Here is a 72,089-nt window from a genome sequence, read left to right as displayed (position 1 = left end):
TTCTTATAAGAAATTTGTTTAAATTTACCCTTCCCACTTCCTACAGGTTTGAAATGAGGATGACTGCAAAACTTACAACTTATCTCAGATTCATCATCCTTATAATACAATATACACCTATTTGGACAACAATCAATCTTCTTACAACCAAGCCCAAGTTGGGAAACCAACTTATTGGTATGATAAAGGTCAGTTCGCACACGTTACCAATTGACATTGTTTCATGCATAAACTGCATGATTTCATTATAACAACCTTCAGGCATGTTATAGTCAGACTTAATACTCAGCATTTTAACTACAGCAGAAAGTTCACTTTCTACTTCACAATTCAGATACAATAGGGCTTGTGCAGCAATTAACATGTCATAAAATGCTTGTGCATTTTCATTTGGTGCTTCATCTATAGTGTAAGTTTGATAACCACTCCCACTTCCACTTCCAATATCTTGCATTATATATGGCCCACTCAATGGCCATGCCGCATCCGTTACCATTTGTTCATATGGACTGAATCGATCTCTAAAATTATCCTCTCTATAATATTCATTTTCAACGATCGATGGAGGTACTACGGGCACTACTCACCATAATATGTCCAATAATAATAATCCTTCATGAATCCATGTTTACAAAGATCCCTTTTGACCTCATTGACTGATTTAAACCTCAAACACTCGCATTTCATACACTGACACCTTAACTTTCCTTCTAATCTTATGAAACTTTCTTGGGTAGACACAAATTGAATAAACTCATCGACACCATTATAAAATTCTCGAGTAATCTCACCCCTTCTTGGATTATGCCTATTATCAATCCACTTTCGATGCGGTGGAATTTTCATTTTAAATTTAATAATAATATGACCAATAAAAGTATCTTGAAAACCTTCAAAGTCATTAATTTGATCATTAATATATTTGGATCTTTTGAGTATTATAGACCATAATCATTAATTACATCGTTACTATCTAGATCATTAGCCACTAACATTAAATCTATAACAATAAATAATTATGACATTAAATGTAATTATTATAACATTAATTTAAATTTTTTAAATTTTTATAACAATATTATATCAATGTAGTTATTTTCATAACATTAAATGTAATTATTGTAACATTACTTTAAAATTTTAATGTTCTAAATTATAAAATTAAACCTAAATATTTCTAAAACATTACATTTTTATAACATTACATGTAATTATTTTTATAACATTAATTATTGAAATTTATAACATTATATATTTCTAATTTTAAAGCTTGTATTTAATAAATACTTAACTAACCAACAATATTTGTAACATTATATTTATATTTTTATTTTTAAAATAAAAATAAGAACTAATTAAAATAAAAATATTAAGCTTTTTTATTTAAATTGTTATAATATATTTAATAAATAACTACTTAAAACACTATTTTTACAAAAGAAAATTGTATATTTATTAAATTTTTTATATATAATTAATATTTCATTTACAAAATTAAATTTTATAACATTATATTTGTATTTCTAATTTTAAAGCTTGTATTTAATAAATACCTAACTAACAAACACTATTTATAACATTATATTTGTCTTTCTAATTTTAAAATAAAAATAAGAACTAATTAAAATAAAAATATTAAGTTTTTTTATTTAAATTGTTATAATATATTTAATAAATAACTGCTTAAAACACTATTTTTACAAAAAAAAAAATTGTATATTTATTAATTTTTTTACATATAATTAATATTTCATTTACAAAATTAAATTTTATAACATTATATTTGTATTTCTAATTTTAAAGCTTGTATTTAATTAATGCCTAACTAACCAATAATATTTATAACATTATATTTGTATTTTTACTTTTAAAATACAAATAAGAACTAATTAAAATACAAATATTAAGTTTTTTTATTTTAATTATTATAATATATTTAATAAATAACTTCTTGAAACACTATTTTTACAAAAAAAAAAATTATATATTTATTAAATTTTTTATGTATAATTAATATTTCATTTACAAATGTTAATTGGCATAATAATTTTTTATTTCTAATTTACACATTTTTTAATGATTTCTCATAAAAATCATCAATAATATATACACAATACACAATAATATATATAAAATATATAACTATATAAACATAAAATAAAAAATAACATACATGCAATAAATATAAATAACAAAGATATTAAAATGAAATTGACATATTATAATACCCCGTATTACATGGTAATGGAAAATAATAATTTCTGGTTATTTGGAAAGGATCTCGGGTGGCCCAGGAAGCCTGAGAGTCGGTTTCGAGAGTTTAATTAATAAAATATGTCAAATCGACGGCAGGGAATGTCCTGGGACTTGGATGTCCAAGGAAGAAGGCATGATATTGGTAAGCATCTCGAGATGAGACTGATAACGATGGAAATAGTCCGACCAAGAATAATTTTTGAAAAAATTTCTATATAAGTCTGAATGGATGCTAGTACCGAATGGTCCCAAGGGACTTCCAGGAAGCTGATGGGACCCTAAGGGTGGTCTGATTTTGCTAGTAAGGCAACCCTAAAGTGTTTTCGGGTGGAATAAAGGTCCTGCACAGGTACGTTCAGGGATGAAATCGATATTCCCGAGTAAATGTCGGCAATTAATTTTGAAGAAAAAAGATTTCGAGTGGCTTTATGGTATTAATTTAAGGCTTTGAGGTCCTAAGAGCAAATAATAAGAATTTCTATGTGGAATCATGGAGAAATTGGGAGATTCATGTGTGTAATTTATATATATATATATGGTGTGAATTGGGGAGGAAGCTTCCTAGCTTCTTCTCTGAAATTTTGAAAGCCGGGAGTGAGAGTTTACGAGTAGAGAAAGAGGGAATGTGGCCAAGAGTGTTCGCGAGAGAGAGAAAGATAGCTGGGATCGCTGGATGCTGGCCAGAGGTAGCAATCGGCAGTGACCTAGAGCAATCAGTAGTGACAGCCAGCGGCTATGGCTGGCAACAATGGAAGCCTGGCAAAGCGCAGTAAAGGCGAGTAGCATTCGCTATGGTGGCCGTAGCAACTCTGGAGGTTGGATGTAACACCCCATTTCCCGAGCTACACTAATCCCTGAGCAACCCAGAAGGAAGAGCGTCATAAATTCAGAGAAGATCCGATAACCACCAACAACCATATAATATATATATACACCACGTGTATGTCACAAGACCCAAAATATTAATAAAAAAATTTAGGGGTTACAAACCCAGTTCTAAGTTAGGTTGCATGTTACAAGTTAAAACCTATACAATCTTTGGCCACACATTTCCCCAAGACCTTTGATTTGAGAGTAGACCCGCGCACACATCTTACTACCCATCATTCCTGCTTGACTCCTCACCAGCTATATCTTTACTTTTACCTGGAATGGTGAAGAGTACAAGGTGAGCTACAAAGCTCAGCAAGTATAAGAAATAGGAAATGAAAAACATAGCAGATGGTAATATGACAGGGGTAAGGTGAGTGGTATCTGAAAAGCATCTAGATGTGGAGGATAGATTACAACACATGAACCACACACCCACCCATGAGAATAATGTCATGCATAAAACATAGGAAAGCCGGTAAACACATAACTGGCCAACAACCTCACATAACAATATAAAATGCATTAAAATACATCCCGGCCTGTAACTGATACCTGCAACCAGAGAATCTGTGATAATCTATGGGCCATAGGTATTATCTCATATACTCAGCTATAACCATACATATATATAATCTCGCCTAGAGTAGTCACCTCTGGGTGCGCCCCTCAATCGTTACTGCATGAGCGTAACCCCAGTCAAGCTAGTGCCTACTGGTTTTGGGGGATATATCCCGGCAGTACACAACTGCAGCTCACATAGCCATCTCTGATCTTGCCAATGCATATGCAACACATAGGATGACCACATGCAAGTGCACATGAAACAGTGGAAATATGTTATGCTCGTGTCCACTCATGTTACATGGTAATAATCTTCACGCCAGTCCATGCCCATGATGCACAATTACCACACTTATCAAAACATGTCATGACAGGGAGTAACATTCTCAGATGCATTTATTCTCATCTCATAATCATGGACATCACAATTATTGAATAGCACCAGAAGTAGGGAAATTTCACACTAAACTCACAGAAACATGAATAGTAAGAGAAAATATCTTGGGTGTGAGATGTAGTGACAAGGCTCCAAATATACACGCAATAACTGTGAGTAATATTTGAATTTAAATATTATTCTCATTTCATTTTGTGACCATTATTGACAGTAAGTCACTGAGAATATAGAAGGCTTCAAGGGTAAATCAGAGTAAATTGGTTAATATTTGAAACGTTGTCAGGGCAAGGGGAAAGGACAATCTTCCCATGCAAAATCTTAACAAATTCACCATTCCTTAAGAAAAGTGGGGAAGAACAAGCCCCACGTAGCTGTCAAAACATTCCCCAAGTTGGAATCCATTAACGCACAAGAACCATCTGTATAAACTCACACCCCTGTTTATGTAGTAGCTTTTTGTTTATTTCCCCTGTATTCAATCTCAACAACACCTTTAAGTTCCTAAACCACTCTCATAGTCCACCTCTCATCACCCCCAAGTGCATATATTAAAGTTCTATTTAAAGTTCCTAGAACCCAATACCATGTTTATAGTGAGAAATATTTCAAAGAATAGAAAAGAAGAAAGGGAACTTGCCTTCTTAAGCTTCCTGCGACGCTCGATAGCATCTAGAGACCTCTTGGATGGTAGTATTTGATGTGAGGTTGGAGAAGAGGATGAGGGTTTGCAAAGAAGAAGAAACTTTCAAGAGAAGTTTTGGGTTGCTGGTGTGATACGTTGATATTTTTTTCCCAAAATTTCCTTCTTTTATATTTTCTCCAAGAGTGATACTTATTCATCCAATTATTTTCATAATTTCTCTAAAATTTCCTTCTTATGTCATAATTCTAGAATTTTCTATGACTTTCCAAAGTTAACGTTGATCTAGAATGTATATATATATATGTATCACTGAGAGGGATATCTGAATGTGTTATGAGGCATTCGAATGTCAAGGAGTTAAAATTCAAAAGTTGAGAGAGTCATTCGAATGTATCCAGGACATTCAGATTCCTTTCTTAAAGATATAAGGTCCCATGCAAAGAGATTCAGATGATATGGCTTATATTCGAATGAATTAGAGAAAGATTTCATGTTATGAGAGTGGCATTCAAATGAGGCAGTGGGACATTCGAATGAATTTTAAATAGTAACTTGAATTGCTGAAGGAATTGAAAGCTCATTCGAATGCAACAGTGCCCTCATTCGGATGAATTTTGCAATTTTCGCATGGCTCATTCGAATGTGAAGGCAGCTTATTTGAATGTGAGGGTTTAATTTACAAAATCGGATTCTGGACAACTTCGACACCTGTTCGAACTTTAGCCATAAATCTCTTATCCGAACTCCGATTGAGGAGATTCAAGATGTCGTGGAACGATAAAAGAAAGATCTACAACTTTCATGTTTTGAGTTTTGAGATATTCGGATTAAATCCTAGTCGAAATTGGGTTGCAAAGAGAATACGCACACAAGAATAGAGGCCATTCGAATTGTTTAGCTCATCATTCGAATGCTCCACTCCCCATTCGAATGGCTCCCTATAGCATTCGAATCTCTTCACTAAAACTCACAAAACTCATCCAAATGAAACCCAAGACTCACACATTCAAATGCCTAAGCTCTCATTCGAATATCCTAGTTTACATTCGAATATCTAAGCTATAATTTCACACACATTCAACTACAACACCAAAAATCTAGCTTAATCACTTAACTTACACACTTAACCCTTATTAAACACTTAGAAAATTATCACCAAAGAACATATTAAACATCAAGGCTAACCAACAAAATCCTTCGAACATGATACAAGAATAACTAATTTGAGTCGTTACATTGGATTTACCGACAACAGTGGCTGAAAGCAGCAATGGTGAGCCGCGGCGTAAGGTGCATCAGTGGCCAGGAAACGGAAATGCTATGCCCGCAGGAGAGGCCAGTGATGGCTTGAGGTATGGGTTACGTCGAAGGCGTCGATGTCCGACAACAGTGCAGTAGCTGATGGCGGTTGTCGAAAGTGGAGCCAGTCGTAGCGGCGGCCAAAGGAGGCTAGCAGGAGGCATGCGCAGGAGAAGGAGAAGAAGGTAGGAGAAGAAGAAAATAAAGGGAAAACAAATAAAATAAATAAATAAATAAAATATAAAGAAATATAGAAATTTGGAAAAATAGGAGAAAATTGCTAGAAAATTCCAAAAAATTGGGGGAAAGTTCAAGAAATTATTTCGAGGCTCAAGGAGCATGCCAGAAGCTTAAAATCAGAGTTTTGGGCACACGTGGTAACTCAGGAGGCAACGTCGGTATGGGCACTTTTTGAATTTCTCCTTCAAATTAGGTAAGGTAAATTAAATAAATTTCTTTTCGAGTTAATGCTTTATGTGAGATGTTGGGAGATAATAAAATGTGAATTGTTGGTTGGTTTATGCCCGTGGTTAGGGTTGTTTGGTTGAGTTGTGGTCGAGTGGTTTTGTTGTGTATGGCGAAATTGAAGGCCTTGAGTTAATGTCTGATGTTGATGGAATTTGTGTGGTATCTAGGTTCGACCGGGGAGGTGCTTGTATATGATTTTTATATGTGAATCATAGAAAAACACTTTTAAATATTTCTAAATTGCATAAAATATTTATCATACTAGGAGAAACATAAGTAGAGAGATACCCTAACTGATTTCTTGTCTTTGAGTATGTGAAATATTGAATGATATGGTGCATTTTGGGCATCACATGAAATGATAAATGCTTATGACTTGTGCATTAATTAGCGTATCATTTGCATTATTATTATAGAACTATCTAGTAGATTCCTTGGTGACTCATAGTAGAAAAAGATCATAGTACTGTGAGGCTTGGCATGCCAAGGCCATGAGAGACACGGATAGTATGTTTCAGCACTACTATCACGTGGACTATTATGGTATAATGCGATGATAATGTATGTGCCAATATATGTACTTGTGTGCATATGTGTACAGGCACTAGGCCTGTTTCTACTAGTGTGTCCTTAGACTCGGTGCATGCATCACATATAAAAAGTATAGGAGACTTAGGTGGTTAGGTGAACAACTTATGGGGATTGTCTCTAGGCAGCTATTTTTCCTACATTATGTTTTCCTTTGAACCTCAAATTATTTAAACTTATGGTACATATTCTCATTATTCATATTACTATTATGTTATTGTATCTATGATGTTCATCCTAGCATTTTAATGCATACTCTCCTAGTGGGCATGACATACCTTATACTCGCGAGTCCATAAGACTCACATTTTTTTAAAAAAAATATTTTCAAGAGATTCTTCTTTTAGATACTGGTCCAACAGATATTCTGGTATGATGTTAAACTTCTTTTGATTCCTGATTTGATATAAGATGCTCTGTGGAGACGTACACGTACTATTGAGTCTATTCTTTTGTATTTTATTTTTGTGGTACATAATTGTGCTAAAGGCCTGAGATATGGGACTATATATGTATTAATGACAGTAGGATAATGGATATTCATATTTTTGTGTAACTGTTATATATGAGATATTGAGATTTTTGTGGAACGTTGATATAGTATTTTATTCCATGTCTCTATACATTGTTTGTAATATTAATGTTTTTAGCAAATCGAGTTAGAGAAGAGGCTTACTAATCCATGGTGGGGTCGCTGGGCCTAGGGATTAGTGTCGGTCATGACTTATTAGAAATCGGGTCGTAACAACTTGGCTTTATTTAAACATTTTAAATTAGTCACTTATAACTCAAATTAAATTCCTTAATCCAGTCCATTAACCCTAGGTAAGTGGTAAATAACATTAATTAATAATTTGGGCTAAAAAGTCACCAAACCCTAAAGCCCAATAAGGATCCATATCCAAATTGGGGTTTACATCTTTGCCAAGGACAATAAGTGACTTTAATTCCATATTATTGTGATCATTATTTATATTAATTTCATTAATTTTTAGGAAATTCCGGCTCTTACACTTAGATTTACTCACAAAACTTATTGAGTCTTCAATTACCTCATCATGATGTCTTATTCCGTGTGACCCATTAGGCTTCTACATATGTTGGTAATAATTCTTTTCCCTAAAAGAACCATAGACCTTGAGCCTTTGGAACTATAGGTTCGGGAAGCTCGTCCTGGACAGATGACGACCTCTCAATGGAATTTGCTCCGACCCTAAAGAGCCTTTGGGACTACAGATCTATTGGTTGTTTCGAGAGGACTCTCCCTTCACTATAAGAAATACACTATTTAGCAACAAAATTAGCGACGAAACAAAATCCATCACTAATTAGCGACGGATTTTCGTTGCTAATTTTTTTAAATATTTTTTTAATTTAATAATGAAAGTAGTGATGGAAAGACCCGTTACTAAATTTAGTGACAGAAAAATCTATCACTAAATAATTTTTAATATTTTTAATAAATTTAAAAATTTAGCTACGAAAAAATCCTTCTCTAAAAAAAATAAATTAAAAATAAAAAACTTTAGCGACATGGGTGCACCCGTAGCTAAAAAAGAAAAAAAATAAATTTAAAATGAAAAAAATTAGCAACAAGGATGCACCTGTAGCTAAAAATGAAAAAAAATAAATTTAAAATACAAAATTTAACGACGGGGATGCACCCGTCTCTAAAAAAGAAAACAAAAATAAATTAAAAATTTAACGATAGGGTGAACTCGTTGCTAAAAAAGGAAAAAAATTAAAATACAAAATTTAGCAACGGGGTGCACTCGTCTCTAAAAAAGAAAAAATAAATAAATTAAAAATTTAGCGACGAGGTGAACCCGCTGCTAAAAAGGAAAAAAAATAAATTTAAAATACAAAATTTAGCAACAGGGTCACCCTATCGCTAAAAAAGAAAAAAATTAAATTTAAAATTCAAAATTTAGCCATAGGATCCACTCGTCGCTAAAAAATAAAAAAAATTCAAAATTAAAAATTTAGCTATAGGGTGCCCCCATTGTTAAAAAAAAATAAAATAAATTCAAAATTAAAAATTTAGCTATAGGGTGCCCCCATTGTTAAAAAAAAATAAAATAAATTCAAAATTCAAAATTTAGCAACGGGGTCCACCCGTCGCTAAAAAAGAAAAAAAATATATTCAAAATTAAAAATTTAGCTAAGGTAGTGCTCTTTAGCTAAAAGAGAAAAAAAATAAATTCAAAATTCAATGTAAAATTAAAATTAATAAAATATGACATTACAAATTAAAATCAAAATAAGAACAATTTTTTTTGCCTAATATAATAATTTATAAATTTCTATTTGAATTAGTAATGAAATAAAATTAATAACTATTAAAATTAAAATTAATATTCATTTCTAACATTAATATTAAAATTAATATTCATTAAATAAATTTGAAAAATTTTGAAGTGTAAATATAATTCTAGAAAATTTGGAAGAAAATTTTATAAATATAATTTATACACTTTAATAATCAATGACGCTTCCAAATCGACTGGTTCACTTGCCCGTATAAAGGTTCTTAGTGTTGGGATGTTGGCGGTTCAATTCTAACGTGCAACACTTTAAATTATTGTAGGGATTAATATTCTAGAGCGACCACGTGGCACGCGCATGAAGGGAGGGCGAGGTCTCACACGCGTTTAATTTTGGGACATGCGTTTAATTTAGCGATGAGATTGTTTTTTGTCGTTGAATTTGATTAGTCGCTACAACCCCGTCGTTAATTTCGTCACTAAATTTTAGCGATGTCCTTTTTAGCAACGATGTTTGATGTTTTAGCTAGGAAATTTTTCGTCACTAAAACGTTGATTTTTTGTAGTGCTTGGAGGCTGTACCACAACAAGAATAGTATGTTTATCGTCTATGATACAACTTAAAAAATAATCAAAATATTAATAACAAAAATATATGAATATATTTTATATATTTTTTATTAATGGGTTATGACGAGTTAATTTCAATTTTGGGTTTCATATAGACTCGTTTAGACCTACTTTCTTATCGACTCCGTTCCAAGTTTTTCAGGTTGACCCAATAATAAGCCAAATCTATTAAGGGTGACCCCAAGCCGCTAATTTTGTGTCAGGTTAAATCATTGGGTCAGGTGATCTATTGATGGCTATACCTAAATTACAAAGAACCTAAATATAGTTTATCCTTTTATCTCTATTTATGCTATGTGACGACAAATGAACTGCAAATGAAATTATCTACAAGCTTATCCTCCTTAAAGCACTTCACTTTAATTTTGGTGTTACGTCTATTTTGGACTTACTTTGCGTCTCCTACTTTCTTGTTGCCAAGTATGTGGAAATTGATGCTATTGGTAAGGCATGCAACCTAGCTATAACATTTAGTGCCTTGCATGTCATACCGCAGTAAATTTAGATTTGAAGATAACAATAACACTTACAGTGAGCTAATGATATTGTTGAAATGAATGATTGTAGAATGGGTAAAAAGGTGAAGTATAATTATTGATGATGTTCTGGTTGAGAGGCGCCTCTCCATTATCACGACGGATCAGTACGTACTGGGTGGTATGAGACATCTTGCACAAAGGTGAATGCCCATCTTTGATTGGAAGTATACATATGATGAGAATGACTGAATGAGTAAAACAAAGTTAGTGCCTTTGCTTTTGATGGAATAAAGAAGAATTTCAGCTCCGGTGTGTCCAAGTTATATACACACACACACACACACACACGTTGCTTTATAATTAGCTAATTAATCAACTTGATTACTATTTCACTTTTAGACTTCTCCGGCTCAGTATTATCTAAGCAAATCAATTAATTAAGGTATAAGAAATCTCCTTTCTTGATCTTAAATATTCCCCTTAATTTATTCTCAGTATATTCTTAGCTTAATTGCTATTAAGGTTGCATGCATCAATTGTATTCCATCTTAGCTCTTGTTTGTTATTATATTATATATATGTCTCTAAGTTCTCTTACGTACCATATCTCCTTATTCGTATCATAGCTATGATGTAAACAGCATACGTTATTCAACCGGCAGAATTACCAATTGAATGGATTCTCCATCGCCATATCGTTCCATGTAGATGTGCACCGAGGCAACCTCTCTCTCTCTCTCTCTCTCTCATTTGATCAATCATGGAAGAGTCTTCGTAAAATAGACAACAGCCACAAGTATGTAGCGATCGATCCAGACGTGCATGCTTTATTAATGGGGAACAAGTGGAATGAAAAAGTATCCATGTTCATAAGAAAATGAATTTTTTTTAATAATAATGAAGTGATGGTGGATTCAATCATCAGACCTCCTTTTCCTTTAATTTCTCTAAAGAAAATGATATCCTACGTACAATTTGTGGAAAGAGAATAAGAAAATAATTAACTATTAAATCCTATAAAAACACAACATTGTTAGAGACAGATATTACAAGCACAAGTTAGGGGTAGAAGGCATATATATGGAGATTTTCAGGTTTAAACTCTTTTGGGGCAAGATTGCATTTATAACTTTGTGGACTGTTACATATATTTGAAAAATTAATTAACTGATTTGATATGCTTATGTTCTATTTTAATTAATTAGTGGCAAAGCTGTGCTAATATTTTCGCAAATTAATTACGAAAATATTGTTTGAACATTCAGTTATTATATTTCTAGTGATATTCATGTATTGATCATATTGATTTTTCTTTTTCTTTTTTTTTTTTTCATGCTATCACCGAAATCAAGACGGGTAAGAAGGAAAGCAAAGCAAACCTAACACAAAGAACAAGGCCTCTAGCTAGCAAACAACCCGAGACTCAGCTCTAGATATTGCATAGATTTGAGAGATAGGAAGATGGAAACCCAATAGTAAAACAAAGGGGTTAATAAATTTAGCTTAAATAATAACCTAACTTGGGTAAAGGAATGACTCCGGAAGGGTTGCAGCCTACTTGACATGATGATGATAAACTAGCTAACATGCCTCACCAAGAGCCCAATAAGAAAGGAAATATGACAACACAAGAGAGACCTTGATGGAAAAGACCAACCAAAAGCAATACCATTGAGAAGGTGCACCAAAAGACTGGGTGTGGTCGTAAGGGTCCATTGGTAGAGATGAAGGCGAATCTTCATTTATCTGGGGTGGGCATGATAAAGGCCTACCCCAAAGGCTCCTAGACTGATTATATTGTCTAATACTATTTATGTGATTAATTATACTATAAAAGTGGCATAAATAGTGCCAAAATTTAATCTAAGTCACAATAAATTTGGCATCAAGTATCTCGCTACTTGTTATATTTTTTTTTTTTTATTTGCGTCTCTAAGTACACATTTAATATTAGTTATTATTAATAAAACATATATTAAATATCTAGAGACGTATTTATTAATTTTTATCTCTAATAATTATATCACTCTAATTATTTTTCTACAAATAACAAATTAGTTATAATTATTTTTAATGACTTTTTTAATACAGTATAGAAACAATTTTTTTTTTTTTTTCTTTGCCAAGTTAGACCCAAGTTAAACAAGATCACAACATTTGGTTAAACAAAATAAGGGTATCATTGCATATAAAAAGTGAGTCCCCCTCAACCCTAAAAAGGTTGATCTAGGGACGTGTGCTTTTAGAGTAGCTGAGAACATTGGAAACTATATGGACGCCTTAAAGGGATCATAAATAATGCAGGGCCAATATTATTTACCACCTATAAGAGTTAGATTGCCTCCATAGGCCATATGCATGTATATGCCATTTTTCTTAGCTATTTTAATAATGCCATAATTATAGTTTATTTTTCAGTCATAAAAATAATCCTTTTCTCGAAGCCGTGGAATCAATTTTTATTATAAGAATAAAATTGTTTGTTGTTAAAAAAAATTAAAAATACAGGTTATAAGAAGTTCGATTAAGATTCTATTATATATAAAAACATTTCTTTCTCTATCACGTAAAAATAAGTGAGAATGCCTCTTTACTTTAAAAGAAATAATTTGGATAAATTGTCTAAAACATACTTATGATTTGGGTCATTTGTAAACAGGACTTTTTAGTTTAAAAATGTCTTAATGTTTCCTTAATTCTTACTGTTTTTCCTCAAAACACCTTATGCAGAAATATTTTTAAATTCTTATGGTGACTTTAGAGATCTTTGTGACTTAAGTTCTTCTGCTCAAATACCTAATCGAGAGAGATTTTGTTTTAAATTAATAGAAGGAACATTTGAATTAAAAAAATAAACCACAAACTTTTAAAGATATTTTTAAATTATAAAATGTTTCGGTGCTAATCGCTCAAACTGCACAAGATATCATCTAAGTGCAATTCAGTCAAATTCGTGATATACTTCATTACATGTATGCGCGCGTGGGCATATAGAATAATCCAATCTATGTTTTATGGGTTAAAGGAAACGATGTATACATAGGAAGGTGCACTAGTCTTTATTGTGAGTAGTTCTATCTTATACTTAATATTATTTGGGAAGTTAGTAGGTTTTCCACTTTACCCAGCTTTTTAATTGATTTACCAATTAAGATTGGGCCTTTGTATTCACATCACGCACTAGCTACATATATATATATATATACGCGTGTGTGCGTGTGCGTGTGTCTCTATATCCACACCACCCCACGCTCTCGGTCCTAATTGGTCATTCCCCGAAGGCACTCTTCTTCCTTCTCCTCCAGAAACCCATGCAACCGAAAAACTTCCATTAATAATCTCCTCTTTCCATTTCATAAGAATCCCCACCACCAACTAATACAGATTGCACCTTACAACAAATATGTCTCTAACAGCATCAACTGAAGTTCAAACACTTGTTTCAGAGCTGAAAATCCAGCGAGGAATTGCAGTTCCTTTGGTGGCCATGAACATGACATGGTTTGCCAAGATAGCCATCAGTACTGCGTTTCTGGGGCGGCTCGGGGAGATGCAACTGGCCGGTGGCATGCTCGGGTTCACCTTCGCGAATGTCACTGGGTTTTCAGTCTTGAGTGGGCTCTGTGGCGCCATGGAACCCATATGTGGCCAGGCCTATGGGGCTAAAAATTTCAAGCTCCTGCACAAGACCCTACTCATGGCCACTATTCTGTTGCTCCTGGCTACACTGCCTATTTCTCTCTTGTGGCTCAATGTTGACAAGATCCTTGTCCATTTAGGCCAACAACAGCAGATTTCATCGGTTGCAAGGAGATATATCCTTTCCCTCCTCCCTGATTTGGTGATCACTTCACTTCTGTGTCCTCTTAAAGCATACTTGAGTTCACAAACCATTACTGTTCCTATCATGTTAAGCTCAGTTCTGGCTGTGGCTTTCCATGTTCCCATCAATATATTACTTTCCAAGGCCAAGGGTTTTGAAGGTGTTTCCATGGCAGTTTGGGTAACTGACATGATAGTGGTGGTTCAACTAGGGTTTTATGTGTTGGTCACAGAGAAGACAAAGGGAGGAAGATGGAAGGAAGGTGGGTGGTGGGAGCAAGGAGTCAGTGACTGGACCAGGCTGCTCAAGCTGGCAGCGCCCTGCTGCCTGACCACCTGCCTCGAGTGGTGGTGCATCGAGATTTTGGTTTTGCTAGCTGGGCTGCTCCCCAATGCTAAGCAGGCAGTGGGAGTACTGGCCATCGTGCTGAACTTCGACTACCTGCTCTACTCTGTTATGCTTTCGCTAGCCACCAGCGCATCCATTAGGGTCTCAAATGAGCTCGGGGCAAACCTAGCAGGGGCTGCTTACCGGTCAGCGTTCACGTCTTTGGCCACGAGCATAGTTTCTGGCTGCATCAGTTGCTTGGCTATGGTTTCAGCCAGAGGAATCTGGGGACCCTTGTTCAGCCGCAATAAGGAGGTTATAAGAGGTGTTAAGAAGATAATGCTGCTAATGGCCCTGGTGGAAGTGGTAAACTTCCCAGTAACAGTTTGTGGTGGGATAATCCGCGGAACGGCCCGGCCATGGCTGGCCATGTATGCCAATCTTGGCGGATTCTACTTGCTGGCCCTGCCCCTGGGTGTGGTTTTAGCTTTCAGGCTCACCCTGGGGCTAAGCGGGCTTCTTGTGGGGTTCTTGGTTGGCATCACTGCTTGCTTAGTTCTGCTGTTGGTGTTTGTACGGATGATTGATTGGGTTGAAGAAGCCCGCAAGGCACAGACACTTGCGGGTAGCATAGAACAGACTGCCAACAATGACGGAAACGGCACGGACCTGGCAACACAAGAGAGTTCCCGAGCATGACAATAACCCAAGAATTAAGGAAAGCTGATGCCAACAAATTTGTATATGGTTTAACTACGCAAAGCAATGCAACAAGGAGGAATGATATTTCAATAGACAGATGCATTTGTTGGACAGGAGAATACGGTGTTTGATCACAGATTTACTTGAAAAGAATTTCCAGTAAACAAATCTAACAAGACATTAATGGAAAGCCCAGGACAGCACTTTTGACTCGCCTTGGCCTAAAAGAATTACATCAGCGACAACTTTGAATGCAAGCAAGCTATTAGTCATCAACGAAACCAGGATCAGAAATTAAAGTCTCAAGCTCTTTAGCTTTCTCTGCTCTGAAGCGAAGGGAAGCCAATATCTTGTGACCAGCTGATTCCTTCTCGGACCATATACCAAGAAGCAGATGAGTAGTTGTAATCTCTCCGCTTTCACCTATATTCAGAAGTATCATAAGAGTTCCATCCTTGAGAATGGTTGTTATTAAGGACAATACAATTGGGACAAGAGAAGAAGAAACTATTGTGGAAAAACAGGCTTACAGCAATGCACGCTGGTTAAAGGCAAATTTCTTTAATTCATAACAGTACCAACTTCAAAGTTTTCATAAACAAAGCCAAAAGTTGCACTGCCTTTGACATTTTAAATTTAAACAATAAAATCCATATCCGTCAAAATGTCATCACAAGTTACTAAAAAGTACTTTTCTTCGAAGTTTTCATAAACAAGCTAAATGCTGGATAAATTGCATCAATAAAATCTAATACCAGTGGCAACGTTTTTCTTTAGAATTTGTGCTTGAATTTGTATATTCTTAACCCCAAATGTGAACTCAACAAGATAATTTATATGCACCATTGAGGCAAGGCCATTTTTCTTCTGAAACAAAAGATGAAATGACAATTAAATGCCAAACATAAGTTTTAGACGATACTGAAGTTGTTCTAAAAAGTAATCAGAAAACCTAGATTAGGAATCCAGTTACTGATAGTTGTGGAGATCAAGGACAAGGATTAGCTTAGTGGTACACATTGCCACCATGCATGCTCATCAGGGGTTCACCTATGCCTTCCTCTCTATTTATTGCTTTATTCTGTATATCAAAATAGAAAGATGGAAAACCAAAAAAAAAATGAAAAAGTAGCACACAGATGACTTACAAGTATTTAAATAATAACTTTTTGAATCATGGAGAAGGTAAGCCCTAATAGCATCAATAAGGTTGTTTCTTTGTAATAATGTCATGGGCCTGAGTAAGGAAAAAGCATAATGGCAAAGCAAAGGTAAGACTGCGCACAAAAGCAACCTTCTCCTGACCCTCGTAGAGCAGGAAGCCCATGCACTGAAAACTCCCCTTTCTGAATCATGAAGAACTTGTGCTTGTGGGGATTATATCAGCATTTTCTGGTAGAAGAATGCAAAAAGCTTTCATGTCAAGGATTCAGTACCATGATGACAAGGCTACACATCCCACTATTTTTGTTCTAACGTGCTTAATCTACAGTGACTCACAAGTGTGGTAGACTCTTATATTTCTAAATATGTAGGAGTTGTCCTACAATATAAATTCTCTTTTTGTAATTTTCAAGGTGAACTCCGATTCAGAGCATTACAACTAGCTATCAAATCAGAAAAATCAGACAATAAGACACAGAAGTTATCCTAACACAATTATGCAAATAATAAGCATGCAACATATCATAAATTCTGCTCCTTTTAGGTTGGATTAGCCATTTGTCAAAAGACTTTGCTTTAATTTAATGGAAAGTGTAACATCATTCCTAGTTCAAAAAGCCATCAAAATAAATTTCAACCATTTATGAATTCCTAGACACAGCAAGTAGGTGTCTTAATGAGAAATTAAGAATCAATGGAACACAGACCCCAAACTTGAATAGGAATTACCAGATTTTAGCTTTTCATCAACAGCCCAATCAAGGGCCCTTTGAGCTGACTCAGTCAAAGGGGGATGCTCCGGACTGAAAAAGAACAGGTCAGCCTTTCCAAGTAACTTGATTGTTTCCTCACGGAGTTTGAAAAGTGTAATTCCATTTGCCATCAAAAACTTTGCAGCCAGATTAGTTCCTGTAGCAAGAAGAAAATGAATACAGATAACTAAGATAATATAATCATGACATAACTGCTTATAGTACATACAAGTTATTAATACGTACTTACATGCTTGTTATTGCTATATTATACTTTTAAAGGAATGTACAAAAACTAAGGTTGCCATTACAGTTTCAAACAATGTGATTACATAGGTAGAAAACTAAGGTTGCTATCCAGATGTTTATGAGTTTCAGGTGGGAAAGTAATAGGCAGGGGCATTCACTCCATCTGAAATGAAGGCATCCTGAATGAGAGCTAAGATTGGAGCATTAGTAGAGGACAAGGTGCACTTAGATTGCCATGGTTATCTTAGATTGGAGAGAACTGAAAATAAGGCAAGGTGAGAGTGTGGCTATTTATCATTTCATATGTGTTGTCCAGTATGTGTGGGGCTATTTGTCAATTCACCTTTGGAGTCTTGAAATTTTTAGAGATGAGTGGCAATTTTGTCAAGGTAACAGCCAGAAATTCATATCTGGTGGGTCAGAATTTATTTTATGAACAATACAGGAGTCATTCTGGCTGCAACCAAAGTGATTGTAGGTGCATTATATTTGAGAATGCTCATTGGAATAGCGGTATGAGTTGTTCAGATACAGGATGCATGGCCGGACATGGTTAGGAGGCGCACTTGGATTTCTTGTGCCAAGCATGGGGGGATTTTTCACCTCAGATTCAAATTTCAATATTGATGCCCAGTGTCAGTCCATTTACCGATATTACTAGGTGGGGAGAGTAAGAACTTGGCGGCCCAAGGGTACAAGCTTGATTCTGATGGAAAAACAAAGTTCTTGAAGAAAGATTTCAAAATAGTAAAGATGTAGTTGAACTTCTGGGCATTCAAAAACCTAAAGCTCTGCAAGAAATTCATATTTCGGATGAGGTAGAGAGGACCAGAAGCTTGTCAAAGGATGAAAGACAACGAAAACTAGCCAAGAGGGAGGAATGACAGATTGCACTAATGAGAAGCAGATCAGATGGACAATGAAATCCAGGCAACTTTGGCCAGAGGCAGGGACAGGAACACATGCATCATTGACAAGTGCTGAACACACAATTTTTAATCTATGATCTTGGGCTAACTTCTTTACTCACATCCATCCATAAAAAAGCAATAATCATTGCAGATTTAACAGTACATATGTGTGCTGCAGCAGCCCCTAACTCATTTTACTTCACTCAGGCAATACAACACATCATGTCCAACTCGAACATCTTTTGGAAATTGACATGTCCACATGTCCGTGTCTCTCACATTATAGTATGCGCCCATGTCAATGCATCCTATATCTTGATCCTTCTTGTTGATATCCGGAATGCCAAGAGAAAAGCACTAAATCTGGATGCTCCCCTTTAAGTATGAGGATGCTTGTCTCACACAGCTCTTCATCTTCCAAATCAATCACGTTTTTGGATTACGTTGTTAATGCCTGTTTATAAGTTAAACCTAAAATAAAAAAGATGTATCCAATTTCTAAACAATCTTACTGAAAAAGTTAAAACAAATCTTACTAAAACTAAGAGCTAAAATCTAAAGAAATATTACTAAAAATACATAAAGGCTATTAAATTTAAATTCTAGAATTTAAACAAAACCAAAATTCAAGAAAAATGTAATAATTTAATATCCTCATCGTTATCCCCTTGTGGGACCAAAAAAAAAAAATCTCATCCTCAAGTTTGACATAGTCACCACCAACAAACTCAAATTTTTCCTTTTTATGATTTAATATTTCTACATCACCATCTCAATATATGACCTTATGTCTCGTTTGAACTTGATGTGCCTTGCAAAATAAATGGACAACGTAGATTAGCAAAAACAAGTGGATCGAAGGAAGGAGGTTGTGCCACGTGGCTGCCTGAGCAATCACCTCGGATCCTCGATGGGGGTCACCTAGTGGTGGTTGCACCCCCGAGTGATGGCCCCTCAGGGGTGGCACAGCCAGGCTAGGGGCCACGCGCAACTACCACCCAGGCGAAGGGCCACCCACGCAAGGCCATGCGTGGCCATGCATGGCCACGGCCGCACGCCCAAGTGACCCTCACTCAAGGGTGCCATGGGCGCGCCCGTGCCCATGCTCGTGTGCCCACTCCTGCACTTGCTCGCCCATGATCTGTGCGCCATCACCCCTGTGAGACCCAGCCAAAACTACCTTCGAGTTACTCGTCGAGAAAATCGGGTCACCCGACACCTGGTAGCCTCTTCCATCACTATAAATAGGGGGGGTCCTTCCCCTTATTTGATATGCAATCTCTCACACTCACATTTACTTCTTGCATTCGAGCATTCTACTTTTTTGAGAGGTTGATTTAAGTATCAGAAGGTCTACACGGGAATTCTCACCCGTGCCCCTAACCAATTTTCTTTCCAAGCAAGTCATCCATCGCTTAGAGGAGTCATTCATCGCTATCACTGCACCCCCAGGAGACTCATCCATCGCTGTCACTCCCCCCGAGAAAGTCATCCATTGTTGTCGCTCCACCTCGAGAGAATCATCCATCGCTTCAGATAGTCACCCATCGTTCGGATAAGTTACACATGGGTCATCCTAAGGCAGTTTCCATATCTAAATTCATTGTTGTAGTTGAATAACAACAATTGATGTCGTATGTGGGAAACCAACAAAAGGCCAAGAAGCAACTCACTCGTCACAGCACAAACTCGAAGCAACCAACAGACCCTCTCTCATAAGGGGTGAGGGTTAACCACCCCTCAGCCATCAGTCCTCACGTGAGGGTCAGTCATCCCTCACCCACCACTCCTCCCGTGAGGGCCAACTACACCTCCTCACCCATCAGTCCTCCCATGAGGGCTAGCTACCCCTCACCCATTAGTCCCCCCGTGAGGGTCCTCCATCCCTCACTCATCAACAGTCACCCTTCCCAAGGTATCCACACCCATTGGAGATTTAGTTTCAAGCTTTGCCCTATAACACCTCACATGCCCTTCTGGGACCCTATTTTCTCGGTCATATTGGCTCAAGTGTACAAGCTCTGCCTATGGTTCCCCAGGCTGAGTGTGAAGCACTATAGCAACAACATGTCGAGGGGATGCAAGCCCTTTGTGAAATAGCTGGGATGTTGCAAAGTTTAGTTCCTTGTGGCTTGATGCCAACCACCTTGAGGAAGTTCATACCAAAAACAGCTCCCTCCAATGGGGCTCGTCAGGAGATACCAAGAAACAACTCTTATCGAGAGGCTACTCCCGAGACTCATTCTCAATCCACCCCTCCTTAAAACAATCAATCAAGGTCTCTTACGCGAGGGGCTCATACCCAAGCTTTTCCTCATCGAGGAAATCAAGGAGGGGCTGATCATAGAAGGGCAAGTAGGCGAAGCCCTCAAAAGGGGAACTATTTAGAAACTGTGGCCAGCACCCCCCCCCCCCCCCCCCGAGAAAGGTCGAAACTCTTCTAAACCAATAACAAAATGAAACAATGAGGCTGATAATAACCCTTCGACCTTTAGTGCTCAAGAGGCAACTAACATGAAGAAGATGATTGAGCAGGTGCTTCAATAAAAGAAGTTATTACCGATCTCATAGGAGCAATCTTGGGGAAAATTGCCATTTGTGGCAGATGTAATGGAAAAACCCTTGCCGAAGAAGTTCAAGATGCCCCAAATGACCCCTTCCTTGAGCAAGGACAACCCTTATAATCATGTGCAAAACTATGAATCTTTGATGATGCTCCATCGTTGGGATGATGAGATAATGTGTTTGGCCTTTCCCTTAACCCTAGTTGGACATGCTCAGGTTTGGTTTAATAGTTTATCCAAAGCATCCATCTCCTCTTTTGGGCAACTAAGGGCAAAATTTATTAAAGCATTCATTATTAACAGTCAAAGGAAGAAAACGCAACATATCTCCTCAGTCTTCAACAGGGAGCCAAAGAGACCCTACAACAATATGTGGATAGGTTCTAGAATGCCACCCTTGAGATTGATGATTTACTGGTTGAAATGGTGATGTCTGCTATGTTCCAAGGGACACAATTAACCTCCTTGCAAGAATCCCTATCCCTAAACCTGCCAAAGTCCTTGGCAGATTTGTTCGTCAAGGCAAATAAATATATACACCATATGAAAGTAATAAGGACTATGGCAAAAAATGAAGACAGGGAACGGAAAAGAAAGGAGCGAGATGTTATAGAAGACCTTAAACGACGTGTTGAAATCACTTGTATTAGATTAGCTTGTATGTCTCGAGAGAGTTGTTTTCTTTTGCTGATTGCATTTGTATGTCACTTGATCTATTCTAGAAGGTTTGTTTCTAGAATGGTTAGTTAGCAAATTTGTTAAATCGGTTAGTTGGTTGTAACTTCCGATAGTTTTGATAACTTTCTGTTTCCGCCTCTATGCTGTATAAATAGAGGTCGGGTGTTAGCTTTTTAGGTGTGCATTATTCTGTCTTGGAAGAGAGGAAGAGAGGAGTATGCACTAGTTTCTACTTGAGTACTTAGAGGGTATATCTTTGTATTTTGGGTAGGAAAACTCTCAGCAGTTCTGTGTATGCTGGAGAGATTATTTAGTGCATGTAATCCTTTCAAGGTTCATTCAAGATAGTGAAGATAAAGAGCCTAGGGCAGTTTGGATGTAGGTCTTGCAAAAGACCGAACCAGGATAAAATTCTTGGTGTTCTTAATTGTTTGGTTTGTGATCTATTTTCTGGTTTATTGCAAATCTTGCGTGTGTCTTCGAGTGAGTGATTCAAGGAGTGTTTCGATTGTGAATTTGAGTGTGATTGAGTGATACAACGCTGGGGGATTATTCCAACAACATGGTATCAGAGCCTTAAATCTCAGTGGCATTCAAGATTCTTCAAGAAACCTCAGGAGGTAGAATCAGAGACTCAAAACGCGATGGCACCAACTGCAGCAAGATATGACATCAACAAATTCGATGGGACCAACGACTTCAGCCTATGGAGGATCAAGATGGAAGCTTTCCTCTGCAGTCAAGGCTTAGAAGGGGCGCTAGAATCAGAGGTAATCGAGACATCAACTGAAAGCGCGACACCAGTCCTAACTACCACGCAGAAGGAGGCTCAGGCGGAGATCAAGAAAAAGGCATACAGCCTTCTGATTCTGAGTCTTGGAGACAAAGTTTTAAGGGAGATATCGAAGTTAAAGTCGACGGCGGAAATCTGGAAAAGGCTAGAAGATCTCTACCTCAAGAAGACTCTATCCAGTCGGTTATTCCTAAAAGCCAGGTTTTTTAATCTTAAAATGCATGACAATCAAAAATTGCAGGAGCATTTAGATGACTTTAACAAACTATGTTTAGATTTAGAAAACATAGATGTGAAATATGATGACGAAGACAAGGCCCTAGTTCTTCTATATTCATTACCAAAGTCCTATGAAAACTTTGTGGATATTCTCCAACACGATAGAGACAAACTTTCTTGGTAGAGACAAACTTTCTTTAGAAGATGTTATAGGGGCTCTAAACTCTAAAGAATTAAGGATCAGGATGGACAGTAAACCTAACTCTAGTGAGGCCTTAATAGTAAGATCAAGAAGCTCTAAAAAGGATCAGAAAAATAAGGGAAAGTCAAGGTCTAAATCTAGGTATGGGAAAGGACCAATCAAGTGTTACTACTATCAGCAAGAAGGCCATATTAAGAGGCTGTGTCCCAAGAGGAAAAAGGATATAGCCGAGAAGGAGAGTTCAGGAGGAGGGGCAAACTTTTGTGATAATGGCTATGATAGTTCTGAAGCTTTAGTTGTAAGTGAAAGCGCTAAAAGCCAAGAATGGGTTTTAGATTCTGGTTGCTCTTTTCACATGACTCCTAAACGTCACTGGCTGCAAAACTTTAAGAACTTTAATAGAGGTAAGGTCTTACTAGGTAATGACCATGAATGTGAGGTGAAAGGTATACGAGACCTTAGGCTAAAGCTGCATGATGGCTCTCTTAAAACCCTCACAGACGTTAGATATATTCCAGAATTAAAGAGAAACTTGGTTTCTCTTGGGGAGCTGGATAGAAATGGCTTAAAGTTTAAAGGTGAAGAAGGAGTAGTTAAAATAACTAAAGGGTCCTTGGTATGTATGAAGGCAGAGCTAAGAAATGGAATTTATTTTTTGCAGGCTACCACATTACGTGGGGAAACTGCAGCCATAAGTCCTAAAGCCAAATCTAAGGAAACTCTATGGCATTTACGGATGGCTCATATCAATGACCAGGGCCTTAAAGAGCTTTCAAAACAAGGTATAATGGATTTAGGTCAGACCATAGGTATAGGCAAGTGTGAGTCTTGTATATATGGTAAAGCAACAAGAGTAAAATTTAGTAAAAATGCTATACATTCATCAAAAGAACCCCTTGACTATATCCACTCAGATTTATGGGGTCCAGCTCAAATTGAATCCCATGGTGGCTCAAGATTTTTCCAATCAATAATAGATGATTTTTCTAGGATGCTATGGGTATATGTCCTAAAGTCAAAAGATAACACATTTGAAACATTTAGGGCATGGAAGGCTATGGTGGAAAACCAAAAAGGAAAGAAAATCAAAGTTATAAGAACAGATAACGGGTTAGAATTTTGTAACAAGGATTTCAATCAAATGTGTAAGGAAGGAGGATTATTAGACACCTAACTGCACCCGATAATCCTAGGCAAAATGGTGTTGCAAAAAGGATGAATAGAACCCTCTTAGAGAGGGTTAGATGCATGTTAAACTATGCAAAATTGTCTAAAGAATTTTGAGGGGAAGCTGTATCAACAGCAGCTCATGTTATAAATAGATCCCCATCTATAGCTATAAATTTCTTAACCCCATATGAAAGGTGGACAGGTCATGAGCCAAACCTTGACCATCTTAGAGTGTTTGGATGCCTTGCCTATGCCCTTATGAAGCAAGGAAAACTTCAGCCTAGGGCCAAGAAATGCTTGTTTATAGGATATCCATCTAGAGTCAAAGGTTATAAACTATGGAATTTGGAATCTGAAGGTCAAAGGATTATAATAACTAGGGATGTAACATTCGATGAGGATTCTGTTATGAATGAATATGAAGATAAAACTCATCTAGATAAGAGTCAAAATAGAGTTTTAGTTCCAGTAGAGCTCTCAAAAAACTCTCCAGGTTTGCCTCAAAATTTCTCTGAAGCTGAGTTTGATTCTTCAAGTCCTAGCCATAATCCAGATCCTGAAGATAACCATAACCATGAATCATCTCAATTTGAGGGAGATGAAGATGACAGTGAGGTAGACTCTAGCATAGAAGATCAACCTAATAGGGATAGATATAGTGTGGCTAGGGACCGACAGCCTAGAGCCCGTAGGCCACCTCAAAGATATGGCTACTCAAATTTAGTAGCCTATGCCCTAATTAGTGCATCCGAAATAGCAAGTGAAGAACCTTTGTCATATGAGCAAGCAATGTCTTCTAAGGATGCTGATAAGTGGATAGAAGCTATGCAGTCCGAGATAAATTCCCTTAAGAAAAACCAGACTTGGAAGCTGGTGGAGAGGCCTAAAGGGCAGCGAGTAGTTGGCTGCAAATGGCTGTTAAAATCAAGGAAGGGGCTGGAGATAATCCTAAGCCAAGGTTCAAAGCTAGGCTAGTTGCTAGAGGTTTTACCCAAGTCCCAGGAATAGATTTTTATGAAGTTTTTTCCCCTGTAGTAAGGCACTCTTCTATAAGAATTTTGCTGGCAATCACAGCTAAATTGAACCTTCATTTAGAGCAGTTGGATGTTACAACTACCTTCCTTCATGGAGACCTTGAAGAAAGAATTTTCATGGACTAACCTAAGGGGTTTGAAGCTAAGGGAGAGGTGGAGAAAGTGTGCCTCCTTAGAAAGTCATTATATGGACTTAAACAGTCCCCAAGACAATGGTACCGAAAATTTGATTCAATTATGATAAATCAAGATTATCTAAGGAGTTCCTATGATTGTTGCATATATTTTAAACATGTCTCACCTAGTATTTCTATCTACCTATTGCTATATGTGGATGACATGCTTATTGCAAGTCAATCCACTAAAGAAATCCAGCTTCTTAAGCAAAGGCTGAAAGCTGAATTTGAGATGAAGGAATTAGGTGAAGCAAAGAAAATCCTAGGGATGGAGATTTCTAGGGATAAGCAACATGAAAAAATTTATCTATGTCAAAGAACATACTTAGCAAAACTATTATCAAGATTTGGAATGTCAACTGCAAAGGCTGTTAAAGTGCCTTTTGCATCTCATTTCAAATTGTCTTCAAAGCAGTCCCCAAAGGATGATGAGAATAGGAAGGAGATGGCCAATATCCCATACTCAAGTGCAGTAGGCAGTTTAATGTATGGAATGGTTTGCACAAGACCCAACTTGGCTCATGGAATGAGTGTTATAAGTCGGTTTATGGCTAATCCAGGAAAGCTCCACTGGTTAGCTGTTAAATGGATGTGTAGATATCTTAGAGGATCAATCAATTATCCTTTGTCCTATAGTGGTGAAAGTCTAGAAGATCATCCTATAATCCTAGGGTATGTTGATGCAGATTATGCTGCTGATATCAATAAAAGAAGGTCCACAACAGGCTATGTGTTTAGGTTATGGAACTCTACTATCAGTTGGAAATCAAGTCTCCAAAATGTGGTAGCATTATCAACTACCGAAGCAGAATATATAGCCCTTTCGGATGCATTTAAAGAAGCTTTATGGCTAAAAGGATTAGTAGGAGAGATTCTAGGTGAAGATGTTAAGACTACATTGATGTGTGATAGTCAAAATGCAATCCAGTTATCTAAAAACCAAGCACATCATGAAAGAACAAAGCATATAGACATAAGATATCATTTTATCAGACAAGTTATTGAAAATAAAACTGTTATTCTAACCAAAGTTTCAGGTGAGGAAAATGCAGTAGATATTTTTACAAAGGTTGTTCCAGTTTCAAAGTTAAAGCATTGCTTGAATACTTTGAAATTGATTCCGTCAGATTGGCAGCAGAATCAAAGCAGCATGTGAAGATTCAGGTAGTAGGAGAAGATCTCTTGAGGAAGCAAATCAAATCAAGTGGGTGGAGAATTTGTTGAAATCACTTGTATTAGATTAGCTTGTATGTCTCGAGAGAGTTGTTTTCTTTTGCTGATTGCATTTGTATGTCACTTGATCTATTCTAGAAGGTTTGTTTCTAGAATGGTTAGTTAGCAGATTTGTTAAATCGGTTAGTTGGTTGTAACTTCCGATAGTTTTGATAACTTTCTGTTTCCGCCTCTATGCTGTATAAATAGAGGTCGGGTGTTAGCTTTTTAGGTGTGCTTTATTCTGTCTTGGAAGAGAGGAGTATGCACTGGTTTCTACTTGAGTACTTAGAGGGTATATCTTTGTATTTTGGGTAGGGAAACTCTCAGCAATTCTGTGTATAAGGCTGGAAAGATCATTTAGTGCATGTAATCCTTTCAAGGTTCATTCAAGATAGTGAAGATAAAGAGCCTAGGGTAGTCTGGATGTAGGTCTTGCAAAAGACAGAACCAAGATAAAATTCTTGGTGTTCTTGATTGTTTGGTTTGTGATCTGTTTTCTGGTTTATTGCAAATCTTGCATGTGTCTTCGAGTGAGTGATTCAGGGAGTTTCGATTGTGAATTTGAGTGTGATTTGAGTGATACAAAGCTGGGAGATTATTCCAACACGACGACAGAAGAGAGCCCAAAGACTGGATGATGTCAGGCCCCAATTCAATAATTATACCCGGCTCACCCAACCTTGGTCTACCATATTGGAAACTGTTGAGTTTAAATAGATATAGTTAACATGATGTCATGGCTTATGTCATGATGATATCATGATAGTTGTATATATATGTGTTCCATGTCTTAGTTTATAATAATATAGAGAGAGATATTCTTCAAACCATCTCTCTCTCTCTCTCTCTCTCTAAATTCTCACATGGTATTAGAGTCATACAAACCCTAGTTGTCTCCTCCACCTCCGTTATCAAATCTTCTTCTTCTTCTTGGTCATTCGACGTGCGTCTCCTCCACCTCCAACAGTAGCCACTTCCTCCCCAGCTACAACCACAGCCGTTATCACTACTTATCATCAGCAATTGCGACCTTCAAACCTGAAACCGAAGCAGTCGCCTCTAGCAAATTGTGGTCGCCATTGCTGGGTCTCCTCCTTGGTCGCTACTTCTGCATATGCCGCCATCGCTACATCACCCAAATCCGACACACACTAGCATAGATTTGGTCGCGCTACCCTGATCCAACCATCGTTGTTGCTGCCATCACCGACCGTCATGCCTTCGCCCTCGACCGTCGCATCAACCTCCTTCATCAAGTGCAATCGGCCTCCTCTGCTTTGTTTGGAATTGGCCCCGCCATCGCCTTCCACCGTCGATCAGATCTAAAGTCACGACTGTTGGTCTTTCGCGACCTTAGATCCAGCCGCTCCTCCTCCAAATCGGCCTAGCCCCGGAGCCTCACCGCCACCAGATAGATCTACTGGTTGAGACGTATTTGCCCCAATCACTCTCTCCAGTGCTCCAATCACGACCTCGCCACCACCATTGGACTCGTCACCCAAAGTCCATCCAGATCTGGGTGGTTTCATCGCCAATCGCCGTCCACTGCACGCCTCTGTCACTGCACCTTCCATCCCATTTCAGATATAATTTGCAATCCTCGACATGTTTGACCACAGTCAAATCACTCCTACACGTGGTGAGTATGTTTTAACATCTGTTGCCTCTCAACCATTTGCCCTTTCCAACATAGGGACCCTTGTTATCACCTCTGACGAGTTGATAGGATCTGCCAACTATCAAATTGATAGGATCTGCCAACTATCTCTCATGGGCAGCCTCTGTCAAGCTATGGTTCAAGGGGCAGGGACAAGAAGACCATCTCACCACGAAGGTAGAGGATGTCGATCTAGTCAACAAAACTAGATGGGAACAGCTTGCCACTCAATTGTGTAATATTTTTGTGGAATTCCATTGATCGCTTTGTTTTGAAACTCTTTCAGCCGTTTGAAACTTATTATGAGGTTCAAACAAAAGCCGCTGAATGTTACACCAACGACATTCAACGCCAATACATAGTTATCCACACTATCAAGAACATCCACCAAGGTCACTCTATGTAATCCTATATGAGCCAGATGCGTTCTCTCATGTAGGAGTTTGAAGCTCTTCTTCCATACTCTGATTCCAAAACCACTCATGATTCTCGGCGGGAAAAACTGTTCATGGTCCTTGCACTATTCAGTCTCAAGCCTGAGTTCAAGCCTGTCTTCCATCAGATCTTAACTGGGTCCACTAACCCTACTATGAAAGATACATACAAAAGATTACTCAATATGGCTGGCAGTTCTTCCCCTATTGGTACTTCTACAGGTACCCCTCCCAAGGCCTCTGCTCTTGTGTTTCAGACTTTCGATGATAATCAAGGCCGATCCAGTAGTCGCTCTCACCCTCACTGCAACTTCTGTAAAAATAAGGGGCGTGAGGAAGATAAGTGTTGGAAGAAGCATGGTCGACCAGCTACCCCTCCTGCATCTCAGACATCCCGAGCAGCTCATATTGCCCAGAGTGCCCTTACTCAAGCATCGGGCCCTCCGATGGTAGCCCTACTAGCTACTGACTATGAGGCTCTCTTGAAGTTCCAAGCATCTCAACCATCTACTGGTCATCCAATGGCTTGTGTTACACAAAGCCCTTCTATTAGCCCATGAATTTTAGACTCCGGCACTACCAATCACATGTGTGGTAATAAGGATCTTCTCTGCCCTTACACTTTCTAAACATTTACCAACCATCACTCTTGCAGATGGCACCAAAACGCCTGTTAAAGGGGTAGGGAAAACCTCTCCTACCTCCTCTTTCACTTTAAATTTTGTCCTTTATGTCCCATGTAGTCCTTTTAATTTGCTTTCTGTTAGTCAACTTACTAGAGAACTAGATTGTTTAATGACCTTTACATCTACTTCTGTTTGTGTGCAGGATCGGGGTACAGGGCGGACAATTGGCGTCGGGCTTGAGTCACGGGGCCACTATCATCTTGTTGTGCCTAGTTTGCCGGTAGCCTACACCAATGCGGCTTCCCTAGATCTCCTCCACTCTCGTCTCGGTCATCCCAACATCTCCAAACTAAAGAAGTTAGTGTGAGATAATTTATGATTTTTAGCATATCAAGGAGCATCTAAAGTTGTTTCTAGAAGCATTTAAATACACAACACTAAGAAATTATCACAAACCAAAATGTCTTGATTAATCTAAATGAATGTGTACAACATCCTCTTTTAAGGAGAGGATTATTAGCAAAAAAGGAAGGAAATAATTGACAGTATCCTACCATCCTAATTTACAATATAAACTTTCTATATTTACATAAAACACATATTCTAGGATCAAGGCCAAATCAGTCTTAATTGAGCATTACTCCCCCCCCCTCAAGCTGATTTGTAGATGTCTTCCATAGCCAGCTTGCCAATAAGTTTATCAAACTGCTTTTTGTGTAGACCCTTAGTTAGAACATCAGCAATTTGTTCGGTTGTTGGAAGGTATGGCATGCATATTATTCCAGCATCGATCTTCTCCTTGATGAAATGTTTGTCCACCTCTATATGTTTTGTACAGTCATGCAACACTGGATTATGAGCTATAGAGATGGCAGTCTTGTTGTCACAATAGACTTTTATAGGTACTGAATGAGAAAACTTCATATCGTCAAGTATTCGTTTGATCCACATTCCCTCACAAATTCCATGGACAACAGCTCTAAACTCTACTTCTGCACTACTTTTAGCCACCACATTTTGTTTTTTGCTTCTCTAAGTGACTAGATTTCCCCCAACAGACGTGGATTGGGCAAGATCTCCTTCTGATCGTAGGTCAACCTCTAGGTATTGTGTTCTTATGAGAGGAAATCTAATTTCTTGGAAAAGTAAGAAACAAAATATAGTAGCTAGATCAAGTGCAGAGGTAGAATATCGGGATATGGCTAATGCAACTTGTGAGCTCGTCTGGCTTAAGCAACTACTGCAGGAACTTAAGTTTTGAGAAGTGTCTCCTATGAAATTTATTTGTGATAATCAGGTTGTCTTGCACATTGCTTCCAATCCAGTGTTCCATGAACGGATCAAGCATATTGAAATCAATTGTCACTTTATTAGAAAAAAGTTGGTTGAAGGTGTTATTATTACAGAGTTTGTTAACTCCAATGATCAACTTGAAGATGTCTTCACCAAATCTCTAAAGGGTCCACGAATAGAATATATTTGTAACAAGCTTGGTGCATATGATATCTATGCTCCAACTTGAGGGGGAGTAGTTGAGTTGTAAATAGAGATAGTTAGCATGATGTCATGGCTTATGTCATGATGATGTCATGATAGTTGTATATATATGTGTTTCATCTCTTAGTTTGTAATAATATAGAGATATTCTTCAAACCATTTCTCTCTCTCTCTCTAAATTCTCACAGCAACCATGGAAGGATCAAGCCTCATCAGACTTCCAAAAAGGGTGGATTGACTTATAGAGAAGAATTAGGATGATTATTGTTGATACCATAGCACTTGTGGCCATTCCACTTATCAATGCCAAGAATTGAAAAATCAAATTGAGATGTTTATTTAGGAATGACACTTGCGAAGATATGTATGAGAAGAAGAGGGAAACAACGGGGAGCCACGAAGAAGGGAAGAGAGCTTGAAAGACATGAGAGACATAATCAAAGACAACAAGAGAGAGGGAGGGACTATAAACAGAATTCCCCTCTAGATAATGAACCGACACACCTATACACGTCATTTCAAGTGGCTTGGCTGGTGACAGCTCCTCTTCCCAAAAGGCTTATGCCCTTCTGGTCTACCAAGTCAGCTCAATAATGGAGACTAAGGAGAATGAAGAGCCCATTGCGTTCACACTAGCTGACAAGGGAGACATAATCATCTCGCATGATGATCCGGTGGTAATCTCAACAGTCATTGAAAAACATCCCATCGGGAGAATTCTAGTGGACAATGGTAATTCGGTGAACCTTATTTATTGGAACTACTTTGAACAAATGCGGATTGCCCCTGATCAACTGAAAAAGGTATCCTCCCCTTTATACAATTTCATCAGGGAGACTGTCTCGACAGCCGATTTAATCCAATTGCCAATCACACTAGGCTCCAATCCTCAAAGCATGACACGACAAGCCAACTTTATGGTGGTTAAAGCCACCTCGGCTACATATAATGTGATTTTAGGTCACCCCTACTCAATGATATAGGGGTTGTTATCTCCTCCTGCTATCTATAGATGAAGTTCTCTACCCCTCAAGGTGTGGGACAAGTCCGAGGGGATCAGTGAAAAGCACAAACTTGCCATGTGTCGTCCACAAAAGGGAAGAAAAATGAAGAGACCTCACTCATTACGAAGCAAGTTGTGCAAGACTGACCACCTATAAATCCCAAGTTGTATTGTTTTCTTCATATGAATTGCATGCATGACGATTGTTAATAATATGAGCCAAAGGTGTGACCGTGGATGTAGGCACATTTGGCCGAACCACGACAAAAAAAGAAATGCTTATACTCTCTCATGCAATACATTATCATTATTGTGTCCATTATAATCTTTCTTCACTTCTCAGGATGAAAGGAAAGATTAATCAAAGGCACTTTTCAAACAAAAGGCCCGTTGCCCCGCACATAACGGGGAAATGAGGAGAAAATGAAACCCATTGTCCTATTAATAGCCTAATAACGAGGTGAAAACAAAAGGCCCATTGCCTCGCGCATAGACTAGCAATGAGGAAAACAAAGGCCCGAAACAAAATATGACTATTCTTTCCAATCATAGAGGTAAACGTTACGCCGAACTTCGAAAACAAAACTAATTGCAGACGTAGGTATTACACTGAACTGCGAAAATATATTCTTTCTAATCGCAGACATAGGCATTACGTTGAACCGCGAAAACAAAACTAATCGTGGGCATAGGTGTTACGTCGAACTGCGAAACAAAATATGGATATTCTTTCTAATTGCGGACGTAACCATTACGCCCATAATTCCAGCAAGCATATATACATGAAATTGGGGAGCCGTGACATTAGAGCATCTCCAAAGGGAGTTGCTATTTTGGGGTGCTAAATTACCGATTTGCAACCTTGAATAGTGTTATGGCACCTCTGAATTATACATCTGCTCTAATGACAAGTTGCAAATAGGGGTGCCATTTTAATAATTAAATTCTAACAATTAATTTAAATTCTAACAATTAACTAAAATAAAAACATTTATATATGTTATTATTAATATATATTATAATTATTATATGTATGTTTTATTTGTAATTAGCTTAAGCCCATAGGTTTAAGACTCATTATGCTTATTATAAATAACAAACTAAGAGAGACTAGTCTCTTAAGTTTTTTTCTCTCTTAATTATTTTCTCACATAGTATCAAAGCCACCGGTGAGACAAAAACCCTAGCCGTCGCTGTGTATCATTTTCCAGCGACTTTTAAACCCTAACCGTCATTGCCCATACCAAAACCCCATTGTCCGGCCACAACCTCACCACACCACCACCACCCTCGAGTTTGCTGCCACTGGACCAGCCATGCACCGGTGCGTGACAACGCGTCCGCCGATCTTCTTTTGCCGGATTCTCCAGATCTGATCGCCAACAACCCCTAAAGCTACTTCTGGTGTCAAAGTCCTCATCATGTTTGACTTCAGTGGCACGATTTCTGCCGGTACTACTCCCGCTTCAATTTCTGTCGTTACCCCTACTGCCTCTCAATCCTTTGTTGTCTCCAATCTTGGGACAGCCAATATTACCACTATTAAGTTGATAGGGTCTATCAATTATCTCTCATGGGCAGCCTCTGTCAAAATGTGGTTCAAATGGCAAGGTCAAGCAGATCATCTTACCACGAAGGCTGAAAGTGTGCCAGAAGCTAATCGGGAGAGATGGGAACAAGTTGATGCACAGTTATGTAGCCTCCTATGGCAATCTATTGATCCATCCATTATGCAGCTCTTTCGCCCCTTTGAAACTTGTGTTGATGTGTGGAAGGAAGCTGAAAAGTGTTATACAAACGACATCCAATGTTCGTACATTGTGGTCTTTAATATCAAGAATCTCAAGCTGGAGTCGTCCATGAAATCTTATTTAGGGCGGTTTGGTCTCTCATGCAAGAATTTGATGCTCTTCTTCCTCTTACTACAACCCGCACCGAACAGAATGCTCAACGAGAGAAGTTTTTTATGGTTATTGCTCTCTTCGGTCTGAAACCAGAGTTTGACGCCATCAGATATCAAATCTTGACCAGCACTGCTAACCCTACCATGAAAGACTCTTTCGAAAGATTGTTGAATATGACAGGTGCACATGGTATGTCTTCTTCTTCTCATGTTGTTCCTCTAACTGAATCTTCAACTCTTGTATCTCAAGCTTCCACTGTTGGAGGAAATAGAGGACGCAATAATAATTGCTCACGTCCACAGTTTACCTTTTGTAAGAAACTGGGTCATCTTGAGAACAAATGCTGGAAGAAACATGGTCGGCCAGCTACTCCACCTGCATCATCTACCAGTGCAACTCATGTATTTCAAAGCGATCCTAGTCTTACTCAATCTCCACCAGGTTCACAATTGGTACTTATGTTTGCAGCTGAGTATGATGTCTTCCTGAAGTTTCAGGCCACCCAGCAGTCTCATCCTGGTAATCCCGTTGCTTATGTTGCTCAAGACTCATCCGTTAGTCCTTGGATTATAGATTTTGGCGCCACTGACCATATGTGTGGTAATGAACTTCTTTTCTCCTTACTTACCTATTCTAATACTTTATCTACTATTATCCTGGCTAATAGTACCAAAACTACAGTTAAAGGGATCGGCCAAATCACACCAGGTACCAAAACTGCAGTTAAAAGGATCGGCCAAATCCTTACTTCCTAGTTTGTCGTCATTGTCCATATTTAATTGTGAGTCGTGTCAGCGTGGTAAACACGCTCGTCATTCTTTTTCTCGTCGGGTCAATAATAGGGCTGAGACTCCCTTTTCCCTTGTGCACTCTGATGTATGGGGACCCAGTCACATTAATTCTACTCTTGGTTTTTCATATTTCATTACTTTCATTGATGACTTTTCTCGTTGCACATGGCTGTTTCTTATGAAGAGTCAGTCCGAGTTGTTTTCTATTTTTCAGACATTTACTGCTAAAATAAAAACACAATTTGGAGTTTCTATACATGCCTTACGTAGTAATAATATACCTAAGTATTTTTCTTCTCCATTTACTACCTTTATGACTGCTAATGGCATCCTACATCAATCCTCTTGTCCTTACACACCTCAACAAAATGGTGTTGTTAAGCGTAAGAATCACCATCTTATTGAGACTGCACGGACGCTTCTTTTACATGCCAATCTTCCCACCAAATTTTGAGGTGATACTATTCTAACCGCATATTATCTAATCAATCGCATGCCATCCTCAGCGTTACAGGAGCAAATTCCTCATTCCCTGTTGTTCCTTACACAGCCACTTTATTCTATTCCTCTTCGTGTTTTTGGATGTATCTGTTTTGTGCATTCTTTTTCACCTGGACATGATAAGCTTGCTACAAAATCTCTCAAAGTGTATCTTCCTCAGCTATTCTCGGTTGCAAAAAGGCTATAAGTGTTACTCTCTTGAGCTAAATCGCTATTTTTTTTCTGCTGATGTCACATTCTTTCAACATTAGTCTTTTTCTTCGGTTGCTCAGCCTGATTCACAAAGTCTTCACCAGGTTTTGCCTGTTCCTTTTTCTTTCTTCCGTTGTCCTCCTCAAGTCCATCTGTCTCCTCTATGGTGCCTACCCTACTGTTTTCCAGTCCACCTACCACGGCTCCTCCACTTCCTCCACTTCTTACATATCACCGTCATCCTCATCCCGCTACCAGCACCAACATTGCTCCAGCCCAGGACTCTTCTGACTCGCTCTCTTCGTCCGTTGTCCCTCCTGCCCCAGATCCTAAGCCCGACAATCTCCCTGTTGCTCTTCGCAAAGGTACACGATCTACTCGTAATCCCCATCCTATTTATAACTTTTTATGCTATGACCATTTGTCTCCTTTGTATAGGGCCTTTGTTTCAAGTCTTTCCTCTATTTCTATTCCTAAAACCACAAGTGAAGCTCTATCCCATCCTGGTTGGCGCCAGCGTATGTTAAATGAGATTGACGCCTTACATTCAAATGGTACTTGAGATTTGGTGTTTTTACCACCAGGAAAGACTCCCGTTGGTTGTCGTTGGATATTCACTCCCAAAGTGGGTCCTAATGGCCAGGTGGAACGTCTCAAGGCCCGCTTGGTTGCCAAAGGCTTTACACAGATCTATGGGCTGGATTACAATGATACTTTCTCTCATGTTGCGAAAATGGCCTCTGTTTGCCTATTTCTCTCTCTGACTGCTACGCGTCATTGGCCACTCTATCAACTTGATATTAAAAATGCCTTTCTTCATGGTGATTTGCAAGAAGAGGTATATATGGAGCAACCACCTGGTTTTGTTGCTCAGGAGAAGTGCAATGTAGTCTGCAAACTCGGGAAGTCTCTCTATGGTTTGAAACAATCTCCATGGGCGTGGTTTGGCAGGTTCAACACTGTAGTTCAAGCCTTTGGTCTCACTCGAAATAAGGCTGATCATTCGGTTTTTTATCGCCATTCTTCTTCCTTATGTATCTACCTTGTGGTTTATGTAGATGGCATTGTTATCACAGGGAGTGATCTGGTTGAAATACAAAAGCTAAATATATACATTAGCACTTTCAGACCAAAGACCTAGGCCGACTTCGATATTTCTTAGGTATTGAAGTTGCTCAATCAAGAGATGGTATCTCAATTTCTCAGAGGAAGTATGCACTTGACATCTTAGAAGAAACTGATATGGTGAATTGCAAACCAGTTGACACCCCAATGGATCCGAATGTCCGACTCTTGCCGAGACAGGGGGAGCTTTATTCAAATCCTGGAAGGTATAGGAGACTGGTAGGCAAGTTGAACTATCTCACACTCACTCATCCTGACATTGTTTTTGCTATGAGTGTAGTTAGCTAGTTTTTCAGCTCACCATGTAATTCTCACTGGGATGCTGTTATCCGGATTTTGAGATACATCAAAAGAGCGCCAGGTAAAGGGTTATTCTATGAGGATAAGGGTCATACAGATATTTGTTGTCATGCAAATGCAGATTGGGCAGGATCTCCTTCTGATCGTCGGTCAACTTCTGAGTATTGTGTTCTTGCGAGAGGAAATCTGGTTTCTTGGGAAAGTAAGAAACAGAATGTAGTAGCTAGATCTAGTGCAGAGGCAGAGTATCGGGCTATGGTTAATGCAACATGTGATCTCATCTGGTTTAAACAACTCCTGCAAGAACTCAAGTTTTGTGAAGTGTCTCCTATGAAGCTTATTTGTGATAATCAAGCTACGTTACACATTGCTTCCAATCCAGTGTTCCATGAGCGGACTAAGCATATTGAAATAGACTGTCTGTCACTTTGTTAGGGAAAAATTGGTTGAAAGTGTTATTGTTACAGAGTTTGTTAACTCCAATGATCAACTTGGAGATGTCTTCACCAAGTCTCTAAAGGTGCTCGAGTGGAATATATTTGTAACAAGCTTGGTGCATATGTTATCTGGCTCTATCTTGAGGGGGAGTGTTAGAATTATTAGTATATATTATAAATTATTATATGTGTTTTATTTGTAATTAGATTAAGCCCACAAGTTTAAGCCACATTATGCTTATTATAAATAACAAACTAAGAGAGGCTAGTCTCTTAGGTTTTTTTCTCTCCTAATTATTTTCTCACAATATATATATAATTAATAATTGATTAACTAAATAAAAACAATATATATATAATATACCTCCAGAACCTTCCTTCCTATGCGTTTCTTTCTCTTGCCTCCTGCCCCTCCACGGCTCACCCCCCCTTGCCCTCGCCCTCGCCGGTCGCCGCCTCGCCCTCGCCCTCACCCTCAAAGGTCGCCACCTCCGCCTCGCCTTCGTCTCGCTCAGTCGTTCGTCGCTACTCGCCCTCGCCGGCGATTCTTCTCACTCCATTGCTCACCACCTCGGCCTAGGCCTCGGTCTCGCCGACTCCAGCCCTTCATCGATCACTGCCTCTCTAGCTCTCTCTCGCTCTATCTCGCCTCGCTTGCTAAACCATTGTTTCATGTAAATATATGTATATATAGAATTTCAAATATAACCGTTAGATTTTACCGTTGGCAAATGCAACCTCTCCCTTTTTCTCTCTCCAGGGGTTGGAAAAATGGCACTAAAACCCCATATGCCATTTTGCAACCCCATATGCCACTCCCGTTGGAGTGGAAATTTTCTATTCCGGGGTGCCATTTCGGCAGTTACGGGGATGGCACCCCGGATGGCAACTCCCATTGGAGTTGCTCTTATGATAAAAAAGACATGTCACCCTGCTTATAGCCCGGTAACAAGGAGAAAAACAAAAGACCCGTTGCCCTGCTTATAACCCGGCAACGAGAAGAAAAACAAAAGGCTCATTGTCCTGCTAAAAGCCCGACAAGGTAAAAACAAAAGGCCTATTACCCTACTCATAGCGCGGCAATAAGGAGGAAAACAAACCCATTGTCTAGCATGTAGCTCGGTAATGGAGGAAAAATAAAACTGTTGTCCCGTAAGAAGCCCGACAATGAAAGAGACGTCATATTCGTCATTCTGCAGGTAATTCAACAACTAGGAAATGGAATGTCAATCATCATGAATACCCTCGGTTCAGAGAAAATTCCCAATATGTAAATAACGGCACAGTCACCAAGTCTATGTCTGGCACTCTTGAGTTGATTTGAAGATCTTTCCCAGAAAGCATCGAGTCATCAGCAAGTAGAGCCCCCGCCACCTCGGGAGCGCATGAAGGAATCGTGTCTACGCTCCTAGAAGATGATGAACTGAATGCAGGGACCCCTGCTGCGAGAGTAGAAGCTTCAGAATGTCATGCATCCTCCAAAGCATTTGCCTATGTTAGCATTCGGAGAATTCAAGGTGATATGAGTTTCCTAAAATCGGTTTAGGGAATCTTGCCTAAATCAGTCTAAGGAAACTCTCCTAAATATACAGCTGCTATCCTTTCCTATTATATAGTTTCCTATTGTGTATAGATCTATAGTTCCCTATTGCATAGATTGATTACTTTCCTTTTATGTAAATATCTCTTAGATTGATTGTTTTCCTTTTTATCTAAAACCTCTTCTATAAAAGAAAAGCCCATGTAATTAGATTGATGATAGAATAGAAACAAAATTTTTATTCCATTAATTACATGGTATCAAAGCCATACAGCCCTACAAACCCTACTGCCTTCATTGCACCTTTTAGCACCGCAATACCTTCTGAAACCCTACCTGCATCACACGCATTCTTCATGTCTTGCTGCTGGCCTTCTTGCATTTTTTTGATTAAGCTCTCTGCAGGATGTCTGAACTATTTGAAGCAATGATAACCAGAGAAACCTCACCCGCAGTAGATCAAGTTCCCGAAGCAATCCCAGAAGCTGGGCATGGAGTAGTAGCAGGGGAGTTACCCAATTTCCACCTGTCCTATCGATTAGATGGGAGAAACTACCTGCAATGGGCTCAATTGGTAAGGACATTTCTTAAAGGAAGGGGTAAGATCGGTCATCTCACTGCTTCTCCTCCAAGGGCAACCGATCCTATGTACCCAAAATGGGATATTGAGGATTCCCAAATACTGTCTTGGCTATGGAATGCTATACTTCCAGAGGTAAGTAGGAAATTACATGTTTTTGGGTACTGCTAGGGAGATTTGGGAAGTTGTGAAGCAAACTTACTCCAAAATTCAAGATGCATTTCATCTATGAAATGAAAACTAAAATTAGTAGTTCTAAACAAGGGGGGTTGTCTATCACCGAGTATTGTAATTATATGAATGATCTTTGGCTTGAGTTAGACCACTACTAGAATATAAAGATGATTTGCAGTATGGATGCTACAACCCTTAACCAAATAGTTGAAAACGGGATAAGATTTTTGAGTTTTTGGCTGGCCTTAACCCCAAATTTGATCAAGTGAGGGTGCAGCTACTTGGTCGGGAAAAACTGCCCTCTCTTAATGAGGTATTTGCTGTGGTAAGAAGTGAAGAAAATAGGAGGCTGGTGATGCTAAGGGAATCTGCCACTGACGGATCAGCAATGGCAGTGAACGAAGGAGAGGGGACACGACCTAGATCTAGGGCGAATAGAGGCTCAAACTCGAGCCAATGGAAGAGAAGGACTATGGTGCACTCATTGTAAGAAACCCAGGCATACCCGTGACACATGCTTCAAGCTTCATGGCAAAGAGGTTGTCCTAAATAGGAGTGGAGGAGGATTCAAGAATCTGGCTGCAAGAAATCAGGTTTATCTACCACACAAGGAGCAAGAGAAGGACCAGCCGAGAGTGAAGGCCGAGGCTGACAGCAACTCAAATCTCACTCCATTTAATGCTGAGGAGATCGACAAGCTAAAGTCTTTCCTTAAATCAATGCAAGATGGATCCTGCTCTCTAGCACAATTGGGAATCCCAGGTAAATGCACTCATTTTGCATTTTGTTCTACCTTAAAAACTAATCGGAATGATGTTTGGATCTTGGATTCAAGAGCAATAGACCATATGACATCTAACCCCTGTGTATTTTCCACCTATCAACCTCTTAGGACCACCAAGATGATCACAATTTTTATGGCACGACAACTCCTATTGTTGGCCATGGCAGTGTGAATCTTAGCCCTAATCTCTCCATTAAACCAGTCCTTCATGTCCCACACTTATCAGCTAATCTCCTATCCATTCATCAACTCACTAAAACCTTAAATTGCCAAGCTATTTTTTCACCTAATATGTGTGAGTTTCAGGCACTAAAGACAGGGACGAGGATTGGTGTTGCTAAAGAAAAAGATGGGTTGTACTGCTTTGTAGGGAAGGCTTCTTCTCCATCTAGAAACCAGCCACCAGTCGCTTGTTCCTCTCAAACTACAGTAGATTATCACAATATATGGCTGCATCATTACCGCCTTGGTCACCCTCCATTTACTCTATTAAAAGTTATATTTCCTACTTTATTTCATTCTATTGATCCCAATATCTTTCATTGTGATGTATGCATTCTTTCCAAACAGCATCATGTTCCTTATCCCATGAGTAATAAAATTAATTCTAAACCCTTTGCTCTAATTCATTCTGATGTATGGGGGCCTTGTAAAATTCCTAATTACTCTGGAGCTTGGTGGTTTATCTCCTTCATTGATAATTGTACTCGAATGACATGGGTGTTTTTGCTAAAAGATAAGGCTGCCATAAGAACAGTGTTGCCAAATTTTTGTAAGATGATTACTACTCAATTTGGAACACCTATACAGAAACTTAAACTAATAATGGTCGGGAGTATTTTAATCACCATATGCATCAATTTTTCCCACAAGAAGGAATTGTCCATGAATCTTCCTGTATAGATACTCCACAACAAAATGGAGTAGCTGAGAGAAAAATAAGACATTTCCTTAATGTGGCCCGTACACTACTTCATCATCATAGAGTTCCTAAAAGTTTTTGGGGAGAGGTTGTCCTCACTGCTGCCTTTCTTATTAATTGAGTACCCACAAAGCTCCTTCACCAACAAAGCCCTCTTGCTTGTCTAACTACACATTTTCTAGATTTCAATGTGCGTAATCCTCTTCCTCTTAGAGTATTTGGGTGTGTATCCTTTGTTCACATATCCAAACAACATCAAGATAAGTTGGATCCAAGGGCACTCAAGTGTGTTTTCCTAGGGTATTCTCCTATCCAAAAGGGATATAAGTGTTACCATCCTTCTACTCGCAAGTTGTATGTCTCCATAGATGTTACCTTTGTTGGGTCCCTTTCTTTTTTTGGTTCCTCTCCAGCTGGTCCCCAGGGGAAGAGACTTTCCCATGGGGACTACAACTTCGATGAAAGCTTTGATGATACTCTCTTGTCTGCCTCTCAGCATATCTCTCACTCTAGTTCTAATTCTCTTGACCAAACTAGCCCTACTACCGCTCAAACAACTCAGCCATCACCAACCCGACCTTCTCATCCTCTTATTAGTCTATCCCTTGGCAATCACAAAGAAGTGCATGATCAAGCTAAGTTGGGTGAACAAGCTGCCATCAAAAGGCTTCCCTCTCCAGTTCGGTACAAGGGGTCTCCTTACATCTACAAGCGAAGGCAGCCTATCCAAGACACACAGCATGCACCACCCTCGGATTCTGGTCTAGGTATGAATCTCACGCAGGATACTTTCTCTTCTGATGGCCCTATCTTTGATGATTTAAACCTACCTATTGCAGTTAGAAAAGGGGTTAGGAGTTGTACACAACATCCCTTAACCAATTTTCTCTCCTATCATCGTCTCTCCCAAAGGCATAAGAGTTTCCTAGTTTCCTTGGATTCAATTATCATTCCTAAGTCAGTAAATGAGGCATAATAGTATCGGAATTGGAAACAAGCTATGTTGGAGGAAATGAGTGCCCTAAAAAAGAACCATACATGGAATCTTGTGTCCAGACCTAAGGGGATCAATCCGGTAGGGTGTAGATGGATTTTCAATGTAAAATACAAGGCTGATGGCACCCTAGAAATATATAAGGCCAGGCTGGTAGCTAAGGGATACACACAATCTTATGGAGAGTCAATTATCTTGAGACATTTGCTCCAGTCGCAAAAATGACCACGATACGAATCCTCCTCCCATTGGCAGCCTATTTTGGATGGAACCTACAACAGCTAAATGTAAAAAATGCATTCCTCCATGGGGATTTGGAGGAGGACGTATATACGGAGTTGCCACCAAGGTTCCAAGAAGGGCATGAAGGGTAGGTATGTCAGCTCAAGAAAGCTCTATATGGGCTTAAGCAATCTCCTAAGGCTTGGTTTGGATGGTTTTCCAAAGCTATGAAAATTTTCGGGTATGACCAAAGTAGGGGAGACCACACTCTCTTCATAAAACACTCTAAAGAAAGTAAAGTGACAGTTCTATTAGTATATGTAGATGATATGATTGTCACAGGCAATGATAAGGAGGAGCAAGGAAAACTCAAGGAAAGGCTGTCCAGGGAATTTGAGATCAAAGACTTGGGGGTTCTCAAATATTTTCTAAGAATTAAGGTTGCCTAACTATTTGATGCCTGCTTTAACCCAAAACATGGACTCCTCAGCCTTCTCCGAAACAAAGGAACAATATCCTTAGGACCTTCTTTCTCAAAAGCATTCCTCCCAAAAGATGTTCCATCGAAAGAATGCCTTTCCTCAACCTCCAGCTTCTTCCTTTGGTCCAAGTCCTTGTAGAATGTCTATCCATGTTCATCAACCTTAGGATCAGATTCCTTAGAGCCAATATAAGATTGCTCTAGCCCAGATTGCTCTATTAAAACTTCTTTTAACTGCATGTGGATTGTCACAAACTTGCTTGGCAGCCTTAAAAGTACCTCCAATCTATTAGCTGCTCATAGAATAACTTTTAGACTGCAGCCCATGCTTTTTCAAAATGGCTAATTCTTGCAACTTAGTCTCCTCAACCACTTGTTTTACAGCGGCATGATGCATCATTTTCACAGTAGGCCTTAGCTCATTGTTTAGACCATTAATGAATCTCAATACAAAGTAAGACTCATTCAAGGTCGGATAGGAATTGAGCATCATTGCTTTCAATTCCTCAAACCTGACCTAATAATCCATAATAGAGCCTTCTTGTTTTAGTTTACTGAACTCTTCATTGCAACTCTCATCTCCAATCTGATTTTTAGCCGGCATATCCATTGAATCAGTGTTTTGTTCTGATGTTACTTCATCAGCTTCTTGTTGCAAACCAGCGGTAACAGGTAGGATTACAACTTCCGCTAGAGTGGATCTTGAAAAATATTCCACTGGTATTCTAACCTAAAATCTCTTTGAAATTTGAATCAGAAGTTCATCCAGCTTGTGGTAGAGATTATCGAATTCCTTCTTGAATCCGTACTCCATCTCCATTGTTTGCTTAAAAATTGCTTCCAGTACTTGAATCTGCCTAGATCTACAGAAAATTCATCCGTCTCAAAGACTGAATCAACCTAGATCTGAATTGCTGCTAACAGTCACCTAGATCTGAATTCAATAATCTTGACACTGACTCAATCACAGTCGAGATCTCCTTGCTCATAGCCTGTTGAAATCGCCTAAGTTTAAGGGATAGAAGCAGCCAAGAACAGCTGAGAAACAACCTATAGGTATTGCTTGTTCAGCAACCATCAATAATCAGCAATCGCCTAACTTCCATTTTTTGAGATTGTCTTCCTAGATTGCCTGCAAAATTAGCATCGCTGCCTTGCATGCTAAGGTGCGCTTACCTATTAGCCAAGAATTGCTCTTGAGGACTCGACCAACTCTATTGTAGCTCCTTGAGAGTTCAATTGACTCCTGTTGCAACTTCCTGACAAGCGCCTATTATCACCAACAGCAATCAAAATCCAGCCGTTCTGTTAAAATTTCTAAATCACATCCAAGAATCGTCGACTCTAATACCATTTGTCATGTTCTTAGGGTTTGCTTAGGGTTTGAATAGGAAAATTGGAAGGAATCACAAAGACAGAATCAGAACAAAGAGAATTGGAGGGAGAATTAGATTGAAAGGGTGGGAGATAATAGCAAGAATATAGGGAGAAATGCAAACAAAACAGAGAAAGAGAGAGAATCAGAGGGATTGGGAGAGAGATCAAAAATGTTGAAAGAGAAACAAAAGTCAATTATCATTCAACTCTTATCATTCTCTAACTAATCTAGCCCATTTATAGGCTTTCCAATCCTTTCAGTTACAATACAACTAAAAGGTACAACTAATATAATAGCAAGTACAAGAACCAAAAGAATTACATATGATACATAATTACTACCCTATCCTTGGGGTCCATGATAGTCACCTTTTCATTAGATGTCCCAATAAGTAGATGGCTCCCATTGCTAGCCTACAAAGCATAAAACCAAATTTTTTTTTAGATACCTTAGTTTCTCTGCTGAACCTAACCTTAATCACCCTCTCCCAAAGTCTCATTGTATGGCTCATTGACTTAATTCTTCTATAATTTTCACAAATTAGAACATCTCCTTTATTCTCTTAAACAGGTGATAGAGAACTAGGTTCCCAAACATGGTTTCCTAGGTTTCAAAATATGTCCCTATTGCAAAACTGATCTTCCTGGATCTCAAAATCTGACCCTGCTCCACTGTATCTTAAGTGTTTATTCATTCCAATTTACTATGTTCTTGTAATTCCCCCCAGAAATTAATTTAAATAAGAAAAATAATTACACAAGAGCACTGGGGCTTACAGTATCCAAGCCGATCCCCAATCCTTACGTAAAACCTGTGACCTAGAAAATTTTTCCCCTCTCATTACTATGAACACAAAAGGTAAACTGTCACGCACATGTTCAGGCTTGGATTATCAAGGATCCCCAATTTTATTTTTTTTTTGTGTTGTTGTAATTATGGCGCAAAACAACGATAAAACGTATATAACGGTAAGAAACAGAAAATAGAAATGACACAAATAACTAACCCTCAATTAAGATGCCCATCAGAAGGGCTTCTGTCCCAGTCGTGGGGTACTTCAGCTTTCTTGCTTCCAATTCAGCCATAGCAAATGACTTTATTGCCTTCGAAGACCATCTAATTTCACCCAACCCCAATTCAAATATCTCAATTCCAAACAAACCCAAAGGAACTACACAAATCAAAAGATAATGAAAGAATAAATAACCAGAAGTATTCAAGAAAATACGAAGAAAACTCACTTGGGTACTTTCCCGTGAGAAACCCTCTGTGGTTTACTGTAACAACAATTAACAACCATCTCAACTCCATAACTTAATACAGCGGATTATGCACATTTTTATAGATAGAGATATGAACTTTACGCAGTGGGGAGGCTGAAGGAGACCGTGGCAGCGATGGGTCGATGCTTGGGCAATTGGGGCCTGATATTGGTGGACTGAATTGAGAGTTTGGTTGTGCCTAGCCATGGATTATCGAAGCTTTCTGGTCTCAGACTTGTAGTCAATGAACTTGGAACAGAATTAGACAGTCTGTAATCGCATTGGGAAGCTCGGGCAAATGTTGAGGGCGTAGAGAAAGAAAGTGAATGAGCTGCCATTTTCCTGAGAAAATGATGGAAAGTTCTGGGTTAGGAATGTATTGAGTTGTGGATAGGGAGCGAAAAGAAAATGGAAAATTTAAACTCTTTCCACTCCAAACAAAACAAGTTTAGTATTGGTTTCCAAAAAAATTTAATTTTTTAAAATATTTAGTTGAAAATCTATATTTTTATATTTGATAATATTTTTAAAAAATTAAAAAAATAGCATTCTCAATATTTATTTTTAATCAAATTTTTCACAAAAAATTTTCTATGGGAGTTGGAAATCTTAAATTTTCTTGAACTAGGGAAAGTATTTAAACAATAAAAAGATTAAAACACTCATTATCCTCTTATAATTTTTTAATTATAATAATATATTATATATACACATATATATATATATTATGTGTAAAAATGACGTATTTTGACTTCTTAAAAAGGTTATGGGTTTCAATATTTTATATATTAGAAGAAATTTATTATTTTTAAATAAAAAATTAAATAAGAATAATTTAAAAAAATAATATAGATTCCCATAATTATTACATTTAAACCAAACATAAGAATATAAAATTTACAGAAAAGAATATCCAACATTCTTGAAAATGTTTAAAGCTAACCAAATATAGCTTTTTCAGAAATCTAAAAACTTCTTTTATACCAAACGCACTGCAAGATTCAAACGATTTCTTTAAGATTACAATCCTTCGTCAAGTTAAGGAATTTTTTATTTTATATTTTACCATAATAGTTAGAATAATAATAATTTGATTGAATTATCAATATTCTAATTGTTGTTTCCAAAATACAATAATTTATTTTTAATGTGAGAAAATACAATGTGTGTAGTTGATCACGAGAATCTTGAGAGTGTAGAGTCTTATGAGTATTGGGGGTAAGGATGTGCAAAAAATCGGGTAAACCAATTTAACCGGCCATAATAATCGGTTCGATTTCGATTACTCATTTAGCAAAAATTCAGTTAGTTGGTTCGGTTCGATTCGGTTATTTTGGTAAAAATAACCGAAAATCGAACCGAACTGTGGAGTGTAATAACCCCCCTACCGGAACCGAACCGTGAACCCCTCTCCCTCACAAGGGCGCGACACCCCAAGTCCTCAGATCTCCTTCTCTCCTTCCCTCTTCGTCCTTCTCTCTCTCTCTTACCATTTCATTTTCATCCCAGATCTCCCTCCACAATCCCTCGTTGTCGCTAACGTGAACCCCCCTCCCTCACGCTGGCGCGACACCCCAAGTCCCCAGATCTCCTTCTCTCATTCCCTCTTCGTCTCTTCTTCCCTTTTCGTCATTCTCCCTCTCTCTCTCTCTCTCTTTCTCATCCCAGATCTCCCTCCACTATCCCTCGTTGTCGCCGATGGCGAAAACGAAGGCTCTTCGACTTCAAGGCTTCATAGATGGTAGATCAGAGAGAAGATTGAGAAGACCTAGAAGGTGGAAGGACCGAACCGATCCTTGGTCCTTCCGTTTGCTCAACCCCCATCATCTCCAACACCGACTGTTGTTTCCGTCAAAGCAACCACCTCCGACGCTTCTTCTCTAATGTCTACGCCGACTTGGACCTCCAACACAACAACGCCGACTTCAATGCCTACGGGTGCATCTCTCTCTCCTCCAATTTCACCACCATGTTCGCCCTTCGATAAGATTTCTTCTCTCCAACTTTTATTTTTCCAAAAACGTGAGAGTTTTTTAACTATAGATTTTTAGATCTACAAAAATTCAACCGTCCGATCAAACTTATTTTTAGATATATGAATCACTGTGGTTGGGGGAATCCAATTATCGGTTCCAATCATTGGAATCACCGGCCGGCCACCTGGTGGCCAGTGACGACAGATGTTCAGTCTCTTCGGTAGGCTAGGTTAGTTTGGTTTTCAGTTCAGTCCGGTTACCATGTTTTAGTTTTCGGTTAGTTCGGGTTCAGTTAATGGGTTTGGTCGATTCGGTTCGATTCCGTTATTATAGGTCGGTCGGTTCGGTTCAGTTAGAAAATTTTGGGTGGTTCGGTTCGATTATAACCAATTGCACACCCCTAATCGGGGGTCTTAAGAGCCTTGTGGGTCTTGAGAGTCTTGAGAGTTCTAAGGGTCTTGTGGGTTTTGAGAATCTTGTGAGCCTTGTGTATGTTGAGTGACGAGAGAGTCTTAGGATCTTTTGAATTGGAGAACTGATGAACGAGAGACTTATTCGGATCTAACAGGAGGCTTTTTAATGACCGAGTGACTCTTAATGATCGAGAGACCTGTAAGACGAACGCACTATTAGGGACGCGGATGGGTGTCCCCGCGCAAACCCTCCAATGCTTAAGCCAAGTTCTTGAGAGCAGGAGCGCAAGAATATATTCAAAGTGCCAAAGATAGCGTACCTGAGATAGGGGGAGAGACCTCCTATTTATAAAAAAAAGAGGGGGGACATATGGTGGCTATCCCAAGAGTCTCATGACTCATCCCGAGGGTCTTGTGGCCCATCCCAAGAGTTTCATGGCCGTGATGGTATATCCGAGGGATGAGATATGAGTGAGTGACACCTACTTGATCATTTGATTAAGTGGCCTGGTTTTTTCGCACCTTGATATGGGTAGAAGAGAGAGGATGACAAGGGCCCCCTATTCACTCGATCAAATGACTGAGTAGGTCTTTACCTACTTGGTCTTGAGCGGCTTCCTTGTCTTTTCGTTCTAATTCAAACCCATTTCTGCTCCAACACTTGGATCTGCTCCCTAATCGGATACGGGTGCAATTTTCAGGGCATATCACTAATAATTATATATATTCTATTGAAATAAATAAATATTAAATTTGACATTACAAAATTCTATTTTTAAGTTTTCAAAAATACTTTTTATCTATTTTATTAAATTATCTGATATACCCTGAAAACAATAAACAATCTAGATATGGAGCAAACCCAAGTGACGAATTCAAGTTAGATTTATAAGTGGATATTTGGGTTAAATACATACCTAAGTGGGCCAAAATACACAATCTAAAAGCAAAACTAACAAAGGAAGAATGAGATAAAAAGAATAAGGCAATGACCGAGTGGCCTCTACTCCGTCATAAAGAATCAAGCTATGAAGTCCCTTATTGTTATGGGGCGTCCTAAAATTTTCTTAAGTTTCAAAAGCAATTTTTGAATCCATTATCCCTAGATAGTCTCTGGGACGAGAGCCTCCTGGAACCCCCAATGAGTCCTTCGAGACCGGCCTAATCATGCATCATTTTTACTCAAGTCCAAGGACACTCTCCGAGGTCTCCCAAACCAAAGCCATCCAATAGCCCGAAGCCTCTTCAAGACCACTTGGAGACAGCAATTGGGGTGCCTTATCTCAAAGACTTCTCCAGACCCTCTAGCCTCACCCCCCATATTAGCATAAGGGTACCACGTAATTTAGAGGAGTTTAAAATACCGAAAAGTGAATTTGATAGTAAAATAAATCGTCGAATCGACGGTAGGGAGTGACTCAAAATTTATATGTCTAAAGAAAAGGGTATGAAATTGATGAACATCTCGAGGAAAAAATTATGAAGCCGAAAGAAATCCGATCAGAAACGATTTTCGGTATATCTATGATTTGGCTTGAGAAACCAAATGATCATAAGGGACTTTCGAGAAATCAGCGGGACCCTAAGTAGGCTCATATTTAGCGTAAGGAGCAACCCTTAAGTGGTTTCAGAAATAAACAAAAGTAATTACGGTCGAAACATTATCCTACATGTATTCGAGCCTAAGTATAATTTATTAATTTTGCCCGAGGGAGGTAGAAATGATGGTTTTTCTGAATCTTTAGAGGTGAGATGAAAGGTTTAGAACTTATGGGCTTAGTGGAATAGTTGAAAAGATCAGGGACTTCAAGGAGAGGGCCAAAATGCAAAAGAAAATTTAAAAAGGGTCAAAGTGCAAATTTTGAAAAAAGTTGTCATAGCCATGGCCGACCAAGATCCTGCCACCGCCGAACAGCCTCCGGCCGACATTGTTAGGGTCGTCTGAGGGCATGAAAATGGGCCCCATGACATGGCGAGTTGATTGGGCAAGGTATGGGGTCGTGAATGGCCTATCATGGCTGTGATTTGACAGAAAATGGTGAGGCATGGCTGCGATCATCGAAAAATCAGCAGAATGACGATTCGTATCGAATCATCACTATTTGAGGCCATTAAATGGTTGTAAGGATGATAGAGGTGTCAATTTGACTAGGTATGGCTCGATTGGGTTTCAAAATCGTGTATAAATAGGGGCAGTGGTCGAATTCATCAAAGTTTAAAATTCAGATTTCTCTCGTTTAAGAGCAAATCAGGAGTCGAGGATAAGGGCTTTTACTCCTATGTGTTGAGGAGCAATTCTGGAGAGTTTGATGAGTTTTCATGAAGGTTTGAAGGGGTATTCGAAGCTCGCCGGAAAACCCAAAAACGTCGTCGGAGCCAGTTTGAAATTTGCCCGTTTCGGTTACTTTTGACAGGTGTTTCAACCATTGAAGGGTGTCGTTGTGATTGGATCAAGGAGTTCTTCAAGGCTGTGTTCTCGGATCGAGCATCAGGCAGGTCTCGTCGCCGGAGAAGATGACTAGAGAAAGTAAGAAAATAAAAAGAAAAAAAAATAAGAAAAAAGGAAAAAATTAAGAAAAAATTCCCTAAAAAATCTAGAAAAATATTTTGGGAATTATTGTGGAGAAAAGTTTAGGAAATTATTTAAGAAATATTTATTTTGTAATTTTTGAGGAAAACGAAATTATGGAAATTAAAGAAAAAATAGGAAAAAATCTGGAAAATTCCCAAAAAATTCTAAAAAATTGAGAATATTGTTTTATGAATTATTGTGAATAAAACTTTGAGAAAAACCTTGATAAGGTATTTATTTTAAAAATTTTGAGGAGAAAATAGGAAGAAAATTTTGAAAAATTTGGAAAAATAGATATTGATATTCTTTTGAATGAATATGATGTCTATGGATCATTGAGACTCGAGGTTGAGCATTAGTACGATTACTTAAGGTTTGGCATGAAAATCGAGATCGTGCACGTTATTCAAGGCATTCTGAGTTACGTTCGAGGTGAGTAGTTTACTACCAAAACTTGATTTGTGTTATACAAATGGTTTGATTTGTAAGAGTTCTTACCCCAAACTTGAATTTATTGTGAGAGATTATACTTCAACTTAGTATATTTTGTGTGTTTTGACCTTATACATGATTTATTTATATAAATAATTTGACATGTGATAGGTTGTTCGCATATGGATAGTTCATCCAAAGTGTTATTGTTGACACACATTTTGTAACACCCTGCATTAAGCGATTAAGCGATAGGAAGGTCCGGGACAATTTACCCTGATGGGCCTGCACGAACTTCCTAGGAGGGGTCACCCATCCTTGTGCTTCCCCAGGTCAAGCACGCTTAACTTGTGAGTTCTTTGCCTGCATTCAACCCAAAAGGTATCCAATTAGTGTTGTTTCCTTCCTTACTTATTCTCGATATATACTACCCTTCTTTAGGCTCTTAGGGTATTACACATATCGTGTCATCATCATGGGGTCCACAGCTACGGGTTAACTCTTAGCTCTTGCCCTTCAACGGCCAGGAGCCCCACCGCACTTATAGTGACACCATGGTGGGGTTCATCCCACATCAATCGCCCAGAGGGTGACTGGGGGACTCATAAGTGCAGTGGGACTCCTGGTCGTTGAAGGGCGAGAGCTAAGAGTTGACCTGCAACTGTGGGCTCCATGATGATAACACGATGTGTGTAATACCTCAAAAGGCCAAAGAATGGTAGTATATATCGAGAATAAGTAAAGAAGGAAATAACATCAACTGGATACCTTTTGGGCTGAATGCAAGCAAAGAACTCCAAGGTTAAGCGTGCTTGACCTGGGGAAGCCCAATGATAGGTGACCCCCTTGAGAAGTTCGCGTAGGCCCATTAGGATAAGTTGTCCCGGACTTTTCTATCGCTCGATACAGGGTGTTACAAAAATGTGTTTCAATAGTTATTTAAATGTGCATTGAATTTTGTATTTGAAATTATATGCATGCAAATGTTGGTTTTATATGATGCATGGTTGGTGATAGTAATATCGGCATGTTTGTGTAATGTCTATGTGGGATGTGGGTTATCAACCTATGTGTGGCACTTGAGTGATAGCACTTGGGATATGTGCCAAGGATTAATGCTATGTGATCCACTTGGGACGGGGCTAAGACGGACTTCACCCTATGGTACTCAAGTGGCAGGGCTAAGAGTAGACACCACCCCGGTTATTGGCTCAAGTGGCGGGGCTAAGAGTAGACACCACCTAATGTGGGAATTTATTTACACATTTATTGGTCATAATTGAGTAGTGTTTTTAGTATTTTATGTGTTTTACTTAGAATTGTCTAGTGTTTTGAATTTCTTTTACAGATATTTAATTGCTAGCATTTCTTATTATTTTGTAGGAAAACTGCTATTTGGTGTTTGGGATAAAAGAAAAAAAGAAAAAAAAATTATAAATGAATATATAAAGATAATTTTAAATTAATATTATATTATAATTAAAGTTAATATAATTAATAGTTGTTATGTGTATTTCCTGTATCACTCCACATGGGCCAGACTGGGCCCGATGGACCGGCCCAATCACCCCAAAGCCGAGAAGGCCCAGACGACCTCGCCAAAGAAAGCCCAGCCACCATCGGGATTTGAAACTCATAAAATGAGCACCTGACGAGCTCCCGAGAAGCTCCTAGTGATCGGCTAACGAGCTCCCAGCAATGTCCTTCAGTTCGCTGAACCACCCAGGTGGCTAGCCCAAAACCCCCAGCTCGCATAAGTGGCAAAGCTGCTAAGAAGTCAAAGGTAAGGTCCAGTTACTTTACCTGCAACAGCCCATGCTCCTCGTAATGGGGATCTCACTCCCGGTTTTATGTAAACGATAAGGGCAGTTTTTCCCCCATTATGTAGCCTTTATATTTCTATATATTATCTAAATTGTAAGGACCCCTGAGTATAAATGAGGGTTAGAGGGACAGAGAGAAAAAAAGAGACACCGTCTTTCTGAAGGAATAATTAGAGTGCGGTCGTGGAGTAGGCATCGTTCTGGTCGAACCACGTAAAAATTCTGGTGTCGATTCACGTCCGAGATCTTTGTTTTCTTCTTCTTCGCACTTTGGATTGACTCACCATGGGCCAAGACGAATCGGGGTCGGCTGAAATTGAACATCGACAATAGTATATTATATATATTATATATTATTAATAGTAACGTGAATGCGTAAGTGTGTGGTTTGTGTGTGTGTATATAAAATAATATATATATATTAATATAATAAAATTGCAATGCAATTGGAACTCCATGCCCTACGTGTATATTATATATATAATAAGAGAAACATAAGGTTGATAAAAGGGAAGCAATGCACAGATTAAAGGAGGAATTGAGGAAGAAAAGCGGCGCAAGAGATTGGAAGGTCGGAGAAGATTAGAAGAAAAGGAAGCAACGCATAGTAGTGGACGTGATTCAATCAACAGATCCAAATCCGTTCCAGATCTGGGTAGGGGGCTTCTTTTCTTTTTTTCTTTTGAGCCTCTCTTTTCTGTTTTTCTCTAATTGTTTAGGATTTCAATTATGCAACAACTCTTAGTTATTGTTGAGAATATTTTATTTATTATGAGTGGCTAAGTAATTGTCTAGAATTTTTAAAGGATTTTATGCATTGAAACTTTATTGATTACTCAAATTTTGGTTGGTGATTGTTACATCAACTATGTTTATTTTGTTCTAAACTTAATGCTTGTAATTGCTTGATCACCAATTACATGATTTGAGATTTCTTATGATGCTAGACATAAATAAATAAGGAATAGACTTTGAACAAAATAACATGTGTTAATTGGGGAAGACATTCACTTGATTACATGTACAATTTTTTATTATATTTGTGATGAATATTTTCATATAATGAGTACCTATGCTTAATGTGTTCTCTAATTCTAATTCACATAGACATATAGTGAGTTAGGTTAGTTGAATAAACTTGCTAGACCTAAACATAGGCTAACAAATAAATTAGAGTGCTTCATTGACATAGTTCGTAATCTAATCAACCAAAAATTGAGGTAATTTGATAAAGTGGATTTGCTAGGTGAATTTAGAAAACCCTAGGTCTTAACCAATTGATTTTTAATTCTTAGTTAATTGTTAGTTATATATTAATTAATTTTCTTAATTAATCAATTGTCCAAATATAGTTAATTGTGAATAATTTTAGTATTTATAAGATTAGTAACCAATCTCCGTGAGAATGATATCTTATTCATCACTTTACTTGTTTTGATCGGGAATACTTGTGTGTTAATCATGGGTTATATAAAATCACAAACAAGTTTTTGTACCCCAGGTTCCTTTGAGAAATAACATTATTGCCTAGGTGGACGTTGATTCTAGGGATGATGTTGATTCTCTTGTGGCTAAGGTTGTGTTGAGATCCGAAATGCTTTTAAGTGAGAGCAAAATGGCTTACATGATATAGGGGTGATACCCGGGTTCATGGATTGAGGTTGTCTCTCTTAAGTAGGATTGTGTTATACCAATGTGTCGATGTGGTTATGTTGTCTTTAGAGATATTGCATTTTTCCCGGTTAGGGTTAAGTGCGGTGTGAGATTCTCTTGGGCTAGGACATGTTGGGATATGTCGGTTTTGTTTCATGGTCTTGCATATATTCATGAAAATATTTTTGAACTCTCATATGATTCAACATCTAATTTGGACTTTGTCCTTGAAATATTCAAACGTTCCAAGTGAAAGCAGCGATGCTAAGGGAAATGGCGTTATCGAGATGTAGCTAATAGTGACATAATAGATATTTTATAGTTTTTTTATTATGTACGAGATATTCAGTTGTAGGCGTATTATTTTGGTGATGTCATATTGAACATTGAAGGTACGAATTCTATATTATGAATAAAGGAATTATGGTTTTGTTTTATCAAGGTTTCGATTCTTGCTTCTACTGATGTGATTGATATTACCTATCTTAGCTTATTCATTTAAGTTAATATGCTGAAAAAGTAGATCGGGATTGTTGGGGTTTAAATTATGTTGAGTATATGTTGAGAGAAAAAAAAAAATATCCCCAAAATTATGAGTTAACACCCGCTTTGAAAAAATGATGCGTTACAGGTCTCCTCGAAAAAGCTTTTCTGCTCAATCGCAGGTCCCACCATTTTGCCTATAAATAGGTGTATCTTCAAAGGTAAAAGGACATTTTCTTTTGAAACCCAACTTTTCAGACCCTAATACTCTTTTGGGACAAACGAATCTCACTAAACTCTTAGACCTTTTAGATTCTTAGACTATTATCCCAACTCTCTCAAGCCATTCTGTCGTCACTCTATAAACCTATCCGGGGAACTCGAACATAACATGAACACCCCATTGGGATACTGATCATATGCATGCACTTGCATCATCCCTGTAACATTGGACATATATTTGGAGATTTCTCTTAGACCATTGTCTGACTTAGGCATTGGAGGGCTCACGTGGGGGAGTCTCTTGCATGCCCTTTTGACTTTCATTTGTGATTGCAGGCTAAGATCTAGCCCAGCCCACCCGAGGGACCAAAAGTTCCTTCTCTTGGACACCCATTGGGGCATTTTCTTCCTGACTCCCCAGAAGCCCATCCGGAAAGCCCCTAAGGACCCATCTGAGTTCTTACCTCATTGGGTTCTAGCCCCTACCTATTCTAGATCCATTTAACCTTACTAGTGGTATCTCAGACCCTCAACTGTGGTGAAGGACTCTATTTTGGCTGATCCCAAGATAAATAAATTTAATTGTTATAGTTAGGCAACAATAATTTGACATCGTTTGTGGGAATCGAGCAAAAATTCATCCCTTAGTTGCCACTATAAGTGTCAGTTGTGTGAAGATGTTATGCTCCTACTTTATCCTACAATGTCTCCTAATGAGCCACGCTCTGAATCCTCCAAGAAGGCATTGGGGAGCTTGTCGCGAGGTTTTGCTCCCGTTATTATGAGCCTTCCAAGGTTCTTCTCCCAGCCCTCGGGAGACAAACACACCTCCCTATCCTGTATCTTTCCTAAGTGTCCATGTGTTGTTTATCAAAGTAGGGATCCAGGTTAGACAAGTGGGAAGCAAGGAAGATGGCCCCCTTGTGGATAAAGGCCAAGTTTGGAAGCTCTTCAATTCTCGAACTTGTATTTGATGGCTAGGGATCATTCTCCCTAGCAATGCTAGTGCCCGCAGAAGAGTGTTATTGTGAAGAATGAAGTATGTGAAGACCTCTTCTGTGGGAAAAGACCTCTTGGGATGTGTCTACAAGAGCATTCTATGAACCCAAGAGACAGCCCCTTTGGCATACCAGTTCCCTTAGATGAGTTCTCTCCATGCCAAATGAGGCATCCCCACAAACTTCCCAACTTTCTCAAATATATTTTCTAAGTTCAGGGAGATTCCAGCGCAATGGGGTAGGCAGGAGTTGGTAAAGCTGCACAAAGTGTCGACGAGATGAGATTAATTATTAGTGCCTTCTATAGCAGCCCCATAGGAGCTGAACTGCCAATCCAAGAAGACAACTCTTCGAAGGCATTTTTCTACAACTAGTCTTGGACTAGTTTCCTCCCCCTTTTTTTGGAAAGTGTATGGCAACGTAGGTGGTCGACAGACTAAAAAGGCCATAAGCACCTTGAAAGGCATAAGACGGCACGGTACTATAGAGGTGTCTGCAACGTTATATTGATCACTTCAAGAATGCCATATCTAAAGACAGAGCCAAGCAACTCCAAGGTTGGAAGTGAAAGTTGTTAAGTCATAAGCAGAAGTAACTAAGCGAAGACATTACTAGCTAACTCATTGCAAATTACAGATGTATGTGTCTGTACCAAACCACCCAAACAAAATGATCATGTGATGTAAAAGATATAGGGTAACATATATATGTTTGGATCCTTTGTTTTGAAACTTTTTAGGGAAAGACTGAGAATCGGACTGGGTAGCTAAGGGGTTGGAAACCCTTAGGCTTGGTCCACCATACATCTCCTATAATCTCAAGTTTAGAATCAGACATATATGAATAAACAGGATTTTTAAGCAGAGGAATTCTCATAACATCGTGAATTATCTGAATAGCCATATGTCAAAAATAGCCTCTAAGAGTGGACATAGGGAATGATCCAAACCGCTAAAACAAAAACATTGAAACCTTGATATCTTTATCTTTCATATGTCGGCCACAAGAGCCATGCCCTAATACATCTCATAGACGTAGGTGCTATACCGAACTGCTAAAACAAAAACATTCTCCTATATAGTGAAAATAGGCATCTCGTTGAACCATTTTGACAAAATCTTATTGTAGTGGAAGTAGGCATCTCGCCGAACTGCTTTAACAAAATATTGGTATTATGATTGCGGATGTAAGTAGCTTAGGAAAATTTCCACCAAACCGCGTCACCAAAATGGAGTGCCCCTTGGCGGGCTCCATGCCATTAGGGTCCCTATCCTCTCCCCCTAAATGTCTCTTACGGGCCCAACGCTCTCACATCTCGGACAGTCTCATCGTCTTTGGATGTAAAGAATAGGGTTTCTCCCTTAAACTGACTGCTCCACTGGCCCCGTGCATCAACACACCAATTGGTGGAAGAAATGGAGTTGTAGGAAATTTTCTTTCCTTCGTGCAGGTCCACTGGTACTTACCCTTCTACTGTACTAGGGTGCTTAGGACTGTGTATCACTCCTCATGGCCAGACCTTTCCACAAAGAGACTTTATGGGTTAGTGTCTTCCCTTCCAGTTGGCCTCGAGGCACAGTGGCGACCTCTCAGCTATGGACGAGATCGACAGTTAAAAGGCGATCGGTGGACTCAAACACATGTCTCACCCCTAGTTTCAAGTGGTGACAGTAGTACTCTCGGATGATGTTAGATGCAAGACGTCTCATCCCTTTCTCTAAGCTTACTAACAGTTATCTCAAATTTTATATATTTCTTAGGGCTAGATATTCCCTATTTCCCTGACAGGTATACCATTACTTCTGAAAGTACTTCATTATCTTTTTCGTCATTTCCATAAATTTACATACATAATTGATTAACTCACCCCTTTATGAGTTGGAAAAGAGTAGCGTCTCTCGTCTAGGGAGCTGGATCATCTTTATATGTCGACAGGCACACAGGTATTAGGACTTTGCTTAGAGGAAGGATATGTCTTTGATGGTAACAATTAAATTATTTCCTTTCTTATTATATATGCTCTATCTATTCATATAGCTCATACACACGATAAGCTTTTAATTGGTGATTCCAATATCGATCCTTAAAAGAATGCTCATTGTATTGTTCTCAAAATACAAAAAGAATAATGAGCCCAAAAAAGAAATAAAATAGGGAAAGGGGGCAACAATCAACCTTTCCTAAATCAAAGTCCCAGGAAACCCACCCTCCTAACCAGGAGCTCTACCAGTAAAGTCCAAATTGGTGAACTCAATTCTTCTAAGGCACCAATCGTCTCTAACCCTTGAGAAGTCCCAACATCAGTTGGCATGTCTGGCTTTGGCACATATGGGCTCCAGAGGCTGGCAAGCTTGTTGAGATCATTCACCTCTTCATTCAAAAATGCCTTGGGGGCGATATAGGATCAGAGTCCCCAAATAACCGCCAATCGCGAATATCTCATATTTTGTTGCCCGTGAAGATGACATTTGAAAAGTTAGCGTTCAAGTGTGTTTTCTCTAAATATTCTCAAGCCAAATAAAACACATACTTTGTGAAGACTAAAGCATATCTTTCCTTCTCTTCGAAACATACCCAAGATGACTAGTATTCTTTGATTATTTTGGCCTTTATAGCCTCAATATTCATTCATCTGAATTAATCGGATAACTCATTAGCCTGCCTCTTCTCTTCCAATAATTATGAGCGGGCATCATCTCTTTCTTATAAGGCTTACTTTAGCTTGGCAAAGAGTTCAAAATTAACCCCTGACAATGATGCCTCAGTTTTTTGGAGATGCTCACATCCCTTTTTAAGGAGTTATTCTCCTTCTTCGCCTCTTCGACCTCATGCTTGAGTTGAGAGGCCCATCTTTTGTGTTCCTTTAGGTCCCTGACTTTATGCTCTAGGTTCCTCACTTTACCTTGCAAGCATAGAGCGCAGAAGACCATCCCGTCTTTGTTTGCTTGGGCCTTGAGTAGGTTAACCCAAGCCTTCCCTGTGGCCATCTCTTGGCGTTAAATTCCCTGTTAAGAAAATGTCCCAATATCATAAGTTGCAATAGGAACCAGGGAAAATCCAAAAGAAAAATTCAAAGTTCTCCATACCTCAATCAAATATTGTTCCATAGTGTCAAGTTGGCTTAGTGTGTCCCTTGAGTACCTCGCCTCATCTAATATCATTATTGAGCTATGCATCAACCTCGTTGTAACCCATGTCTCCAAAGTAGTATCTATATCCAAGAGCCTTGTGTGAGTTAGAAACTCGTGCCCCTCTGCTTGTTGACGCCCTACTTGTGCCACTTCTTGGTAGATGGGGCCCAGGTTGGGAAATAAGGGCGGAAGTGCCCCAGTTTCCCAAGCCAACACCCTCCTTCCTAGTCGCTCCATCAACTGTGGAAAAGGTAAATTGCTAATGACCTGATTTTGGCCATGATGTCTTTCCAGTTTTGCTTGAGCCTAAGCATTTTCCCTAACCTACCATTCATGTTGAGCAGAAGTTATAGGCTCTTGGGCCCCTAGTGTCACAAGACTAGTCCTGGATTCCGACCAAGAACCTTGTGATGGCTTTAAGTTCGCCCACTTAGATCAGCCAACAACTCTCCGGGGTTAATTCACCAAACAAAGGTAAGAACACACAAAGAATACGGGAAAAAATTCCAACCTTTTATTCAATCCAAGAATACAAAGGAAAATGGCTCGGGCTATGCTCTCTCTAAAAAGCTACCAAAATCACCCACAAAGCCACATATATATAAACTACAGAAAATACAAGCGGTTATGCCTCATAACCGTCACTACTGGATCATAGGGCCACATACACCATGTCTCGCAACCGTTTGTGGGACGCATGGCCTATCTGGCTGACACCTGTTGCAACTGCCTCGGTCGCTCTGCACATACATGGCCCCACGTGGCCATGTATGGCCTTTGTGGGCATGCCTTACCCTAAAGTGTTAAACTGCAAATGCTATGGCACACACCAAGAGGGGGGTGAATTGGTTATTTTAAATTTCTTTTGATAAAAATGAGATATCGTCTATAAAGACCACGGCTTTGTTAAAGACAATGACATGAAATGACATGATGAGGTATCAATCGTATAAAGACAATCTCATTTTGACAATGGAGAACACAAGATTGAAAAATATGAAATTTTTTTCAATGAGAGGCTAAATATATGAATCAAGTGAGGAATAATGAAATGCTTGAAAAGATAAATAGATCAAAGAAAACAAGCACATAAGAACACCAAGATATATAGTGGTTCGGCTTAACCCAAGTCTAATCCACTACCTTAGCTCCTCACTAAGGATTTTCAAAACAATCCACTAAAACCCCTACTTAAATCAAGTAGATCTTCTAATCTAAGACTAGGAATTACAACCTCTTGCTTATACAAGCAAGCCCTCTAGCACCTAGCTAGGTATTACAACCCCTTGCTTCAACGAGCAAGTCCTCTAATACAAGAAGTTAGGAAAATAAGAGTGATACAAATGTAAACAAGATGCTAAGAGTTGATACTCTTTAGTTACAAGTTCTCTCAAAATACAAGACAATACTTGAATGAATTAATACAAATTAAAATCAAAGCCTTGAATAGAGAAAAAAAATGAAGCACAGTCACTGTAAATACAAACGAGTATAAATGTAAGCTCAATTCAATTCATTTTCGTCCATTAACTTTCTCAAGTTCATCTATGACTTGTATTTATACGCATCCCAAGAGCTTTGCTCGAACTAGTCGTTTTTGAGCCATTGGAGATTTGGAAAAACTAGCCATTATGGCTTTCTGTGAAAAGAGTTAGTTGACAGAATAGAATGGATAGTCGATAGAATCAAGTAACAAAACAAAACATAGCCGACAAAACCATACCCATAGTCGACAGATCAAAAATATGAAGAAAATTTATAACATCATAAACATAAATAGTCGACAGAGAAATTTTGGTAGTCAGCAGAACAAACACAATAGTCGACAGAACAAAACATAATCGATAGATGCTTAAGCGTAGTCGATAGATACATGACGCATAGTCGACATATGAAGAAGTTTAGTCGACAGAAGCATAGAGATAGTTGACAGATGCAATGACTTTAGTCGACAGATTAAACATTTAGTCGACAAATGAAGAGAAATTTCAATCCAATACATTATAACATATTTACATTTCTTTAGTTTAAGTAAATGTCCTCATTTTCTTTAATTTATATTTTACCTTCCATTTACTTTAATACATAAATGTAAATAAGAAAGTACCCCTATTTGGATTCAATAAAAATATCCAAAAAATCAAAATCCATAACCATAAGAAAATAGAATTTTGGTTTTATTACAAATCCAAGATTTAACAATTTCACCACTTCTAAAATAAATACCTTCTACTTCTTGAAAAATTCATTAAAAATTATTTTAACAACATTGAATATTATCTATCAAAATACCAAGAGATAATTTTTCAAAATGAAAACATTTTTATATATGTCTCCTTATAATGTCCTAATCTTTTAGACTTAGAAAAATAACACATATGTTTTCCAACTAATATGATACACAAAATACTATAATACACATATGTTTATTCAATGATTTAAAACCAATTTGTAAAAATCATTTAGGAGATTCTTTTAAATCTTAAAGCTTGTTTGTGCAAATCTCCATCTTAGGGAATAAATTGATTTTGTTTTTCATCATAAAAATCAAATACAAGAGTAAAATATTAGGAAGTGCTCCGCACATTGCAGGTTTGCTCGGGCCATGCCCCCATGTTGCTGCAACCGCTCCAGTCTGTTGGCCTTGCCCCATGCCAAGGCGCACAGATTGCCCTCGTGTCCCGCACATCTTAGCCAGCCAGCGTGCCCGCATCACTCAGCCTGCGTGGTTACCTCGTGGCATCTGCCCCCACACCATCGGGTCTAACCCTAACTTTGGGCGCCAACCATTGCCTTGTGTGTAGGCGCCTCACCACCAAGACCCATTCTGTCGCACACTGTTGCATCATCATGCATACTTGCTGCCACCTTGGCACGATAGTCCTGTGTCATCCAACACTTGAGCCTGCCATCCGCCCATAACCCGCCATGACACGCCACCCTCATGCCACAATGCTTTACCCACGCCAGGCAACTTCTGGTGAGCTTGTCGGAGACATTACACCTAGGCTTAATGGTGACAACATTGGAATTTCTCCCTGCTTAGTAGCCTTGTCAGCTTGAGAAATTGAAATTTGAAAGCAGGTTCATAGAAATTTGTGCCAAGCTAGGACCCCCACCATCTATTTTAGCCCTCTTGTTCCTCTTGGCTAGTAAAGATTCCTCTTCCTTGGCCTCTCTCGAAAATGGGGTCGTGGTCACTGGTAGTTGTTTCCTTTGAAGGTTCTCTTACGCCTGTCATGCCGATTCTTACTACCTGGCCCATGCCACTCTCTAAAGCAGCCTCATTTCTACACATTCAATCAAATCATTAGTGCAACAATTGAATATCAATATTTAAAAAATTTTAAAGTGTCAAGTAAAAAGATAAGGGTTAGGGTGAGCACCCATATGGTCTGACTCCTCTTCCAGCCCTTCTTCCTCTTCTCTGGTTGCATCCAAATCCCCTATAATATCCATCTCTTTGTCATCTTCATCTCATTCCTCCATTCTCCGTCTCTCGTTACCATCTGATGAAGAGGTTGAGGAGGATGTGGCCATTTAAGTTTAAGCAAGTTCTGAAGGACCAGTGCCATTGTGCCTTTCAACAACCATCCATCTAGCCTCAATAAGGAGTGTATCATTTATTAAAACTACTGAGCCTCATTTGGCCAGTTTGTTGATCTCATCTTGGTGGTCTTTCACCAATGAATCTACCTCCACCCGATTGCACCTTGTGTTCCTCAATCTCTCAGTACGCTAATATCATGATGACCCCTAGCATCCTGTGGGCACTATCCACCTAGTCTCAAAATCATCTATTTTTTTAGGTTCCCCTCTAAACAATTTAATCCTAAAATGCATTCGCTGGATGGACACGAATTCCTTCTCCCCTCGAATAGTACGAGCGCTATCAAAGCAACGCAATAAGGATGTTGTGGGTTCCATCCCCCGCTCCTTGTATAGAACAAAAAATCTCACTAACACAACCCAACCATTCGGATGCAATTAGGCTGGCACTAATATTTTCTCCCTTAAAAATTACATCCCAAATGGGTGCAAGGGAATCTTAATTCTCGCTTGTAAACTATCTAAGTGTATTGCTACATCTCCTTCCCTAACGGTAGTAGTAAGCTCTCTTCTCCTAAGACCCTTTGGTTTCCATGACTCGAGGGTACGAAATGATCGTGTAAAGTCCTTAGCATATCTACCCCTTACAATTGAGGGTCTTATCTGTGGGGAGATGATAATATCAGTAGGAGGTTGTTCGAAGTCCATTTTAGCTTAAAGTTGATTTTCCTAGCAAGAGTAAGCCTTCCGAAGAAGCAAAAAATTCGTGGGGCCGAGTAAAGGTCTTTGGGACAACAAAGAGTCTTTAGGAGTTCCGGAGGGTAAAAGTGTGGCCCATTCAAGACCACCATTTATTTATAATTGAGGGCTTCGGCAAGCCAAGCATCATGAGTTCCTCAGAGCCTCTCCCCCGATGGGTCATTAGGCACCTACTTTTATTCTACTATTCTTTTTTCCTTTTAATCTAAGGCAAGAGTGGGGAGCTATTGTTGTGGGGTGCCTTAAAAGTTTCCTAAGGTTCAAAAACAATTTATGAATCCATTATTCCTTGGATAGTCTTCGAGACGAGATCTTCTCGAAACCCCTAATAGGTCCTTCAGGACCAACGTAATAGATTAGTGGTCAATTTTGTAAAATTTTATTATAATTATACCTCTGTTTTGATTTTAAAATTAGTTTAATTGAATATTTATACGCAATTTATAGTTATATGTAAGTTTAGATGAAAATGAAATTTAAAGAGAAATTAGGGGTGAATTAGAAATTTTAGAAAAATAATAATATTTCTCTTTAATTTTTGACAAAAGAAATTAAATTAAAAAGAATCTGCAATATATAAATATATATAATATATATTATAATACATATATAAATGTAATACATATATATATTATAATACATAAGTTCATGCGTGCATGCCATATAATATATAACCATATAATATACCATATAAACATATATAATATATAATATTATAACATATTACAATTGAATCTCAGCGTGAAGCATCAAATTGGAGGCTCAAAATCAAGTGTAATATAATTGCATGGTGGAAATGGCAAAAAATAACTGCTATTTAAATGTAAAATTCGTTTTTATTCCCTTTTAAAAAAAAAAAAAACGTTTATGTACTTTCAAACAAACTAATTACATAAAATAGCCACTTTGTCAGATTTGACCATTATTTATTTAAAAAATTAAAAAAAAATAAAAAATAAACACAATAAAAGTAAAATACTAAAATACCCCTCAACCCCCCCCCATTACCCATTTCACCCACCCACTTCATCTCCCTCACAAAGCAATCGCTCGCCGCCGCGGTGACAGCCACTTGCCGCCGCTGTAACAGCCACTTGACCCGCCGACATCGATCTCATCTTGGCTAAAAAGGTAAGAAAATGTTCATTTTAATAGTTAGATGCTGGAAATGGTCGCCAACGAAGCTTCGTCGTCAGCGACCATGGAGATCAACCGGGCTTCGTCGCGAACGAAGCCCCACGGTCGGGCTTCGTTCACGACGAAGCCCTCTGGGTAGAAGCCCGACGGGCTTCGTCAATGGCTTCGTTGCAGACGAAGCCCAATCGGGCTTCGTCTGCAACGAAGCCCCCTCCTTTCCGATCGAGCTTCGTCTGGAAACGAAGCTCAATCGAGCTTCGCTTCCAGACGAAGCCCGTTCGGGCTTCGATTGAAGACCCAAGGAAGCTCGATCAAGCTTCGTTTCCAGACGAAGCTCGATCGAGCTTCCTTGGGTCTTCAATCGAAGCCCGATCGGGCGCTTCCTCTCTCTGCAAACAAAGCCCGATAGGGCTTCGTTTGCCGTTTGCAATCGAAGCCCGATCGGGCTTCGTCTATAATCGAAGCTCGATACGGCTTCGTTACAGGAAGCCCGATCAGGCTTCGATTGCAAACGGCAAACTTGCAGGGAGAGGAAGCGCCCGATCGGGCTTCGATTGCAGATGAAGCCCGATCGAAAGCGACTAAGCCCCACACCCAATTGGGCTCCCCCGATTGTTGGGCTATGACACAGCCCGATTATCGCTGCCCAACAAAGCCCGATCAAGTTTGGGTTGTGATGATAGGGTTGGGACAATTGGGCTTCTTCTTCTTTTACTTGTGCTTTTACATGTGCTAAGACAATTGTTGTTTTTGTATTTTTTTTCTTACAGATGGCTGAACAACAAACTACAAAATACAAAATTTACTTATGTTCATGCTCACCGAATATTACCCCCCGGAATGTGAGTTACTACTCATTGTGGGATCAAACACCTTGAGGCGATGCGTCGTGCTCTAGACCGATACAAGTTATTGGATAGATTCCTACAGGGCCCATTAGGACATTTCTTGAAGATGCCTTTGTCCCTCTATTTGACTGCACCACAGTTGATATATCATGTTCTACTTAGGGAGGTGACATTTTCGAGTGCCCGCCACGATGAGATGTGGTTCGAGATTGGAGGCACACCATACAGGTACGGGAGGCAGGAGTTCATACTTATTAGTGGACTCCGATTTGGGGCTATTGATAGGGAAAGCCTTGAACCGAAACCTATTGAGTCGGAGAGTTTATGTGCTCGACTATTTCCACAACATAAGAAGGGGGTGACTGGAGACGACCTTGAATTACTTATTAGTACCAAAGAGAACATGGTTTCAGAGGATGCCCTGAAACTGATTTACATTGCTGTGGTCGACATGTTTTTGTTGGGCCAGGATGAGCGTGGGCATGTGGATGATTTCTTGTGGACTATGGCCGAGAATTTACAAGCATTTGAGATGTTCCCTTGGGGTACATATGTCTACAGTAAGAGTCAACATTACATCCGGTTGGCCACGAAAGAAAGAAAATTGACTGGTGAAGGTGGGAAAAAAATCAACCTTTATGGTTTTGTATGGGTGTTTCAGGTACTCTCTCCTTATTGTAGATGATTTGTCGTACTCACTCCTTATTGTATATGATTTGTCTATAGTAACTAAATGTTTGTTTTGTTTTTTAATTTTTATTTTCATTTCTTTTTTTTTTTTGCTTTCTACAGTGGTGGTTGATCGAAACGTTCCCATGGATTCAGAATAAATGGGCCGTCAGACTGTCCGACGCAGACATTCCAAGATGCAGAAAATGGCTATCCAAAAAAAGGCCACAGATAAAAAATTACGACGACTGTCTTAGGAAAGAAGTAAGTGTGCAACTTACCTCTAAATTTAGTTTATTTTTAAATCATATCTATCTAAATAATATAATTTTGCAGGCACGAGGATCGAGTCCGACTCTTGAACCCACTGATGATGAGAGGGAAACGAATTTTTGGAGATCTTTTAACCCTCAACACTCGGTTGGGGTCGACGTCTATAAATTTGGGGGCGGAGGGGGTGAAAAGGAGGAAGAGAATGACGGGGATGAGGACGAGGGCGGGGATGAGGATGAGGCGGGTATGATACATTTAGATGAGGAGGGAAAGGAAAAGAATGGGGAGGAGAAGGATAAGAAGGAGACAAGATTCCCTGATAGTTCGCATCACGGACAATACGAGACAGGGGTATGATTTTTATTATAATAATGATTTTAATTTATATTTTTTGTAATTGTTTATATATTTTTTATAGGAGGGAAAGGAGAAGAAGGATAATGAGGAGACAAGGTTCCCTGACAATTCACATCACAGACAATACGAGGCAGGGGTATGATTTTTATTATAATAATGGTTTTATATTTTTGTAATTGTTTATATATTTTTTGTTTGCCTTTTGTAGATCACCGAGATGCTGAAATAGACTCTAGATATGTTGCGGAGAATAGATGGGGAAATGGGTCAGGTGAGGACACAATTGTTGAGACTAGAGAGGGTGCAGGAATCACTAGAGAGGGGACAGGCAGCACTATGTGCTCATCTACGCATCCCACATATTTCCCTAGATCGCAGCGATCATGCTCATGAGCAGTCCTAGGGTGGTGATCAGGTAGATGTTGATCATCACGATGAGGAGCAGGCATCTACATCTAGAGTAAGTTCCAAATTTACTTTTATACGTTTTACTTCATTCTAAAATACTATTTTGTAACAGTTAGGTTTTGTTCAACTACAGGATGAGGAAGTGGTTAGGGTCGACAGACGACCTATGCGAGATAGATTGCCATCGCAATTTCATCGGCCACCCTTCACCGATCCAGCAAAATATAAAAGGAGAAAGAAGGATGCTGCTTTGGAGGGGTCGAACGTGGACTCGACGCCACCGGTATTAGACCTAATCCCGCCGGACATAGAGACAGTGCCCCCTGAGGGCTATATTGAGTTCATAGGTTCCAATGAAAATATTAGGTAACTAACAATATTTATATTTTTTCTATTTGCATCAACAATATATTCTTACTTTTATTTTTCTTGGTTGTTGTAGTCTTCACACTGGTTTCATTCTCAACCTAACACCGGATGACCTCCGAAACATAGAGAATGAGGCCAACTGGTTGGAGGGTTACCATATTGATAGTTACATGTGTTGCTTGAGACGTATACAGTCTCAGCGTTAATATGACACAAACTACGCTATCATGTCAACCTCGTTTTTTTGTGAGTTTGCACTACTTATTTAATTTTTTATTTTTTTTGCATTTAATTTAGTCTATGACCAATATTTTTATTTTATTTTTCAGGCATCCATAGTAAGATTTTGGGAACAGGAGTACAGGGGCAACAGGAGGTTTTTTGCGCCTTCTATGGCATTTATCCCGGAAGAGTGGACCAGTTTCGTCGACGGGCGCACTGACATAAGTCTCCCTTGGTGGACGGTCGATTATGTAAGTCTTAATTCATTCCATTTAATGATTTATTTATTTATTTCCGTACTACTGACGTATTAAAATAAAATACAGGTGTTGCTCTGGTTTCTCTTAAAGATTTGCTTGAAAGATAGGAGAATTGTCATATATGACTTCAATGCCATGAATGAAGACAGTCGTAGGAGCAGGGTCGAAGCTATACAACCACTTGTGAGCCTCTTACCCATTCTGCTAAAGAAAGCTGCATATTATGAACATGTAACCACAACTGCGACGCTAGACAGAGATTGGGAAGTGGAGAATACTGATCCTCAGAAGTTGCCTCAACAACCAGATGGGTAAATTAATTTAAATTATATTACATAGTCAATTTTCATGAAAATATGGTTATGCTACCAATGTGTGTTATGTCTAATACAGGGCCAACTGCGGGTGCTACGTTATCAAATACGTCGAGGACATAATGAGGATCACTGGCAGATGCACCCGACTGTGGATGTCCGTACCCTCCGGAGACAGATTGGAATATTTTTGTATAGACATAATACGATAGTACGGTAGTATACTTGTAGATTAATAGATTAGAAGATTCTTCGTTTTGTGTTTTTATTTTCATCTAGTTTAAATATTGTATATATTTTTGTATATGTATAGCAAATAGCAAATTATGTATTGTTCACTTGATGAAATGTGGTTTGCGGTGTTGTTGAGGGTAAGGGATAAGTGGTTGTGGTGGCAGTATGTTGTTGGGAAGAGAGACTGAGTCTCTAATGTTGTGATGTTGTCATGTTATTCCGTTGTTGGACATAGAGACTGAGTCTCTAATGTAGGTAGGATGACCAAGAAACAGGGGAGACTCTGTCGAAATTTTTAAATCACACTTGTGGGGTAATTTGAAGATCATTACATCATATTGGTCAAATGTTAGTACTTAGAACAATTCATCATGTATTTGTTGTGCATTCTACCTTCAACTAACCCAAATAACGTAACAAGAGATCATTTTAGTGTTAGTGGAAACCATAGATTGAGAGAAAAAAAAAAAAAAACTTGAAAATGACAAAAGAAATTTTAAAGTTGTTCCTCACACAAAGTGAAAAATAATGACGTTGTTGTGATATATACATTCGGGCTTACCCAAATAACATTAAAAGACATCATTTTAGTGCTAATGAAACATACTAATTTGAAGAAAAATCAAGAAAAATTAAAAAATTTCATTTTCGGATTTGGTGGGCCACAAAGCCCGATGGCCGGGTTTTGTGGCCCACAAAACCCGATGGCCGGGTTTCGTGGCCCACAAAGCCTGATTTTTTTTTTCTAGTTTCCTACTATTTACCTCAAATAATAATGATTGTTAAGAAGATACACTCTAATTTTTGAGCAAGTTTATTATCATAGCAGTATTATCTTGATTTGTCCAATTATTAGTACCAATTGTGATCATGTGTTGGTTGGGTTGATGGTAGATGGACGTCCTCACACAAAATGAAAAATAATGACGTTGTTGTGATATATACATTCTAGCTTACTCAAATAACATTAAAAGACATCATTTTAGTGCTAATGGAACATACTAATTTGAAGAAAAATCAAGAAAAATTAAAAAATTTCATTTTCAGGCTTGGTGGGCAACAAAGCCCGATGGCCGGGTTTCGTGAGCCACAAAGCCCGATGGCCGGGTTTTGTGGCCCACAAAACCCGATGGCCGGGTTTCGTGGCCCATAAAGCCCGATTTTTTTTTCGATTAAATTTTTTTTTTTTTTTTTGTAGTTTCCCACTATTTGCCTCAAATAATAATGATTGTTAAGAAGATACACTCTAATTTTTGAGCAAGTTTATTATCATAGCATTATTATCTTGATTTGTCCAATTATTAGTACCAATTGTGATCATGTGTTGGTTGGGTTGATGGTAGATGGACGTCCTCACACAAAGTGAAAAATAATGACGTTGTTGTGATATATACATTCTGGCTTACTCAAATAACATTAAAATACATCATTTTAGTGCTAATAGAACATACTAATTTGAAGAAAAATCAAGAAAAATTAAAAAATTTCATTTTCGGATTTGGTGGGCCACAAAGCCCGATGGCCGGGTTTTGTGGCCCACAAAACCCGATGGCCGGGTTTCGTGGCCCACAAAGCCTGATTTTTTTTTTCTAGTTTCCTACTATTTACCTCAAATAATAATGATTGTTAAGAAGATACACTCTAATTTTTGAGCAAGTTTATTATCATAGCAGTATTATCTTGATTTGTCCAATTATTAGTACCAATTGTGATCATGTGTTGGTTGGGTTGATGGTAGATGGACGTCCTCACACAAAATGAAAAATAATGACGTTGTTGTGATATATACATTCTAGCTTACTCAAATAACATTAAAAGACATCATTTTAGTGCTAATGGAACATACTAATTTGAAGAAAAATCAAGAAAAATTAAAAAATTTCATTTTCAGGCTTGGTGGGCAACAAAGCCCGATGGCCGGGTTTCGTGAGCCACAAAGCCCGATGGCCGGGTTTTGTGGCCCACAAAACCCGATGGCCGGGTTTCGTGGCCCATAAAGCCCGATTTTTTTTTCGATTAAATTTTTTTTTTTTTTTTTGTAGTTTCCCACTATTTGCCTCAAATAATAATGATTGTTAAGAAGATACACTCTAATTTTTGAGCAAGTTTATTATCATAGCATTATTATCTTGATTTGTCCAATTATTAGTACCAATTGTGATCATGTGTTGGTTGGGTTGATGGTAGATGGACGTCCTCACACAAAGTGAAAAATAATGACGTTGTTGTGATATATACATTCTGGCTTACTCAAATAACATTAAAATACATCATTTTAGTGCTAATAGAACATACTAATTTGAAGAAAAATCAAAAAATTTCATTTTCGGGCTTGGTGGGCCACAAAGCCCGATGGCCTGGTTTCGTGGCCCACAAAGCCCGATTTTTTTTTTCGATTGAATTTTTTTTTTTTGTTTGTAGTTTCCCACTATTTGCCTCAAATAATAATGATTGTTAAGAAGATACACTCTAATTTTTGAGCAAGTTTATTATCATAGCATTATTATCTTGATTTGTCCAATTATTAGTACCAATTGTGATCATGTGTTGGTTGGGTTGATGGTAGATGGACATCCTCACACAAAGTGAAAAATAATGACGTTGTTGTGATATATACATTCTAGCTTACCCAAATAACATTAAAAAATATCATTTTAGTGCCAATGGAACATACTAATTTGAAGAAAAATCAAGAAAAATTAAAAAATTTCATTTTCGGGCTTGGTGGGCCACAAAGCCCGATGGCCGGGTTTCGTGGCCCACAAAGCCCAATTTTTTTTTTGATTGAATTTTTTTTTTCCTGTAGTTTCCCACTATTTGCCTCAAATAATAATGATTGTTAAGAAGATACACTCTAATTTTTGAGCAAGTTTATTATCATAGCATTATTATCTTGATTTGTCCAATTATTAGTACCAATTGTGATCATGTGTTGGTTGGGTTGATGGTAGATGGACATCCTCACACAAAGTGAAAAATAATGACGTTGTTGTGATATATACATTCTGGCTTACCCAAATAACATTAAAAGACATCATTTTAGTGCTAATGAAACATACTAATTTGAAGAAAAATCAAGAAAAATTAAAAAATTTCATTTTAAGACTTGGTGGGCCACAAAGCCCGATGACCGGGTTTCGTGGGCCACAAAGCCCGATGGCTGGGTTTCGTGGCCCACAAAACCCGATGGCCGGGTTTCGTGGCGCACAAAGCTCGATTTTTTTTTTCGATTGAATTTTTTTTTTTCTGTAGTTTCCCACTATTTGCCTCAAATAATAATGATTGTTAAGAAGATACACTCTAATTTTTGAGCAAGTTTATTATCATAGCATTATTATCTTGATTTGTCCAATTATTAGTACCAATTGTGATCATGTGTTGGTTGTGTTGATGGTAGATGGACATCCTCACACAAAGTGAAAAATAATGACGTTGTTGTGATATATACATTCTGACTTACCCAAATAACATTAAAAGACATCATTTTAGTGCTAATGGAACATACTAATTTGAAGAAAAATCAATAAAAATTAAAAAATTTCATTTTCGGGCTTGATGGGCCACAAAGCCCGATGGCCGGGTTTCGTGGGCCACAAAACCTGATGGCCGATTTTTTTTTTAAATTGAATTTTTTTTTGAAGATTCCCAGTAGTAGTCTCAAATAATAGTGATTGTTAAGAAATTACACTCTAATTTTTTAGTATTATCATTGCATCTTCTTGGTCCAATGTTGTTAGTAATTCATA

At 38.5% G+C, this 72,089-nt stretch overlaps 3 protein-coding genes across 4 annotated transcripts; 2 read left to right on the top strand and 1 right to left on the bottom strand.

Moving 5' to 3' along the window:
- Nucleotides 1-13,692: 13,692 nt before the first annotated feature.
- Nucleotides 13,693-15,866, top strand: LOC127813345 (protein DETOXIFICATION 56). The gene has a single exon (XM_052354282.1). The coding sequence runs from the start codon at nt 13,862-13,864 to the stop codon at nt 15,305-15,307; it is 1,446 nt and encodes a 481-aa protein (XP_052210242.1). The 5' UTR covers nt 13,693-13,861; the 3' UTR covers nt 15,308-15,866.
- On the bottom strand, nt 15,390-45,641 carry LOC127813347 (ATP-dependent Clp protease ATP-binding subunit CLPT2, chloroplastic). 2 transcript variants are annotated; one of them, XR_008026103.1, is made up of 6 exons: nt 45,344-45,641; nt 45,221-45,256; nt 44,986-45,095; nt 17,204-17,383; nt 16,605-16,702; nt 15,527-15,733 (listed from the first exon to the last, which is right to left on the bottom strand). XR_008026103.1 is itself a non-coding variant. In XM_052354283.1 (5 exons), the coding sequence occupies exons 1-5, from the start codon at nt 45,577-45,579 to the stop codon at nt 15,576-15,578; spliced, it is 720 nt and encodes a 239-aa protein (XP_052210243.1). In that variant the 5' UTR covers nt 45,580-45,640; the 3' UTR covers nt 15,390-15,575. The 2 variants fall into 2 exon arrangements, 1 of the variants encoding a protein (XP_052210243.1); XM_052354283.1 differs by lacking the exon at nt 16,605-16,702 and having other exon boundaries at nt 15,390-15,733; nt 45,344-45,640.
- Nucleotides 45,642-65,271: 19,630 nt separating this feature from the next.
- Nucleotides 65,272-65,922, top strand: LOC127812715 (uncharacterized). The gene has a single exon (XM_052353238.1). The coding sequence runs from the start codon at nt 65,272-65,274 to the stop codon at nt 65,920-65,922; it is 651 nt and encodes a 216-aa protein (XP_052209198.1).
- The last annotated feature ends 6,167 nt before the right edge of the window (nt 65,923-72,089 follow it).

The sequence above is a fragment of the Diospyros lotus genome, chromosome 11 (assembly GCF_014633365.1).
Source record: "Diospyros lotus cultivar Yz01 chromosome 11, ASM1463336v1, whole genome shotgun sequence".
In the NCBI taxonomy this organism is placed as follows: Eukaryota; Viridiplantae; Streptophyta; class Magnoliopsida; order Ericales; family Ebenaceae; genus Diospyros; species Diospyros lotus.
Note: the sequence above shows the minus strand (reverse complement) of the source record. Positions and strands in the feature narration are given on the sequence as shown.

Excerpts from the sequence above, each read along its gene's own strand:
- LOC127813345 (XM_052354282.1), top strand. The coding sequence starts at position 13,862 with ATGTCTCTAACAGCATCAACTGAAGTTCAAACACTTGTTTCAGAGCTG.
- LOC127813347 (XM_052354283.1), bottom strand. The coding sequence starts at position 45,579 with ATGGCAGCTCATTCACTTTCTTTCTCTACGCCCTCAACATTTGCCCGA. Across the intron at positions 45,096-45,220 it reads TCTCACGGGAAAGTACCCAA|ATGGTCTTCGAAGGCAATAA; the intron begins GTGAGTTTTCTT and ends GGGTGAAATTAG. Across the intron at positions 15,734-17,203 it reads TGATGAAAAGCTAAAATCTG|GTGAAAGCGGAGAGATTACA; the intron begins GTAATTCCTATT and ends TTCTGAATATAG.
- LOC127812715 (XM_052353238.1), top strand. The coding sequence starts at position 65,272 with ATGCGTCGTGCTCTAGACCGATACAAGTTATTGGATAGATTCCTACAG.